This window comes from Phocoena phocoena, chromosome 13 (genome assembly GCF_963924675.1).
Source record: "Phocoena phocoena chromosome 13, mPhoPho1.1, whole genome shotgun sequence".
In the NCBI taxonomy this organism is placed as follows: domain Eukaryota; kingdom Metazoa; phylum Chordata; class Mammalia; order Artiodactyla; family Phocoenidae; genus Phocoena; species Phocoena phocoena.
The window spans coordinates 74,047,565-74,117,630 of record NC_089231.1 but is presented as its reverse complement, the minus strand read 5'-3'; the positions used below and the strand labels follow the sequence as shown (position 1 = coordinate 74,117,630).

Genomic DNA, 70,066 nt, shown 5'->3' with positions numbered 1-70,066 from the left:
CACTAGAGAAGAGCCAAGCTGAGCTAGGGTGGAGGCAGGGGGCAGAGCAGACACCCTCCAAGTCAGCCCTGACCTTGGGTAAGACACTTCACTTCCAGGGCCTCAGCTTCTCCATCCTTGAAATGGGGTAACGGTATTTTCTCAGCTGCCTTACAGGGTTATTACAAGAATTATTTGAAAGAATGTAAGTGGACATTCTTGGAAAGGCATTAAGAATTTCCCTTCTTCCCTCCCTCCCTTCCTTTTTTTAATTTGTAGTAGGAAAAATGTGGTCCTTCCTTACAGTAAATCCTTCAACCAGGTTTTTTTTTTTCCTTGTTTACATTATAATCTACTTGTTTCTAGCAGCACTTTGGTTATTATTATTTATTTTTGGCCGCACTGTGTGTCATGCGGTATCTTAGTTTCTTGACCAGGGATCAAACCCGTGCCCCCTGCACTGGGAGCGTGCAGTCTTAACCACTGGACTGCCAGAGAAGTCCTGGTTTGGTTATTTTTGTTGTTGTTTTATTTTACTTTGTTTTTGAAAAGGGCCTAAAATTTTAATCAAGAAGCGAATAATAACCGTTAACGTCAGCCACGGCTTATTGGGGACCGTGTGCTATGTTCTTTCTAAGCACCTTCAGGCATTACTTCATTTAATCCTCTGGACAGCTCTGGGGGAAATGGTCTATTACCCTCATTTTAAAGAAGAAAACTGAGGCTGGTGCGGGCGTTGCCCAAGGTCACCCAGGGAGCAAGTGTTGGAGGCGTGGTTTGTATTCAGTTCTATCTGGTTCCCAAGCCCATGCTTTTCACCATTCCACACACATCCCATCAGGATGTCAGGGGAAGCTCATCTGAAGGAAAAAGCCTTAATCAAGCAAGAGGCAGGGTGCCACTAAGAGAAATTCCAGGGCCCAGGGAGCTCTGCCGGCCGCACAGAGCCCACTGCCCAGGGCTGGTTGTCAGGGTCTCAGGCCACGGCATCTCGGAATCGGCTGCCCAAGCAAACACGCGCAGAGTGGGAGGCTGCATGCAATTAGCCAGGCGTGGTCCACGTGCGGCCTGCCGGGGCCATGCCTAGCAGCCGTGCGAGCTCACGCCTGCCTGGCCAGAGGTGGAAATCCTCTCCGTGGTGTTGGGTGTGTCCATGACCACAGCCTGTGGAAGTTCTGGCCGTTCCCTCCTGGCCTCTGCAGCGGCTTCGGTGGTGCCCTCTGGCCTCCTGGGGGTCTCGGGTCCCTGGGCTGGCCTGACCAGGCTGCCCCCTGTGGCCATCTCTCCACCTAACTGCTCCTCCTCAACTGGGGCATGGCATCTGCTCTCTGGCTCCCCTGGCTCTGGCCTTGCCCTCTCCTTCTGCTGTCCACGTGCTTTCGTGAGACTCCAGGTATCCGGTAAGATAGCCTGACGGTCCACGGCCATGGCGGCTGGCTCGATTACTTCCTGGAAGCTGGGCGTAGCTCCCCGGGAGGACTCAGGCCTAAGCACCTCCAGAGCCCACGGCCACTCCCATGTGGCAGCCACAGCCTCTCCTGGGCACAATGGGTTGGCTGACAGCACTTGGGGTTCCCCAGCCTCCTGGGGACCTGTGCACCCAGCGTGGGTTAGAGTGTGGCCGGGAGGCACCCTGGAGAGCTCACTCACCAGGCTCGCGTTTGGTGGGTCCCTCCAAACGCGAGCCTGGCTCTCTGCACCCGGTGGCCCCAGAGAACTCTCCGTGGAGGGAGACCTTGAGTTGGGGGTGTCAGGCATCTCCCCAAGGCCAGTCAAATCAAGCCAGCTGGGGGTCACATTGTCCTCAGGGCAGAGGACCTCCAGGGTGTGGCCGTGGCCTCGAGGGGAGGGTTTCCTAGGGGGTGGCAGGAATACATAGGGCCCAGGAGGAGGAGGAGAAAGTATGTGGTGTGGGGATGGAGCTGAGCTGGACAGCAGCCTTGGGGAGCTCAAGGCCACAGCAGAGGAACTGGTCTAGAGGAGAAAGACAAAAGACAGAGGGGAGAGGAGAGAGAGTTGGGAGAGATGAAGAAGGAAGCCCACTGCAAGGGGCAGGCTGGGCCTCAGGGCTCTGAGAGTCCCCATCTACACTGACAAGATGGTCTGCACTGACAAGACCATCTACTACTGACAAGACCAAGGTGGTGGTGAAGCTGAGGCATGAGGACTGGCCCTGGAAGAAGACCCAGCCCCCAGAAAGGTTTTCCTGGGCTTCATATCCCTGGCTCCCATCAAACCCAGGCAGCAGAAAGCAGCCTCTGAGCCATGCCTGTCGGGCACTGCCCCCCGCCAATCCCAAGTACAGACGAGGGAGAAAAAGCTAAGGTGAGGTGGGTCACGGGGAGGTCAGCCCAGGCACCAATCAAGGGACAGACAGCCACAGGCAGCTCTCAGCTCTGTCTCTCCCAGACAATCCCTGCTCTCCTACATCCCCCGAGACCTTGCTCCAGGGGCACAGTGAGAACCAGCGCAGCTTCTCAAGGGATCTCAGAAAAGCAGCACAGCCTAAAGGGTGCTGGGGCAGGGCTCCCTCGGGCCAACTCCTGAGTCCAGTGTACTTGCTCCTGACGGTGGCCACTCAGAACCACTGGCACATGAGGGCCACAAGCCCAGGCCGCACCCATCCCCCCCGCCCCGTGAAACCCCAGCCGAAGGGAGGCTTGGAGGCACCAATGGGGCCAAGAGCCGGCTCCCCTCCTCCTATTCCCTAAGTCATGCCCCCGTGGAAGGGTGGAGTCAGCAACTGTTGGTGAGTTCAGTCACCATCAGTCCCCATCAAAGCACTGCATCCTCTAAATAAAACATCTCGGGTCTGGCAGGCCCGGGGAGGAGATGGGGCGCCTCATGCAGGACTGTCCCAGTAGCCTGATGGGTGAGGTTTCCCAGAGAGAACTTGTGGGGACTCAGAGGCCCGTGGAGGATGGAAGGCGGATGGCGAAAGAGGCCTGTGGATTCAGGAGCCAGAGGCAGAAAGAAAGGATGTGTTGAGGACAGCCAGCCGGCGTGGGAGATGGGGCTCCAGGGCAAATGACCTCTCGGAACAGGATCCCACAAGGCCCAGCAGAGCACCCCCTCCCCTACCAAGAGCAGCCATCGACACAGGGTCCTTTGTCCCAGCCTCCTGATCCCTCGCCTGGGTGGCTGGGAGCTGAGAGCACCCAGGGAGGAAGGAATGTCCTGCTGAGCACGTCCTGCCTTCACAGGCTGAGAGGCAGCTCAGTCCCCACGTGGCCAGCCTGGCCCTCCCTCCCCCATATCCTGGCAAGGCCAGGGCACTGCCTGTGGGGTCCCAGGCTCAGGGCGAGGCACCCAAACACGCAGGGGCCAAGTTCCAGCTACTCATGCTGAGGTACAGGAGGGGAAGGATGGGGGTTCTGAGGGGCCAGGGCAGGGAAGAGGGACCTCAAGGCACCTTAAAATCCGACAGCGAGGCCATCAGCTCATCCAGCTCCCTGGTGGCAGAAGAGGCGGAGATGCGTGTCTGCTGCTGGCTGGAGGTGACTCGCTGGGGGCTGCTCATCTCGCCCTGGTTCACAGTGATGGCGGGGCTGCACGCAGGCATGGCATCAGCGGGGACCCCAGAGGCCAGCCCGTGCACCCCCAGCATGTCCTTCCCCTCCCCAGGGGATCAACAACTCAGCTCTGACACTGGGGTCCTGCCACTCCCAACCCCAGGGAAGCCCACCAGCTCCCAGTCTCTCCTGGGGACCCATTGTTGGGAGGGGCTGCTGTCAGCCAGCAAGACAGAGCACTGAGGTGAGCTGATAGGAGAGAGGCAAGGTCAGCTCAAATGGCACTTCTTTCCAAGAAGACCAAGTCCAAGCCTGCCCGTTCAACAAGCCCCAGCATCCTGTGTATCCTCCACAACACTGCACGTACATGTGAAGTTGTTCCAACAACACAGTAACACCAAGGAGAGCTAAGACTCGGTAGACACTTACCATGGGTCCTGTGTGCACGTGCTTTACGTGTGTTATTGGGTCTCACCCCTACTGAGGTAGGTGGTCTTATCCCCCTTATCCCATTTCATCTTATCCCATTCTACAGATGGGAAAACAAAGGCTTGAGAGACAACACTTAGTAAGTGCACAGCCAAGATGTGAACCCTATTGTGTGGCTCCAAAGCCTGTGCTGACAGCTGCTGGGCTATGGGTGCCCTCAGCATGCACAGTGTCTGTCCTTCCTGATGGATAGTGGCTCGTTGAAGGCAGGCATGGTGTCTGCGTGACTCGTCACCATCCCCCAAGACCTGGTGCAGGGCCTGGCAAACAACAGGCACTTCAGAGGGAACAGGTGACACTGGGGATGAGACGGCAGACCCTGGAGCATGGGACGGACTGGGCGAGACCTTCCCCTGCCTGGGAGGGCCCAGTGGAGACTCACACGGGGCTGGGCACGGAGCTCTCCAGCTCATCCAAGAGACTCTCCACGCTGGGCCGCACGTCCTCCAGGCCCCGGCCTCCGTTCCGCTTGGGCTTCTCTTTGGTCAGTGGCCCAGCTTTGCCCCCCAACGGGCTGTTATTCTCCGGGATGCCGTAGTGGGGGCTCAGAGCCCCAGGCAGTGGGGGGCTTGAGTTGACCTCATCTTGGGAGAAGGAAAGAGAAAAGGTGCTCAGCCCTGAGCCCTGCAGGGATCCAGAGGCCAGCAGGTGGGCCTGGTGGGCCTGACCTAGTCCTACCTGCAGGGTAGCCTGGGGGGTTATGCTGCACGGCATTCAGCTCCAGCAACAGGCGGTCGAGTTCGGAAAGGTTGCTGCCCAAGGAGGAGCTCATGACGGTGGGTGAAGGCTCGGCCGACTTCTGCTTGTTGGGGAAGCTTTGAGAGGCAAAGGGAAGACCTTGGTGAGAGATGCTCCCCAGCTCTGGCGGCCCCCAAATCCTCAAGGAGAATAAGGCAGAGGGGATACAGCGTCTCCACCGGCCAGAGGACGGAGAGCGGGGAAGTGATGTGGCAAGAAGAGGGGAGGAAGGAAGTCTTGCTTCAGTTCTTGAACCTTCCTCAACTCAGGGCAATGTGAGAGCCAGTCCAGCTGCTGCACGGTGATGGCAGATAAGGCCACCGGGCCAGTTGAGAGGCCTTCTGCCGTCTAACCCAGTGACCCTTGAGGCAGAATCCCCCTCCCCTCCAGCACTGTGCCGTGCCTGTCCCTGGCCTCAGTGGCCTCTGCCCACCGATGCGCAGGATTCCCAAGCAGGGGGAGGAGCTGGGCAGTACCTGTACACGTGCTCTTCCTCGCCAGCTCGGGGACACGGCAGGCCGACGCCGTCCTGGGGGTTGGAGGCACTGGAAGTTTTAGCACTGGAGCCGTACACGGGGGACGGGGATGGAGGCTGCAGGAAGGACAGTGCTCAGAGCCTCCCCAGGGAGGAAAAGGAACAGCCCGAGTCACCCCCGGAAGGCTCCTGCTCACAGGCAGTCTCACCAGGGAGTTTCCACACTCTGACCAGGAGACAGGTGATTAACACTTGGTCACTGCCCCCTCACGTGGTGGCGGCGGGTGGGGAGAGCCAGACGCTTCCCGCCTCTTCTCCCTACTTCCCTGATCGCTGGCTCTCCGAGCCACTGCCAGACAAGCTCCTTGTGCCCTGAAGCTGACTTCCGAGGCCCTGTCCCCACCTTACCTGCTGGTGGATGAATCGAGAGGTGCTGGGCTGCCACTGGTCTAAGGGGTCAAGGACCGTGCCATTGAGGGCCTCGCTGGACGGGGGTGGAGGGACAGGGGGTGGCACGGCAATCTCCTGGTATGTGTGGTTTCCTGTTGGGTACGAGTAGGGGGTCTCCTCAGACAAGAACACAGGCCGTTTGGAGATGTGGGAGGTCGTGGACTCCAAGTCTGCCAGCAGGGCGTCTGCAGAGAGAAGGCGTGGGGAGCGGGTAAGAAAATGGATCCTGGGGACTAAGTCTCCAGTGGCAGTGCCCTCCCTGCCTACACCCAAGAGTTAATGACTTCTGAGCACCTGCCCCGCCCATGGGAGAAATGACTAGCCTCAGGTCAGGAAGGTATCAGCCCAGACCAGCCTGGCTAAGAACAGCTCCCAAAGCTCTTCTCCCCAGCCACGAAGAAGGTGCTCTGGAGGTTCCTGGGGCCCCCCTGAGGGCTCTCCTACCTCTGGGAGCCGGGCATCTGCGTTCCCTTCCAACAGGGCTGTGCAGCTGGCTGGCTGGCCGGCCGGGAGTCAGAAGTACCTGCCTGGAACCCGCACTCTGACTCCGCAGGGCAAGGCGGAAAGAATGGGTGGGAGGGGCCCCACGTCACGGGGAGGGGCCTGGGCACTGCCAGGTCCCACTTAATTTCCAAGAGCTTAAGCCCGCTCAGCCCCCAGCCTGGAGGGGCCCCTGGGGTGGTACCCGCCCTCCTGACCAGGTAGAAGTCGAACCTCAGGCTCCAAGCTCCTCCTGAGAGTCTCTGGGCTGCCGTGAGAAATGTGAGGGACAAGGCTGGTGCAGCGTTCCCGCCCCCACCCCCCGCCCCCATCAGCAGAGAGGGGCAGGACTGCTCTGTAGGCTGTTTCTGCGGAAGCCTGGCAAGCAGCCTGGCCCCAGAGGCTCCAGGGCCCCACTATTCTGCTTTTAACAGCAGCAAGGGAGCCGAATCAACCCTCAAGTGCAAGCTTCCATTACCCTGGCACTAGGCAGCCCGCAGGGGGCCCTGCACCTCCCCAGTCCCCAGACAAGAAGGGTACAGCTGGAGGGGTGGGGGCAGGAGCTGCTGATCCTGCCCTCCTGGGACCCTCAACAGCCCCACAGCCTGGCCCCACATGCCATGCCCTCGTTCCTGCTGTGTCACCGACTAGTTCACTCTCCCCCCGCTGCTGGACTGCTGCAGTGGGTGAACTCGGTCCCTGGCCCTTGTGATAATAATCACCAGAAAGCAATGGCTGGATCATGGCCCTTTACTAGTAACAGGCACTGTGTTGGGCACGTTGCATACGTGGTCTCAGTTCATCCTCCTAATACCCCATGAAGTTGGAATTCTCACCCTCCCTTTACAGATGGGGAAACCGGCTTAAAGAGGTGGTGGGACTGGCCCCAAATAACAAAGCCGGTAAGTGACAGGACTGACTCCTCAGAGGTCCCAAACCTCAAAAATCTGCCCTGCAAGAGGCTGCTGTGATCACAAGATGGTGCCAGATTTAAACAGTACAACTTCCTGAATGACGGGGCCCAAGCTCTGAGAGCTGCCAGTCTGATCCTTCCTGGTGGCCCTGTCCCCAACCCCACCCCTGCTCAAAGGAAGTAAGAAAGAAGCAAGGGCCTCACCCAGGGCTTGGGTCTGTGGGCCCACACCTCCCAGCTACGTGCCCTGATGTCCTACCCCCAAGGCTGGCAGCACCTACCCCAGGCTCCTACCCAGCTGATCAGAAGCTTGTTCCAAGGCCTGGGATGTCTCTGACTCCCAAGGAAGGTCAGTTCCTGCAGCCCCCGAATCCTCCAGGTCCTTTGGAAGAAGTCTGACTTCCTATCTCTAGCAAACCGGAACTAGAGGGAATCTGTGTGTCTAGGTAACAGTGGAAAAGGAACCAGTGTCCAGGGCCAATCCCAGCGGCCTCTCCACGGCCACACCTGCTGCCTTGGCTTCACAAGGCGTCCTGGCTTCCTCTGGGCCCAAGCCAGCAGGAGGGGTGGGGTCCCTCCTTCTCCATCATGGGCAGAGCCAGCCCCCAACAAGTGCAAGTCCAGTAGGGGTAACAAGGGCAGCTGCCATGCCTGAATGCCCACCACGTGCCAGGAGTTTCACCTGTGTCACCTCTCTTTCTCCTCACGATACCACTAGCACAGGTGGCAAAACTGAGGTTCAGAGAGGCAGAGGCACATCTCCACACTGCCTGAGCTGGCTGAAGTGACACCGCTGGGACCTGAACTCAGGTCTCTTGGGCTCCACTCAATAGAAGACAGATGGTTAAGCTTCCTTGTCAAACCTTCTGAGCCAGGGACACCACCAGCCTCTGCACCAAACACTTTCTCCCACCTCACTCATGACCTGACTCCAAGCCTGGGTTATTGGTTCATGGATGGATTCTGGTTTATGATTTAAACAGGCTCTTTTCAACATAGATACATCTGTTGGTCAAAAGGACCAGTCCTGGGGGATGGAGAAAAAAGATCTGTGGAGTCAAGCCAGACCTGAGTTCAGTCCCAGCTCCTCTATCTACACTACCCACAGCCACAGAGCAAATCACTTAGCTCCCCACCTCACAGCACTGGCGTGAGGTTTGATAGCAGATGCTATAGTACACGGGAAGCTGCAAACACCACACCTCAGGTGCTTTGTGAAATTCAGAAAAAGATTTTCCTCCAAGGAGGTCAGGTTGGGTTGCAAAGTGCTGACTTCTCCTAAGTCCTCTATGGGTAGGATCTGGGCAAGACAAGAAAAGGGCAACCTTGAAGAGAAAAGCAAAAGCAAAGTAATAAAGTAACATTCAAAGGAAAACATTTGGGGACTTCCCTGGTGGTCCAGTGGTATAGAATCCACCTTACAATGCAGGGGACGTGGGTTCGATCCCTGGTCAGGGAACTAAGATCCCACATGCTGCAGGGCAATTAAGCCCACGTGCCACAACTACTCAGTTTGTGCGCCTCAACTAGAGAGCCCGCGTGCCGCAAACTACAGAGCCCACGCGCCCTGGAGTCTGCGCGCCACAACTAGAGAAAGAAAACCCGTGTGCCGCAACTAGAGAGAAGCCCGCGCGCCGCAACGAAAGATCCCGCATGCCTCAACTAAGATCCGACACAGCCAAAAATGAATAAAATAAATAATAAATCTTTTTTAAAACACCCCCAAAACAGAGTGAAACACTTGTGGATGTCAGAGAGCGGAGACACACCACTGTCCAAACTTGTGTCTGAGTGAGAGTTAGGACGTGCACAGCCACCGGTTCTGCGGTGTAGCTTCCTCCTCTCTCTCCATCCTTGGTCTTTGCTCTGTGATAGACAGGACTTGGTGCCACTGTCCCACCAAACCCCTCAGGGGAGAGCCAGGAATACAGGAGGCACGGAGGAGTACTTGCTGGCCTCTACTTTGGATTCCTATGGGTGCCAAGGCCTGCTATCTCCCCACAGGCTGCAAAATGGTGATGGGCCAAAGTCTCCTTGCAAGCTCAGCAAACTCCTCCCCGGCCTGAGTAAACAGAGGTGGCAGATGGAGTCCACTTGCAGTCCACAGTGGGGGCGGGGGGGGGGGGAAGGTCCCCAGCTTTCAGCTACAGTTACTGCCTGGTGCCAGCTCTGAATACCCTAGGGGCAGGCTCAGGATTCCTTCTACACATACCCCGAAGGAGGTGTCAGAGAAAATGGTGCCGCTGGAACACACCCTCTCTCCCACATGTTTGGAGGATGGCTTCCATACACACAGAAGCAGTAAGCAGTCAGGGCTCACTCATTCAGCCTAAGGAAGGCCTCAGACTTCCTCAGCATCGCTCCACTAAGCTTCTGGGTCCAGGCCTGAGACCACCGGCACAAGTCAGAGCGACTAGGACCACCCTAGTCACCCTGGGGAAAGATCTCTCTCTGGGGCTTCCCAGCCCCTTGCTGGAGGAAATCACCCTAGATTCTGCAGGCGTTTTGCCTCTCCAGACCAGCGGATGCAGGCTCTGTCACTTTCATCCAAGAAGAGGGAAAGCCCAGGTCTCTGGGAGCCTATCTAGTGTATGTGTGGAGAGGGAGAGTTCTCCTTTCGAAACTGGGAATGGGGGAGTTAATGCAAAGTTTCCAGTCCAGTCCACCAGAGGCAACCAGCTTGTTGCGCCCTGGCAGCGAAGGGGTGCAGACCGTCCTCCGCTGCCCGCCAGAGGGAGCTATTGGCTCGTCGGCTCTCCGCCACGGGGAGTAACCGAAGGTAACCTCGCACAATCACGGAATTTTAGAGCCGGGGAAGACCCGGGAGCCCCCAGCCGGCCATGGGTGCACCGGGAAAGTTTCAGTGCCAGGGAATGCCTGACTGAGCTGGAGGGACGGAGCAGGCTGTGAGGAGGCGCACAACGACGCCGGGGGGCCAAGCCTCTGGGCCGTGCCTGCAGCACACATCATCTGAAGGCGTGACTCTAGAGTGACACAAGAGACAGACACATGCCCTAGCTTCTAGTGCCCAGCGGCTGCACCTAAGCAGCCACTCAGAGGGGTTGCGGCTTCCACTGCGAGGCTGCCCAGGAGCAAGCGGGTGGGTGGGCACAGCGCACAGGGCCAGGACAAGGTGAAAGGCCCTTCCCTGGACCCCAGCAACCACCTGCCTAGCACAATCCTGAGGCCAGGGTCGGGGGTGGGGGGTAGCCGCTGGCTCTGCAGCCCTGAGGGGGTTAAGACTCAGGTGCCCAGGCTCTCTGCGCTGGGAGGGAGGAGACTCAGGGGCCAGTTGGGCTGCATTCCAGGGCAAATGCTGCAGCTGCGCCCCTCATATTCCCAGACCAGCTCAAGCGCCCAGGACAGAGGGAGCCCCAGGCCCCCTCACATCCCCAACATAGGGGATCTCTGCCAGACTGAAGCTTGTGGGCCTGGGTTGACCCACAGACACACGGCGCCCAATAATAAGTTAAAGAGACTCAACTAACCACCTCCACCTCCACCCCCAACTGGAGTATAAAGACAAGTCAAGCCTCTTTCACAAGCCTGGCTTCCTCCTACCCAAGCCCGGCAACTTCTTAGTATGTGATAAAGACTATCAAGATTAGAGACCTAGAGCTGGATGGACGCCAAAGAGAGTGAGATAAAGGGCCATCCAGGATCCCTCAAATGTGGCGGGGGAGGGGGGGGGGGGGGGCGGTTACCAGAGCGATTTCATTCTCCCTCCCAGGCTCTGAGGACACGAGATGTTAGAACTCACACAGGGGAATTCTGAGTCACACAAACTCTGCTCTGTGGCCAAGCTGCTCGTCCAGCTGCTTAACTGCTCTCGTACCTCGGTTTTCCTGTTCGTCCAATGGGAATTCCACCACCTTACTCACAGGAGTAAGGATTACATGAGAGAGTGGATATAAAGTGCCTGCTTTAGCACAGTCCCTGGAACAGAGCACACGCTCAGTAGATGGGAGTTCCCTCCCAGAGAGATGGTTAGCCCTGGAGGGGAAGGAGAAAAGCGCTTCAACATCCTGAAGGCAAAGGATGTTGCAATCCTAGATCATCAGTTACGGGCACCATTCTAGGGAAAACAAAGTCACCATGGAGAAGCCTGCCCAGCAGATCTTCATGATGGGGCAGGTACATGTGGGGTATCATCCTATCCCAGAGTTCACAGGCTCCCCTGTCACACCAGCGCTAGGCCGATCTAAAAGAGGTGGGGTCCTTTGGCCACCAGGAAGACCCCAGCTTGACATGCCTTATATTCTTGATACCTAGCCTAGAAGAGGCCCACAATAAGAACAAGGCTCAGCTCACCCACCTTCTTTCTGCAGGCCAATGTAACTCAGCTTTCGCAGCTCAGGCAGGTGTTTCCTTGGGAGCTGAGAAGCAGAAGGAAGGTGTAGCAAACACTGCCCTGAGAGCTCCAGCACAGCCATAAGGGACTGCCATTGCACAAGGCCTTCCCAGGCCAGAGCCAACTGTCCATTCCCTCCATTTATGGTGAGACCCAGACTCTCACAGAGACAGCAGCAGTTTGGTGAGTCCCTTCCCCACCGGACCTGGAGAAACCCAGCCTTTCAGCCTGCCTACCTTGCTGGGTTCAGAACTGTGGGCAAGAGAGGTTTCGGCCCCCCTGCTGACCACCTGCGCAGGCTTGGTGGCCTCAAGTGTCAGAGCAGAAGCTGCCCAGCCTCCTTACAGCTGCCCAAGCTCAGTACATAAGCAGTGAGCGGGGCTCGGCCCTTCCTAAGGAAGGAGCTGTGTAAACAGCAGGACCGGCTCCCCTCTACGGGGATGGTCTCATCTCAGCCCCTTTGCTGAGACGAGACTCTTCCAGATTAGGAAGGAGAGCAGGACGAGAAGGCGCGTCTCCCCCTCCCCCAGCCCTGAGCACATGAGCAGTTAGAGCAGAGGTAATCTAATCCAGGGCAGCAGGGCACTTTTACATGGTGAGTAACTCCCCAGGAATGGGGAGCTGGGTATATTTATCCTGATAACTGTCCTGGGAGGAAAGACAGATCTGTGACCAGTAAGGGCCAATCTACAATTTAGGCCAGATCTGCTCTGCACTACCCAGCCCGGGGACCCAGGGCCTGGACACCGACTAGGAACTCAATCTCCTGAAGGGCCTCCCCTGCCAGTTTGGGTTCTTGTCAACCGACTGCCTCCTCTCCAAGAATTAAGGGGCCCTGTCTCTCTTGCTTGATGCCATATCCCCTGCAGGTAGAATGAATGGCTGAATGACAGCGGGACTGTGAGGACGAGGAAGATGGGGAAGGAGCCATGAACAAAGAAAGTAGCCAGTGCCAGGATGCTGTGATTCCAGGCCCAGCCTGCTGGGTGCCTGTCATCGGGTCGGGCATCTTCTCTAGCTGTAAAACGGGCAGAACCCAATTTGTTCCCATGCCTGATAGCAAGCTCTGAGGAGGAGATAACATAATTTTGGGTGAAATTTACACAGAACCTTTCTGGAGCTCTTCGGAGTTTGTCTAAATCCAAGATACTGCTATTATCTGAATCCCAGACAGCGAACTGCTCTCCCTAAGGGGATGGAGGAGAAACAATCGATACTGGAGTGTCATTTAAATATTTAATAGCAGTGCCTGGAGGTTATGAAGACGCAGCCACCATTCTCCTTCGCTGACTCATGCCTCACTCAACAGGAACTGCAATTTTACTCTCAGCCCTGAAGGAAGTGTGGGCTGGGGGTGACACAAAGGAAACCAGGGGAGACAGCCAGGAGTCTTCCAAGCTGCTGCTCCGAGAGGTGGGAGGCGGCCCTTTGGAGAAGGCGTTTCTTGCCTGGGCTTCCCACATGCCTTAGGAGGGCGGTTTCCTGTCTGCCCTTCCTTGCAGGGGCTGACACAACATGAGTGTGTAGGCAGGTTGGCTCTCTTCACTGGGTGCCTGGCTGGCGCCCAAGGTCACAAAGCACAGGTAACCAGAGACACGAGAGAATAAAGGCGGAAAGGCAACTCCAGAGGTCACCCCGAGCTCCAGGCAGAAGCCCAACTGTGCCAGGCCCCATCTGCACTGGGCACCCACACAGGACCCCCCAGTGACCAGGCCCTGGGCCACGGCGGCTTCCCCATCTGATGGGGCTCCAGCAGGTTAAGCAGCAACAGGTGGGAGAAGCCGCCCAGGTATACTTTGCACACCTCCACCCCCCCCCCCAAGATGGGCACAGCAGCAGGTCCAGGCTGACTGGACAGCGGAGTCTCATTTCTGTTGTAAATAACTCATCTCTGGGTCCGGGATCAGCGAGCCCCACCCTCCTCCAGAGGGCCCAGAACCCAGTGGACGCATTTCATTGGTCAGATTTCATCACCTCCTCGGGTCACCCAGAGACTCTGGACTTTTTTAAGGTCGTGTCTAGGGTCCAACTCCAGGCCCACCCCACCCCGCCGGTTCCTTCAAAGGGTAAAACGTGGATTTACATACAACAAGATAGACAGCATTGAACCCAGGCGGCTCAGGGGCTGGACTTTTTCTCAGCTATTCCAAATCCACCCAATCCATTCCTGCAATCTGGGCTCTTTGTGGCAAGTCAGTCTGTTGCAGAGCAGGGCGGCTCCGGGGGCCTCTCACCCCTGCTAATCACCAACAGAGGTTAGGAGGGGCTTAGAAGTGAGTCATCCGCCCTACAGAGACCCAAACAGAAAGTTCAAAAGTTGGCCTGTTCCAGGAATGAGCTGTAGTCTTTTCCCAATGTTTCTGGATTTAATAGCACTACTTACCCGCTCTTGACCAGTCAAGCTCTGACTAATGAACACGGCTCACGGTGGCCACAGGACAGGTCTGCTCTTCCCCATCTCCGGCAGCTAGGCCATTTCCTGACCGCACTCTCTCTTGCCGGCCTCCCCCGGTTCTCCTACAGCACCTGTGATATCCTGCGGCCCTCTTCCAGCTCCCCACATGTCACTGTCACCAAGTACCATCAGTTCTTCCTTCACGGGGCCTCTCCCCTTTACTTGCCTCCCTTTCTGTCACAGGAAGCCAATAACTTAGACCGGCATCCGAATCCACGCTCGGCCCCTTCTTGAACTTGCCGGCAGCGCCTGCCCTGCGCTCCCCCATTCTAACCCTTGCAGCAGACGACAGCAGTGTGAACTTGAAACCTCACCCCTTCTGTGCGCGTCCACTAGACCGCTTGCCCTCTGAGGCCAGGAACCTCCTCCCCCCTTGCTAGATCCACAGCGCAAATACCCTCATGAGCCTCTCAGACAGTGACTGGACGTTTGCCAAGCCAAAGAGAGTCAGAATACTCATGACCCTCTCTGCCTACAGAACGAGATCAGAACCCCTGGGGTTGGCATTCTGGTCTTGAGCCTCTCAGAATACAGCCCCGACTGGCCTTTACCTTCTCGGCCCGCTCACTGCAACCTGCCTTGCTGGCCAAATTGGGCGTCCTCTTCCCTTTCCCCAGCAAAGTGCCTTTATTCACAGCACTGAACATACCTCCCACCCCCATCATCTACAGGGATATCCACACCCCCAGGGGGAGCGTGGAGGCCAGGGGCACAGGTAAACCCAGAATACCTTCTGAGGATCAAACTGACTCAGAAGCAAAAAAAAAACTGACTCAGAAGCAAGAAATTGAAATCACTGCCTTAAATTAAAAGGCTACTTTATGGAGTCAGGTACAAAATGCAAATGAATTGTAAGATAAAAACTGAGGCTTCAGAGAGACCTTTTGTACATGCACATGGGGGCTTAGGTGACATTTAAACAGCCCCACAAAGCCATCCTGTCCATACCATAGATCTGTCTTCCCATGTGGCGTTGGGAGCTGGGACAATCACACAGCTCTCTCTATACCCCTCCTGGCATCCCAGCCTGCATGGCAGCGTGGCCGAGTGGAAAGAACGGGCCTTCAAGTAGAAAGGGGAACAGGTTCAAATCCACACCACTCACCAGCCTGGGTGGCAATTCTGGGCTTTAGTTACTCAGATAGCTCATAGAGCACAGGGTGAGTAATCAATGAAAAAGTGTGCGAAAACCACCATGGCTGGGGAGAGCCTCCCGGGCCTCCCACTGTGACACAAGGAGACACTCGGGGAAAGAAACCCACATCATTGCATCATGGCATCATTGCCGACTTTCATCTCCCTAAGGGTGGGAGGGGAAGAAGGCGGAGCCAGGGACTGCAGCCAGGAATCTTGGGAGCTGTGACAGGTCTGTCACTAACTCGGGCCTCCTTGCTGAGCAAACCACTGACCTCATCCCTCTGTTCCTTGGGTTCATTCCAAGTCCTCCTCAGAGAACATCAGCTGAGCCCAGAAGCCTCCAACTCACTCCCTAGCAAGGACAGAGGCGAGAGCGAGAAGTTACAGGGCTCCAACACCCCCCAGCCCCATGCCAGCTCTGCCACCTGCTGGGAAGTCACTGCTGTCTGAGAGCTCTGTGGCATTGAACCTGGCATCTTGGCAATAGAAGGAGCTCTCAGTCTCTGACCTCCCAGAGCAAGCCCAGGGCAGAGCAGCCTTTGCTCCTGCCACTGAGGCTCCGAGCCCTGCAGAGTGCCACAAAGGAACGTAAAGACAGGGCCGCGTGACCAGAAAGAAGCTCAGACAAGGGGGCATGGGGAGAAACGTGCAGGCCTCACAACCCCATTTTATAGATCAGGACAAAGAGGCTCAGAGATGTCTGATGAGTACGCTCTGCAGCCTGGCAGAGTCCCCCACCCCAACGAGGACAGCTCTGCCTGACTGCAGAGCTCACCCATGTTCTTTCCATGACACCCCACTGGGAGAGGAACATCGCTGTCAGCAGCTATCCCTCATTCTGCCTATCACCACTCTCCACACTCTCCGTTTCCAAAGCACCAGTCTCCAGAGCCCCTGGAGCAATCCAAGAAGGCTGGCCACTTGGGTGCCCCTCCACCCCGGCCTCTGTTGGGGCCCTTGCTCTGGGCCTCCCTTCTTGTCTTTGCCCCTCAGGCAGGGCCCTGTGCCACAGATGAGCCCCTAGGGGTGGCACGGGGAGCTCCATGTTCTAGGCTAACTTGCTGCCTGGTAGGTCTACTTGCAAGAGTGTTTTCCACCCTGTTGCCCATCCAAACAGCATGATGCAAGATGGGGCTGCCCCAGGCGCTGACCTCCGCCCTCTTCTTATCTGCACAGATTGAGGAGCCTGGGCCATCGTTCTGGGGCACAGTGGCTCCCCAGCCTCCACCAGAATCAGGCAGAGGTGGCAAGAGAATCATCAGGAGACAGACTGGCAGTCAAGGCTCCACTGAAGGCACCAAACAGCCAACTGAGGGAGGGACAAAGAATCTCTCGCACGATCAATCAGCCTGAGGTGTGCCACCACCTGTCCTTAGCTAAGGATCATAAAGTATGGACATTTGCTATTTATTTGCTTTCACTGTTTTTTTTTTTTTTGTGTGTGTGTGTGTGTTATGCGGGCCTCTCACTGTTGTGGCCTCTCCCGTTGCGGAGCACAGGTTCCGGACACGCAGGCTCAGCGGCCATGGCTCACGGGCCCAGCTGCTCCGTGGCATGTTGGATCTTCCCGGACTGGGGCATGAACCCGTGTCCCCTGCATCGGCAGGCGGACTCTCAACCACTGCGCCACCAGGGAAGCCCTGCTTTCGCTGTTTGAAAATAAGCTTAAGTGGGTTCATGCCTGTCAGCCCACCCACATGTGTTCCAATATGCTTTCCTGAGGGAGAGAAAGAGCTGGAAGGTGCTCAGAACCCCAGGCAGCACCCTCCAGAAGAAGGATGGGCAGCTCATGATCCTTATCTGTCACGAGTATCATCTGGAGGGTATGACACTGCAGAACACAGTTGGAACCACTATCTGAGATAGTCAAGAGCAGAGAAGAAGGGGCAGTGGGGGCAAGAAAGAGCCAGGGCCAGTGGCCCCCAGTTGACTCAATTACACTTTCACTTCCCTAGAAGTATCTATGCCATCCAGCCCTGGTCTTCCCAGTTTCACAAGTTTGGAAGCCATCTGCTTGGTTTGGGGCAAGACAAAATTCTCGGGCTGCCTGACTGACTGTTGGTACCTCCTGAGTAAGGGAGGAGCCCCAAGTCTTGGCCCAGTCCTTCCCAAACTCCCCACACAGGCCCTGGTGGGATGGTGTCGCTGATCTACAAAGGAGAGATGCTTCCAGCCATTTCCTGAGGAGGTCAAGACAAATTTCTCTGGAAGCCCATATCCTTGCTGACTCTCTGCACTGGGAATTCGGCCTCTTCCTGGACAGGGAGGGAGCAGATGGAGGCCACAGTCCTCACGACTTTGGCTAACAAGAGTCACACTGGGAAACCACACAAGAGAAAAAAAGGAGGGAAAGACCTGCCTGAAAGTAAAAGCATCCAAGGACTGTCAGTCTCGCTGGCAGGGCTCACATGTAGGGACATCAAGGTACAGAGGAGGAGGACGGGGTGGGAAGAGAACCAAAATAAGCCCCTGTAGTCTGTAACCTCGAAGCCTACCAGCCCCAGAACTGAAGCAGAGAGCCAAGCAGATGCCAAGCCTCACAGAAGAACCGAACAGGGTGGTCTGTGCCCCGGGGCTCACGTGGCAGAAAAGGTCCCAGGGCTCAGCTTGGCTTGGCATGGCTGGCCTCCCTCCACCATGCCCAGCTGGTTACATCAGGAGATTGGCCAGGGTGGTGGGGGAAGTATCCATCTCAGCCCTACTTTGGGTTTTATTGGAGGAGACATCTGGGGCTCTTGGGAATCCAACCCAGCAGAGCCAGGACAGATGGCAAGAGCGGTACCCCCCCAAGCCCCCCCTCACCACAACTGGAGAAAGCCCACATGCAGCAACGAAGACCCAACACAGCCATAAATAAATAAATAAATAAATGTATTTATTTATTTTTTTAAAAAAGTGCAAGTCGCCTTATGGTTACCAGAGGAGAAAGCAGGGGAGGATAAATTTGGGATTAACAGATCCACACTACTATATATAAAAGAGATAAACAAGGACACACTGTACAGCACAGGGAACTATATTCAATATCTTATAATAACCTATAATGGAAAAGAATCTGAAAAAGAAGACATATATAACTGAAGAACTTTGCTATACACCTGAAACATTGTAAAGCAACTATACTTCAATAAAAAAATAAAACTTAAAAAAAAAAAGTGCAAGTCTCTGTCCCCATCCACCCCCTCCCTGTTGTACCCCGAACTGTGAGGTCTCCCTCCGTGGGCACCGTCCCTTGCAGGGAGTTGGGGGTGGGGGTGGGGGGTGCCTGGTCCCCCCACTCCACTGTCCTACCCCACACGTAGTTGAGGTAGGAGCTGGGACGAGAGGAGTCAAGTCTCACTGGCTATGAACAAAGACTCCTGTTTCCACGTGAGAGGGACAAACTTCAAAACCCAGGCTCAAAGCGCAGCCATGGCGCTCTGGCCTGGCGTCCAGGTCCTCTGAGGGAAGATCCCAGGGGTGGTGCCACCCTTAGAGCCAAGGGCAGTTCAGTGTGCAGTGGCCGACAGCAGGAAGTGCCAGCAGCCACTGGGGGTGGGGCAGTGGGGCTGAGCCCAGCCACTCAAGCCCAGGAGCACAGACTCCCGGCGAGGGCAGATTTTACAGTTCCTTACTTGCCCACGCCTACCTACCTTTCTGGTGAAATAGGAACCACACATGGCTAAGGGTTGGCCCAGATAATCTCACAAGAGCTCTTTCAAGTAATGAACTCTGATTCTTCTTCCAGAGGGGATTCTAGAGGCAGCAGGACCCGGGGAAGGGGGGTTAAAGGAGGCAACAGAGAATATGGCAGATGCCACCAGCCCTAGGCCTGCAGGCTGCATCCCACCACACAACTCCCTGGATGTGTTTGTGGGGTTTTTATTGGCTGCAGGATTTAGTTCCCCGACCAGGGATCGAACCCATACCCCCTGGCCCCCTGCAGTGGAGGTCCCTGTTTGTGCTTTTAAAAGAAATCTGAGTTAGTCTTAATAAATTGAGAGATTTCACATGAAAGCCAGATTGTCTGGCTTCCCAGGAGCAGTCAGAAGAGCTACCAGTAGGGGTCTACTTACCTGCAGGGCCACCACTGGCTGTAGCATGAAATCTAACACCCTTTCTTTTTGGCCCACTCCAACCATTCACAACACCCACCGGCCTCAGCAAGTACGTGAGTTTGCAAGGAAATGCAGTGTGGGTTTTGTAGTTGGAAAATTTCTAAGTCCCAGCTCTGCCACTTGCTGGCACTGCACCTCTTTGAGCTCAGTTCCTACATCTGTAGACTGGGTATGATAACAGCCTCTGACATCATAGGGATGGGGGAATTCCCCAGGACCTGCCTCCTCCTGTCCTTCCATCCCTCTCCCTGGGTGCCGCCTCACCTTTACCCGCGGTGGCCCCGATAATGTCTACAAACACCATGCTGGGCACAGAGGTGGCAAAAATACAATGTCTGGGGACTCCCCTGGTGGTCCAGTGGTTAAGACTCCATCCTTCCACTGCAGGGGCATGGGTTCAATCCTTGGTCAGGGAACTAAGACTCCTCATGCCACACAGCGCAGCCAAAAAAAAAGTGACAAAACAAAACAGTGTCTGTCCCCACAGAGTGCTAACTAGTGGAAGATTGTCATAATCTGGGCCAGGGGGAGAGAGCAGAGGTTTTTTCCAGGCACAGGAAGGAACAGAGGCAGAGGTGAGACACAGCCTGGCAGACAGAGGGGGCTGGAGCTCAGAGCACAAGTCCCAGCTTGGGGGAAGAGGAGCGCAGGACCTACTGTGGAGTCTGGACTTACAAGGGCAAACCGTGGGGGGAGGGAACGCAGGACCAGGCTTGCGTTTTACATCAGTGTGTGCAGGGGAGTGGGGAGGGAGGCGGGGCTTGACCAGAGGCGGCCCAAGAGTCACAATGCTCTAAATAAAACTAGGCGAAATCAAGGAGACCTGGTAATTGAGTGGCTATGAAGACAGAGGAGTACAGGATGCCTCCCATGTTTGTTTGTTTCCTGCGCGAGGACGGAACATCCACCAGATGAGATAGGGCAGGTGGGAGGAGAAGCAGGGCCTCGGGGAAGAAGGCGCACAGGAGAGTCAGGGTGACAAGGGCAGCGATCCAGGACAGGCAGAGCCCCGGGGCTAGCCAAGCCCAAGGACCTTTCTTCTCCCCTGGCCAAGCCACCTCTGAATCTCTCCGGGGCCCAGGAAGCAGAGGTTTGGGGAATGGTACAGTGCTGCCACGCCTGTGTGCTCTGGCCCGGGTGTGGGGAAGCTGTGAGCTACATGCAGCCAGCTCTGGGATTCTCAGAGTGCTCACCCCTCCCTCAGCCCACTCCCGCCGTGCCCAAGTCCAGCCCTGAAATCCAAATACAAAGCTGCCTCCATCCCCTGACAGCCCCCCTCCGGAAGAGGGGTAAAGTCAAGCGTGTTATCACAGGAACCAGGTCCTTCCTGTCACACAAGCATACAAGCTCACCACTGGGGCCAGTGGGCCCAGGACACAATCTCAGGCCCCAAACTCTTGTGGAAATGCCCTTCAGAACTGGCCCAGGGCTCCACCCCAGCTGAGCTGGGGAAGAATTTGCACTGACAGAGCTCAACACCTAACTGGAGGATAACAGAAGCCCCAGAGGCTGGCCCCACCTCAACTGCCATACCAAGGCCACCCAAAAAGGTCATTCCACTGGGGAAACAAAGGCTAGCAACTGTCCGTGGCCTTGTCGCTCAGGCTAAGTTTGATGAGTTTGTAAGATCCTGTTGGGACAACACACGGTGCCACAGCAGAGCCCATGAACTTATTAGCACATACACACAAAAGCCTCCTCCCTCCGGGCCTTTGCACATGCTGTGCCGTCCACTCTCCTGTCTTCTTTTCCAGGCTAAATCCTTTCTTATCCCTTGAGACTCATCACAGTTCAGTTTCCTTTTCTGCAACACGAGCATAAAAAGGATCCGTTCTACCTACCTAAATAAATAGGAACGCGTGGTTTCTATGCTGGGGCGGGGGGGGGTCTCTTCTGTAAGAGATTTCCAAATCTTATTATGGAAAATAAACATTTTGGAGGGGGCGGGGATTCCAGCTTTTTTATTTTTCTCCTTTTACACAAAACAAAGGAGAAATAATACAGGATTAAAACTGCAAAAGTAGTTAATTGGTAGAACACATATACACAAAAAAAATCCAGGGCTTCCCTGGTGGCGCAGTAGTTGAGAGTCTGCCTGCCAATGCAGGGGACACGGGTTCGTGCCCCGGTCCGGGAAGATCCCACATGCTGTGGAGCGGCTGGGCCCGTGAGCCACAACTACTGAGCCTGCGTGTCTGGAGCTTGTGCTCCGCAACAAGAGAGGCCATGACAGTGAGAGGCCCGCGCACCGCGTTGAAGAGTGGCCCCCGCTCGCCGCAACTAGAGAAAGCCCATGCACAGAAAAGAAGACCCAGCACAGCCAAAAATAAATAAATAAATAAATGAAATTTAAAAAAAAAAAAAAAAATCCAGATAAGAAGAAAAGCCTGCTTACAATGAGGAAACACACATAAATTAAGGTAGTTTGGGGACTTCCCTGGCACTCCAGTGGTTAGGACTCCGCGTTCCCGATGCAGGGGGTACGGGTTCGAGCCCTGGTTGGGGAACTAAGATCCCTCATGCTGCACGGTGTGGCCAAAAAAAAAAAAAAAAGTCAAACATATGCTACATGGGTGACACTATTTATAGCAACATTGAAAGGGAGAAGGCAACACTTATTTAGGGACAGATACACCACAATGTACAGGTTTTACAGCATTTTCTGTAAGAGATTCCCAAATCTTATTATGGAAATCCTTATGATTTATATAAAGGATGAAAGTGTGGGGCTTTTCTAAATGTCAAGACTCCAGTTAAAATAAGCACACATCAAAGAGTCAGCTTAGGGTACCATTTCCTCCAGGAAGCCCTCCCTGACCACATTCCTGACACAGGGCTCCAGGTCCCTTTCCTTTGAGTTCCCAAAGCACTGTGCACATCCCCTATGACAGCACATATCAAACCGGTAGGAACTGTCTGCCTGAGTGCCTCTGTCCCACCAGCTTGTGACAGCTCATTAAGGGCAGGGAGTCTGTCCCCATCCATCTTTACCTCCTTGCATCGAGCAGAGCCCAGCCCCACCAAGCCCATCTGTTGCTGAGACCTGCTCACCACTGCAGTCCATGCCATTCAGGGCTTCTGTGAGCGCTCAATACAGGCCAAGCACCATGTGGGCGAGCAACACATAAGCACAGGGCCCCAGCCCTCCCTCCTCTTCTATCCCAGGAAATTTCCCTCTACTGTGATCTAGTTACCTCTCCAACCGGCACCACTCCTGCCCTTTAAAGAAAAGAAAATCAAAGGAACACTGCACAAGACTTTGTGGCCTGAGCAGAGCAGCCCCTGGTGGTACACAAGGTTTCAACTCACTGTGTGGCCTGTCTGGCTTCCTCTGTGGGTGGGGGAGGGCAGGTCAGGGAAGGGGGCTGGCTCACAAGAGTGAGGCAGCTGGCGGGAATCTGGTACCCAGGCAGCCAGGCCCTGGGGCTGGTGGCACTTTCACTTGGACCTGGAGAGGGAGGAGGAGGGCAAGGAGGAACAGGGAGAAATGCAGCCCCAGCATCCTGCAGATTGGATCCTGTCACACCTCTCCCCGTGGGGCAGAGGAGCAGGAGATGGGAGCTGGAATGTGTGGATTTTCTGAACCCTGGACCACTGGAATGTGTTAGCAACACCAGCCATGGGGCTCTGTAGTTGAAGCAGCTGGTAGCATCATTGATTATCACCACCAAGCCACAGATGAGACAGCCAAAAAGCACGCACGGATTAGCGATGCAGAGGGAAGCTCCACAGGCAGGGGAAACTCGCCAGGAAGAGAAAGAGGACGACAAGTTTTTGGATGAGAAGCTGAAAGAGAGAGGAAGGGAAAAAAATAATGTTTTGCAAACATTTTTGTTAATTTCTTTAGACTTAAAAAAAGCCCTTTTTACAAAGGAACAAAGAGTTCCAGAAATAGTAAATTTGCGGGTAAATGTAAAAGCCTAGCAACATAGTGTGGGTTTTATAATATAAGTAGAAGTAAGATTTATGACAACAATAACACAAAAGACGGGAGGGGAGAATGGGAATATCTATACCGTTGTAAGGTTCTTACATTATATGTGAAGTGGTTTATGATTTGAAGGTAGACTGTGTTAAGTTAAACCTGTAAACCATACAGCAACCGTGAAAAAAAAATAAACCAATGAAGTATAGCCAAATAAGCCAACAGTGGAGATAAAATGGAATCTTAAAAGATACACCATGAATCCAAAAGAAGGCAGGAAAAGAAGAAAGAATAAAGAACAAATAGTAGAAACAGAAAACAAGTGGCAAGATGGTAAACTTACAGCCAATTGTGTTGATAATTACTTTAAATCTTAGAAGGTCTATACACTCCAATTAAAAGGTAGAGATTGTCAGACTGGATAAAAATGCAAGATTCAAAATAAGCTGTCTATGAAAAACACATTAAATATAAAGACACAGATAAACAGTTCCTACCAGTTTGATAGGTACAAAACGATGGAGAAAAATATACCACACTCACACTAATATCAAGAAAGCTGGAGTGGTTCTGTGAAAATCAGACGATGTGGACTTCCAGACAGGAATATTATTAGAGATAAAGAAAGACACTTCATAATGATAAGAAGTCAATTCGTCATGAACATGTAATAGTCCTAAAGACATACACATCCAATAACTGAGCTTCAAACCACATAAAGCTAAAATCGACAGAAATGAAAGGAAAGAAAGACAAATCCACAATCGTAGCTGGAGAGTTCAACTCTCTAACTGACAAAGCTCAGTAACTGAGAAAAAAAAACTTTCAAAAGGAAGCCGAAGGAAGATATAATCAAATAACCCGAAAGTTGTAGAGCAGCAGGACAGAGAACCCACAGAGGGCTGAAGCAGAAGTGGCTGGGGGACACCAAGGAGCAGGAAAGGCTCCTCTCTTTTTTCGGGGCCCACAGACCTCGCCCAGAGGGGAGAGAGACATACCAACTGACACTATACTTCCCAGTGGTTTTCACTCCCTGACAAATCTGGGTGGGAGGGCAGTGTTCACACCTGCCATGCACCTGTTTGATTCGTTTCCTCAATCACTACACTCCCAAGCACACTATGATACACACACACACGAAATACACACATGCACACATACCAGCCTGTCTCCCTCACCTCCTCCCTCCCCAGTGGCATCTCTGAGTGGGAATCAGAACAGTCTACAGGAATCAAAGGCGGCTGCATGGGACAGTGGCTTACAGCAGTCTCTGGATTCCAATCCCAGCTCAGCCACTTACCAGCGATTCACTTCAGGCAAGTCACTTACCCTCTTCATGCTTTAGCATCTGCATCTATAAGAATACCTACTTCAAAGGATTGTTGTGAGGAAAAAAAATATATGGTAACGCAAGTCAGGCACTTAGATCTGTGCCCGGCACAGGGTAAATGTTATATTAATGCTGGCAACTGGTATCCCAATATGTAAATACATATGCATTGAAGAGATTACACAGAAATGCATAAAAACAGTTACTGTGGTTATCTCTGGACGATTATCTCCCTGAGTTTTCATTATTTCCTTCTTTGTTCATCTCTGTACTTTTTAAGTTCTGCAATGAATGTGTATAACACTGATAATCAGTATTAAAGAAAAGTTAAATATTAAAAGAAACATGAATATAATTAGTCCTTTTCATAGACATTTACAACAATATAGTAAAATAAACTTTAAAAACAATGAGGAAAACTACTATACATAAAATAGATAAGCACAAGGATTTACTGTGTAGCACAGGGAATTATACCCAAAATCTTGTAATAACCTATATTGGAATATAATCTGCAAAAGAAACCCCAAAGAACAAAAAACTGAATCACTATGCTGTACACCTGAAACTAACACAATATTGTAAATAACCTTGAATTAAAAAAAGAGAGGAAAGGACTTCCCTGGTGTTCCAGTGGTTAAGACCCCATGCTCCCAATGCAGGGGGCCTGGGTTCAATCCCTGGTCAGGGAACTAGATCCCACATACCACATCTAAGAGCCCACATGCCACAACTAACGATCTCGAATGCCACAACTAAAGAACCAAGTGCTGCAACTAAAGAACTGGTATGCTGCAACTAAGGAACTGGCATGCCACAACTAAAGAACCCACATGCCCCTGTGAAGATCCCACATGCTACACAGAAGATCCCGCACGTGGCAACAAAGATCCCACATGCCGCAACTAAGACCTGGCACAGCCAAATAAATAAATTAATTAATTTTTTTAAAAAAGAGAGAAAAATAAACAATGAAGGGATATAAACATAAAAGATTTGAAAACAGGTATTCAGATAAATACTTGAACGAGAATGTTCATAGCAGCACTATTCACAATAGCCAAATTCTGGAAATAACCCAAATGTCCATCAACAAATGAATGGGTAAACAAAACGTGGTCTATCTATACAATGGAATGTTATTCAGCCATAAAAAGGGATGAAGTACCGATACATGCTATGACATGAATGAACCTCAAAAACATTATGCTAAGTGAAATAAGCCAATCACAAAAGGCCAGGTATGGGGCTTCCCTGGTGGCACAGTGGTTGAGAGTCCGCCTGCCGCGGACACGGGTTTGTGCCCTGGTCCGGGAAGATCCCACATGCCATGGAGCGGCTAGGCCCGTGAGCCATGGCCGCTGAGCCTGCGCATCCAGAGCCTGTGCTCCGCGACGGGAGAGGCCACAACAGTGAGAGGCCTGCGTACCACAAAAAAAAACACAAAAAAACAAAAACTCTACACAAAAGGCCAGGTATTGTATCATTCCACTCATACGAAATGTCCAAAATAGGCAAATCCATCGAGACAGAAAGCAGATTAGTAGCTGCCAGGGATTATGGGGAGGGAGTAAAGGGAAGTGACTGCTTACCGGATACAGGGACTCCTTTGGTGGTGATGAAAATGTTCCGAACTAGACAGAGGTGATGGTTGCACAAATTGTGAATGTCCTAAATGCCACTGAATTGTATACTTTAGAGTGGCTAATTTTATGTTATGTGAATTTCATCTTAGTTTAAAAAAAGTGAAGGGTATGTATATCACATGCATGCTTATGTATTTACAAACGTGTAGAAGATGGGTGGGTAAGACACATGGCAAACTGTTAACTACAGTTACCCCTGGTGGGGGAAGGAAGGAAGGACTTTCACTCTGTATCTTTTTCTTTTTTGTTTTTACAATAGGTATGTATCTTCTTTGACATAAAAACTTTTACAAAGTAAGTAACAATACTGGATACAAAATGGCATGAGATGGGCTTCCCTGGTGGCGCAGTGGTTGAGAGTCTGCCTGCCGATGCAGGGGACATGGGTTCGTGCTCAGGTCCGGGAAGATCCCACATGCCGCGGAGCGGCTGGGCCCGTGAGCCATGGCTGCTGAGCCTGCACGTCCGGAGGCTGTGCTCCACAACGGGAGAGGCCACAACAGGTGAGAGGCCCGCGTACCGCAAAAAAAAAAAAAAAAAAAAATGGCATGAGAAAGGTCTCTAGAAGAAAACAAGGCTTGAGGATACACTGTGGCAAGTGTGTGGTTCTAAAAATGAAGAAAACTAGGAAGCCGGATATTCCCAAGAAGGGCTAGAAAGACAGAAAAAAGCACAGGCTTGTTCTGCTATGAAGTGTCCCAGGCAAGTACTTTCTCCTCAGAGGGTCTCTGTTTGTCCCTCTGTAAAACAGGTGGGTTGAACCTCATAAGTGATTTTCAAATGATTTTACATTTTTATTTTCAAATTTTTGAAAAACCACAAAACCCCTTTTGCAATTGCAGTCTTCAGGGGAAGCCCAATATATAAATAGATATAAAGTGAGCAGCTCTGACTGAAGAGGTGATCAGCAGAGACCCCAACCACAGGAGTGGGTGACATCCTAAGGCCCCTTCCACTCTAAGAAAGACTGAAGTCCAGAACCACAGAGAAGGGAGGGCTGACTGGTCACACGCAACAGAACATTTGGAGGAAAAATCTCACAGGCAGTAGAAGCAGGGAGAAGAGAATGGGCAGAGCCGGGATGAAGCCCAAGCCAGTGACGAGGAAAGGAGCTGCTACCGGCAATGCCATCAACAGCCAGCAACCAGCAAGCCCAGGGTCCTCCGAGGCAGATGAGCTGTGACACCCCTGGCCCCATGCCTCTGTCCAAGATCAGGCAGATAGATAATAGCCGTCTCCAGGTCAGAATTCCTGCTGCACTAAGGGTGAAAACAGGATGTTTTGGAACAGATAATCACAAGTGACCACAGGAAGCATGACAACCACCTCCAGGTGACACTCCTCTTCTTCCCCAGCTTGTTTCTGGCGTGGCTGCCTCAGCAGACCAGGCAAAAAGACTTCCAGTGCGGCTCTCCAAAGACAGAGAAGAGGCGGGAATTCTTGGAAATTTTAGGACAGGGCAGAAGAGACCATCTGAGGGGTTCAGACAAGGCCACCGAGCTATCTCAACAGCTCCCTCGCCCCAAAGATGCAGCTAGGCTGACGCTCCTAAGGACGGTGAGGAAACCACACATCCACTTGTGAGGACATAGGACTTTCCAAGATGGGCAGCATGTAACCAAGCGAGCCCAGGAGGGAACCAGGTCAGGTCTCCGATGAGGCACGAGTGTAGTGTGCCAGGCGCCGTGGCCGCTCCTTCATCCCCGCCCCAGAGGAGCCAGCCCCATGCGGCTGTCCTGCAGCTCACCAGTGATGAGAACCCACCCCAGTCGGTCAGCAGAGTCTGGAGGGAGTCCACGGGGCAAATGGTAAATCCGGAGGAAACCAAGTGCAGGCTGTGGGACACTCCCATTTCCACCCAAGGAAGAGGAATATTCCTGGAAACAGAGAGCAAGGAAAAGCCTGGCCACGACTCTCCGAACCACTTCAAACCTGAATGGGGACTGGGACTGACCCAACAGATTGGTTGCCCCTAAATGGGTACACAGGCAGACAGGGGGCAGCCTAGGTACTGGGTCCACTCAGCTGACAAAAGCCACAGTTCACGGCCCAGAAAACCAAACTCTCCCTTGTTCTACTGCTACTAGGAACCTCACTGGCCTAGACCCATCCTGGGAGGTTTTGTAGATGTCACAGACCATCCTTTACAGCTTGCCTTGGCCAGAGGAAGGCCTGCGAGTTCTGGGAGAAGCCCTGCACTGATCCCAGAACAGCTCCCTGGCCGCTGTCAAATTTTAGTCTTAGATGAGCAATCAGTATAAACCAAGCCACCAAACAACGTCCTCCTCCACCGCTTCCTCCTCAAAGCCACGGAAGAGGCTCAGGGGAAGCGAGATGTCACATAATCAAAACCCAACTTAACACCACCAGCACCAGAACATAACTATTTCACCTGCAGAGCAGAGCCCCAAACACTCATCCTCACCCCACAGGGCCACGAAGGGTCCCAAATCACATTCTCCGGGGAGCTAACAGAGCTCAGAATCCTCCCCCAGGCCCAGCTAAATGGCCATCCAGGTACGTGTGCTCTAAATGCCCGCCACCAAGGCCACAGCAGACACAGGCAGCAGAGTTGTCAGGTGGAAAGGTGACAGAGAAAGCCAACCCCCCCCCCCCAGAGCAATGTCTAGATTATTCCAGGGAATAATAATGATAATCATTACCGTTTATTGAGTACTTTATAGCATTTCAGGAAATGCGCCTGTTTCACAGATGAGGGGACTGAGGCTCAGGGTATAAGGTGACCTGTCAAGGTCACACAGTTGGCAAGTGGCAGCACGGATACAGACCCAGGAGAGGAGGGGCTGATAGGCGAGCCTGTGTTCTTTCTGTGGCACTACGCTGCCTCTCCACCTGCCTGGAACCCAGAGGGTTTCTGGCTCAGATTCTCCAATGGAGGAAGTGGTTTGCTGGAGGTTCAGCTTCATGGTGGGTGTCTGCAGTTCATACTTATTTAATCATCAGCCACCTTCAAATATTTATTAAGCAACTGCAGAGAGAACCAAGCCATACTCGGAGGTTAGAGACACTTGAACAGCAGGTAAGATCCCTGTCTTCAATGGGCTTACAGGGCAGAGGGGGAGACAAAAGGAAAAAAGCCCAGTGTACACAGATCTGTGAAGTTACAGTGAAGCGGGAGGGTCAAGAGGTTGGCTAGTTTCAACCAGAAAAAAAACCTTCTCAAGAAGGTGACTGCAGCTGAGACCTTAAGGGCTGAGAGTGAAAGGAGACGGACAGGTCAGGAGGCTATTTTCTGCAACATGGACAAGGGTCCGGACTTCGGGCAGAGCTAAGTGCTTGGAGTGGTCAGAAGTCAAATCTAACTCAGAGAATGCAGTTCAAGAAGCTCCCTACACTTGGCAACTGTGTGTTTGCCGTAAATGCAGGGCAGAAAGAAAGCATTTTTAGAACCTTCCAAAGTGGGCCTGCTGCAGGCAACAGAGAGGGCCGATGCAAGGGCGGGAGCTGTCGAATTCAACGAACCGGTGCCATGAAGGATGGGCGTCCAGTGTAGCCGACTCTGATTTTTCGAAAGAAATAACATACGGATTTTTGGGTGCAATCTCCTGATACTTTAAATACTGGCAACTAATTCGGAATTTTTGTTTTGTTTTGTTTTGTTTGTTTTTTGGGGTTTTTTTGTGGTACATGGGCCTCTCACTGCTGTGGCCTCTCCTGTTGCAGAGCACAGGCTCCGGATGCGCAGGCTCAGTGGCCATGGCTCACGGGCCCAGCCGCTCCACGGCATGTGGGATCTTCCCAGACCGGGACACGAACCCGTGTCCCCTGCATCGGCAGGCGGACTCCCAACCACTGCACCACCAGGGAAGCCCCGGAATATTTTTAAATACCATGCAGGCCAAGTAACACGGGTCTGCAGGCCAAATCCAACCTGCGAATTCCCATCTCTGCGTTAAGGTTTCCAACATGAAGAACGAAAAAGAGAAGGGGGTTGGGCACTCAAAGACCCAAGATCAAGTTTTTACTACATTATCTGTGGTGATACTGGGTGTGACCCTTTCCTCTGTGTGCCCTGAGCTGCAGTTTAGCTTCCTCATCTGTAAAATGGAGGAAGCTACCACATACTCCAAAGGGCTGTTGTCAGAATCATCAACAATGACGAAGCACGTGAACATGTTTCCTAAACCTTAAAATGTTGCAGAAATGGGGCTTCCCTGGTGGCGCAGTGGTTAAGAATCCCCCTGCCAATGCAGGGACACAGGTTCGAGCCGCGGTCCAGGAAGATCCCACATGCTGCGGAGCAACTAAGCCCGTGAGCCACAACTACTGAGCCTGTGCTCTAGAGCCTGCGAGCCACAACTACTGAGCCTGTGTGCCACAACTACTGAAGCCCGTGAGCCTAGAGCCCATGCTCCGCATAGAGAAAAGCCACCACAATGAGAAGTCTGCACACCGCAATGAAGAGTAGCCCCTGTTCACCGCAACTAGAGAAAGCCCAGCACAGCAATGAAGACCCAATGTAGCCAAAAATAAATAAATAAAATAAATAAATTTTAAACTGTTGCAGAAATGGTTTAACACAGGCCAAGAGAAGGGAAGGGGCAATAACAGAGAGAGCAGACAACAAATGAGGCTGTGAAGAGAGAGTGAGAAGGAAATGAGCTGGGTCTTTGCTGGCGTGCAGACCGGAAGAATCTGGACAATAGAATCCACGTCAGGGGTGGAAATATAAATTTAGGAGTTGCCAACACACCAGTGATAAAAGAGGTCACGCAAGTAGATAAATTTACCTGGGTACCTAGGAGAGAAACGGAGCCCAGAAAAAACCTTTGGGAAAATGCAATGTTGCGCCCCACAAAGGGATCAGAGAAGGAGGAGGGGAAGGAAGCAGGGGGTTCTGCAGAGAAGTAGGTTTTAAGGAAGGGAGGGGAAATATGGCTGCTACAGAGTGAGATGCATTCTTAGCAAAAAAGAAAACGTGGAAGAACGGCCCAGGCTGCATTCAAAACAGAAAAAGGAGCAGGCTAAAGAAGTTAGCAGGGGCAGACGGGGTGGAAAGGAAACCAGAAGGAAAGGGGATCCAGGTGTATATGAGGATGGGTCACATTAGACCACGGATGTCAACACTGATGGGAGATGCTGGGGGGGTAGGGGGGGCGCGCGGGGAGTTACAGGAGGTGTTGAGGTGGAAAAAAGGGGATACAGCGAATAGCAGACCGTCCTGGAGGGTCTGTCTGCTGTGTGCTGAGCGCTCCCACGTCCACATCACGAGGCCTCCTGACAACGAGGGAGGCAGCAGCTCCAGGCTCAGTTCACAGCCCACTTGCAGCAGGGTCTTTCTGTTGTTGCAAGAGGCCTGAGTGTCCATGGCTCATTCAAAAAGGCTCCCAGACTGGCGTCCAGGAGAGTCGAGCCGAGCCGTCTGAGGATCCTTGCGCTGAACCGAGAGGAGATCCCCGGAGGCCTCTGCCTACCTTACTCATGCTAGCTCACCCTGGGTTCCACTCTTTCAAACGGCTGCAAGTGTGTGACTCGTTCTCTCCAACAAGAAAACAGAACAGAACATGGCTGTTTCTGCCAAGAGAGTTCTGAATAAGCTGCATTCCATTTCATTAAAACAATTACCTGAGTCCCAGCCAAGAATTACATAAAGCTTCCTCCCAGCACCACCCCTCCCCACCCCCACCCCCATAAAGCACACATCATCCTGCTCCTCAAACAGGCAGTCAGGCTGGACACGGCTCTGAGACCTCCCTAGGACGACCCCATGATCATGACCCAGCATCCAGCCTCTGTATCCTTGCTTGCTGACAGACAGAAGTGAAGCTCACAGAAGACCCTCGGGCGAAGCACTCCCCTTACGAGGGCCGACTGGCTGCCCAAAATGCTTCTAGTAGGCACCAGGGCCCTCAAAGCCAAGGGGGCCACTGGTGCCGGAACCCAGCTATTTCTCCCAAACAGATGGGAGACCTGGTGGACAGGATTTGAGTCTGCACAAACCAAGACAAGAGAGACCTGGGAGTGGGGATTCCAGGAGAGGGAGCCTCAAGTCTGGAGAACTGGACAGCCAGTGGAGCTGCAAGCAAGAGCCTGGGGCCACTCCGGCCTCCGCTGCCCACAGGCTAATGGTGTTCCTTTGGCCACAGATAGGAGGTTCGTGATGTGAAGCGAATGGCATTTCGTCCCCTCCCCCAGTCTCCAGCTGCCCACAGGCTGCTCTCTGCCTTTTGTGAAGCATTGCTCTGCATCCCACCCAGGCAACCCCTTCCAAACTCCAACCAGAGCCCAGCATCTCCCTTGCCCTGACACTGGTCCGGTTAACATCACCATACCCAAAATAACCCCAGAGGCTCCCTCCACACCAGGGAAGCTCACTGTCTCTGCCTGGCCCTGTCCCTTTTTCTGCATGGGTCACCACATGCCCCCATCCCCAGCCGAGAGTCACCAGTCACCACCATCCCAGAACCACTTGGCTCCTGTCTCTGCCCACCCAGGGAGGCCGAGAGTCACTCAGGTCAACCACAGGTAGTCAGTTATGAGCACCCCTGACCGAAAAACTCCAAGCCCACTCTGGAAAAGCAAGGTTTTCTTACTTTTGTCCCAGCTTTTTACCATGAAAATACAGAGAAGTTGAAAGGCCATTGCAATGAGCACCCATATACCCTCTACCTAGATTCAGTCACAGTTAATGTTTTTGCCACTTTTCTGTACACACTTGTACAAATTCTCTCTCCTTCTCTCTCTCGACATATATACACAGTATATACACATATACCCCCTTTTTTATTTTTACTACGTCATTTAAAACTAAGTTGCAGACATCATGATATTTCACTCCCAAATACTTTCACATACACCTAAGTAACAATGTTCTCCCATAAAACCACAATACCACAATCACACAAGAAATAAGCATTAAAAGGCCATCTTTAAGGGAAAATTTGGCCACTGGGGCTCTGCTGGGCCTGGCCAACCACATATTCTGCCTGTCACTGGCCTAGCATCCAAGGCCTCCCTAGAGAGGCCAGCCCTGGGCCCCACTGGTTAGGCAATCAATCCATTAGTTGGAAGACTTATCTGGATGTGAATGGACGCTCGAGGCCGGATGTGTGACTCCAACTGAAAAGGCAACGTGGACCTGGGAGGCCGTGGTGGCTCCAGGCCTATCCCAGGTCAGGAGACCATCTCTGGACAGCCCGCCCCCCCTTTTTTTTTTTGGCCGCACTGCCCAGCATGTGGGATCTTGATTCCGTGACCAGCAATCGAACCCAGGCCCCCTGCAGTGGAAGTGCAGAGTCCCAACCAATGGACCGCCAGGGAACTCCCCTGGATAACCCTATGAATCTGCCAGTTTGTCAAGATTTCTAGGAAAATTCAACTTCCTAATGCTTTCTCTCCCTCTCTCCCTCCCACAGGACATCCTCAATTCTCCACCTCAAAAGTTTCCTAGGACTTCCTCTTCTGGAAATGGGCTGGCTCCCAATGGCAGCCATGTGCAAACACCTGAACAAAGAAAGGAGAGTGTATGGGGTGGGGGGCACAGAGGGCTCTGATTCCAACCACAAGGAGTGAAAAGGGAGCTCAGAACCCGCCCCAGGTGCTCCGCAGCAGCTGTGCTGTAAGCTCTCAACCCTGTCTTGAGGCTAACAGGTGACTGAAGAGGTAACAGGTAAGAGAGGAATGAGGTCCTCCACTGAGCAGGAGACACTGCCACAAGTGCCCAGCATCCCATCCTCAGCATGGCATCCCCAAGAAAGAACAAATGAGAGGGAAGAAATCACAGAGAACAGGCACAAGACAGATGTGAGACACTGAACAGAGAATGTGTGTGTGGGAAGGGGCAGAGAAGATTTTTAGCATCCTAGAAATGGAAAGCAATCAAACCAACAGGCAACCCAAGGGCTTCCCAAGTGGCACAGTGGTTAAGAATCCACCTGCCAATGCAGGGGACACGGGTTCGAGCCCTGGTCTGGGAAGATCCCACATGCCGTGGAGCAACTAAGCCCGTGCGCCACAACTACTGAGTCTGCGCTCTAGAGCCCGTAAGCCACAACTACTGAGCCCATGTGCCACAACTACTGAAGCCCGCACTCCTGGAGCCCATGCTCCGCGACAAGAGAAGCCACCACAATGAGAGGCCCTCGCACCGCAACAAAGAGTGGCTCCCACTTGCCGCAACTAGAGAAAGCCTGCGTGCAGCAACGAAGGCCCAACGCAGCCATAAATAAATAAATAAATAAATAAACAAAATAAATTTATTAAAAAAAAAAGAATCTGCCTGCCAGTGCAGGGGACACAGGTTCAAGCCCTGGTCTGGGAAGATCCCACATGCTGCAGAGCAACTAGGCCCGTGCGCCACAACTACTGAGCCTGCGCTCTGGAGCCCACGAGCCATAACTACTGAGCCCATGCGCTGCAACTACTGAAGCCCATGCACCTACAGCCCGTGCTCCACGACAAGAGAGGCCACTGCAATGAGAAGCCTGTGCACCACAACGAAAAGTAGCCCCCGCTCACCATAACTAGAGAAAGCCCGCGTGCACCAACGAAGACCCAATGCAGCCAAAAATAAAAATAAAGTTTTTAAAAAAACAGGCAACTGAGATCGATCCAGTATCATGAACAGACATGTAAAAACGGTTACAAGCCCAATCTGCATTTAAATCCCAGCTCTGCCACTCACTAGTTATAGAACTTGGGCAAGTGGGCACACCCTTTCTGTGCCTCCATTTTACCATCTGTAAAATGGGTAGTAGTAATAATAACGGAACCTGCACCTCACAGGGCCAACATGATTCAATGAAACAATGTATGTAAGGTACCCAGCACAGGGCCTGCACATAGTAAGTGCTCAATAAACATTACAGTAAGAGTTCTGCAAACACTGTAAAAAAGAAAAAGTGTTCTACAGATGGCTGTTATTATTAATGAAGGCACTGAGACCAGGACAACCCAGCGGAGGGCTGGAACGAGAGTGAAGCTGGGAGGAAGTTTTTTCAACATCTCTGGCCTTGGAACAAGGTAAAGGCCTAAGGGAAGCTTTGGAGAGTTGGCACACTCAGGAATAATGAATAAATGGGGGAGGAGGGCTGGTCAGCACATCCACAGTTAATCTGGCCTTCCACTGGCCAATGCACAGCCACCCCTGGGCAAACTGGAAGAAAAGAATACTGAGATGTTCCCTCGGGGAACTTCAAACCCACAATGGCAGGGCTCTGGCCCCCAGCGGCCTGAACATTTCCACACTAAGCTATGGCTGCCCAGCAGAAAGGGCACCTGCTTAAGAATCCAGCACTCCAGGGTCTGAATTCCAGCTCTGCACCTCACTAGCACACAGCCCCCGGAGAAGATCTGGCCCTGACGCAGAGCCCCACTAGGAACTCACCATCACCCCACGGGCCACGCCTGTCACAGGCCCAGCAGCTGGGTGCCCTGACCCTAGCCTAACACACAGAGGCACCACAGATGGGTGAGCCCAAAGTCCAGACTTTCCATGGAACAGAGAGGCCCCGTAGCCCAGAATGCCCCAGGCAACTCCCCTGCTCCCCAGTACTCCCCCCCAAGGACAATGAGGCACTGTGTTCCAGAGGGTCAAGACTGCTGAGAAGCTGCACGAAGACAGGTCCAGATTCCAGCAGCAACTGGGCATTGCCAACAGCTGGCTATTCCCCCTGCAAGGGATGGGAAAGGCAAAGCTATCAAGGCCTGAACCAGACCACCCTTTGCCACCTCATATGACCATATGGGACAGCCCCCAGGGCAGAAATGTAAAAGGTACCTAGCAATTACTCAGGAGGCCCCATGGCTCATCCCCCTGGTTAATCACCGAGCATTTACTACCTTATTATGATGAAGATGACCAAATCTGGAATTGGATCAATCTGGGTAACAATCCCAGCGCCCCCCACTGAATTTCCCTCAGATTTCTGCATCTGTAAAGCGGAGATTAAACACCTCCCTCTCGGAATGGCTGGGAAGATACCAAGGAATGCTGAGTAGGATGCCGGGCTCCCATCAAGCGCACGTGATCATTATTAGCCCCCAGCTGTGGTCACTGTCCCTACCCCCACCCCAAAGTGCACTAGACACGTGAAGGAGGGGAGAGAGAGGAGTCAGGTCCGAAAACATAATCAGAGTTCATCTCAGTGTTATGAGAACTCTGTCCAGGAAACTCCAGCCAGAACTCGAACAGGGAGAACTCCCAGCCAAACCAGCATCTAAACAGTAATGAGAAAAGCCACCAGCAGCCACCCCGCAGCACAAAGCAGAGAGAACACACACAGAAGGGCAGGACATGCTGTGTTTATGTTTTTCTGCCCAGAGAGCTATAAATTTGTAACTTATTAAACAACACACGGTGAGTTTGTCACTAACAGCTCCAGGAAGGGGAGAGTTCCCCAATCTTTTTTAAGACCAAAAAAAGTCACAGCAGAGACTCTGACCCCTCTAGACTTGCTACATGTCAAACGCCCCTGTTTCAGGGACCAAGAGGCTCACAGCTGAGAGCACTCTCAGGAGAAAAATAAAAACAAGAGGCCTGGCCTATGTGTCCAGCCTAACTAGGAAAACAGCTGACGGGCAGGGTGCTGAGCAGCCATCCAGACAGCTGATGGGGCCTGAGCCTGAGCGCAGAGGCAAATTCCTCTCTCCTCCTGCACAGCCCATTCCTCCCACCCCAGGCTCTGCTCAGCCAGGCGTGGCTGGCCCCCTGGGAGCTTAGGCCAAGGAAGCTGGGCAGCCCAGATTCAGACAACTGAGGAGCCTATGGTGGAAAGCAGCAGAAGTTACAAGTGGCAGCCATACCCCACTGCGACCCCTCCTCAGGCAGAAAGGCCTCGGGGTACACAGAGCTGCAGACCTAGGAGCTAGGGATTAGGCTTATAGCCATGATTTTGTCATTCTGTGGCTGTGCAGCCCTCGGCAAGTGAATCAACCTTTCTCAGCCTCAGTTTTCTCAATTTGTAAAAGACAGGTAGTAATGATAGCAGTGGCCCTAAGGGGCTCTCAAAAAGGGCTGCTGTGAGGACAAGATGAGTTGAGGTACGGGGAAGTACTCCTCGAACAGCAAATTTAAATTCCTACAATCCACTCTGCCAGGGCACTCTCTTTCCTTTCAGAGACGAACTCAGTTTCCTGGCCCTAAATGGAAGACTGTCAGAGGACAGGAATTCCGGGCTTCAACTGCGAACTCTAAAAAGCCTTTCTCAGTCCTTCAAACAGCAAGGGGACTGTCTAGAAGCAACAGAACCCCCATCAGCATTTCAGAAACAGTAACTCTGCTCGCAAATTCCCACTGGGAAAGCATTGAGACTTTCAGATTCTGATTGAAAAAATATCCCCCCAGACTCCTTTCAGCTCAGTTATTTTTATGTGAAAAAAAAAAAATACCTGCCTGAAAGCTATGCCAACCTTGAGTGTGTTGGAAAAATGGGTGCCAAGCCAGACCCAAAGGCCGAACTATGCTTGGCAACCATCTCACTCTGCAAAACAGGCAGGACCGGACACCATACCCAGCTCCAGGATCTCAGGGCCAGTGGGGTGGGGAGGCACCCTGATCCCAAAAGGAAGCCTCCGGGAAGCAGTCAAGTCCCAATCCTCCTCCCTGTCCCCTTGGAAATTCAGTGCCTACAAATAGCCAGTCTTAATTTAGTGCCCTGTGTGCTCAGGGGAGGCCCATCAGTCCTGTCTGATGAATCCACCCCTCAGAGCCTGAGACAGAGAAAGCATCAGCGGTCACACAAGCCACCCACAGTCCATAGAGGGAAGACAAGGCTCCTACAGAGAAGAAACTTTTCCCCCCTCCTCAACTCCCCGGCTCAGAGGCCCTCCAGCTACAGGCGTGAAGGGGAGGGAGAGAGAGTGAATCCTCCCACTCCGGAGTTCACACCACTCAAGGCATTCCTAGAACCCTGGCACCAAGCTCCCTGGGTTTAGTGTCTGGTTCCAGGAGATACTACTTTCCCCTTCCCTAACACCAGATCAAGACTGGACTGAGAAGAGTAATTTGGGAGCTCCACTAACAACAAAAACAGTAAAACTCTGTTCTGGGCATCTTAACTTCCTTACCTGCGTGGCTTCCCGCAAGTTATGCTGCGGTGGGGGTGGAGGGAACGTTACCAGCCTGGACAAGTTCAAAGATGGCCATACCTTGGGGCCCACTTCCCACCTCATTCCTCTGGCATTTCACCAGAGTCTGTCTCCCCAGCTTACTCTTCTAGGATGAGGCTGATCTGTGATATAAAAGGGGAGGGGCTGGTCCACAGAGTGGCCAGGGCAGTCAGTGAAATGGACTGGGGCGATCAGTGGGACAGGAGGGAAACTTGTCTTTGTGGCCGCTCAGAAGCTCATCAGAGGCTGTGTCATCAGAGGCTTATCTCTAACTTGTGAATCTGACCTGTAAAATGAAAGGCGTCGGCTCGGTGGGGCTACCCCTGAAGTGGGGACGTCAGCCTGTGAAGGGGTGGTCCTCGAGGGGGTGGGAGCAGATCCTGGAATTGAGGGCCCAGCCTGTGAGATTAGGCAGCTGATCCCCAAGTTGGGTGTTCTATCTATGCGACCGGGGTGGGGGAAAGGTCTGTGAAGTGAGGGTCCCACAGCTGGGGGGGTAGTCAGGTCCGGGCAGTGGAGGCCTGTCCCTGAGGCGGACGGGGCGGGTCCTTGATGTGGGTCCCTGAAGAGGGTCCCTGAAGCTGCTCTGGGAGATGGGGGTGGCACGCCGAGGTCGAGGGTCCGGAGGTGGGGCTGTCCTCGAAGCGAGGGGGTGGCAGCTGTGAGGACGGTGCGGGGCTGGCCTTGGCCTGGGACTCAGGCCCAGCGCGGGATCCCGGCCCCACAGAGCCCCGGCCGGCCGAAACCAGAGCCGGGACCCGGGCCGCCGCGGGTGGGATTCCGCCTGCCGCTCGCTCGCGCCCGCACCGGCCCGGGGCCGCGCACCCCTCGCTGCCTACTCCCTCGGCCTCCCGCTCACTCACCAAGGTCGTCCATGGCGGGGCCTCGGGCGCCGGAGGCCGGCTCGGCGTCGCGCTCGCTGCCCGTCCCGGGGCTGCTCGTCACCGCCGCGCAACTTTTCCGCCGCGAGCCTCTGCCCGGAACGGAACGCGCCGCCGCCGCGCGCGCCCGCGCCCGCCGCGCGTCCCGCCCCCCGCCGCCCCCGCGAGCACGCGCGCCCCGCCCCCGCCGCGCGCTCCGCCCGGCGAGGCTGCTGGACCCGCCCCGTGAGCACGCTGGACCCGCCCCCGCCGCCGGCCCAAGAGAGCGCGCGCAGCCTGGACGGTGGGCGCCGCTGGGCGAGGCGGCAGCGCCGCCTTGTGGCCGAGCAGGCAGGTGGGACGCTGCCAGGCCTTCAGGCCCTCTGTCAGTCTTTCTCTGTCTGAGAGTCACATGCCTGACTGGCTAACAGATCCATCTTCCTGTCTTGACATCTCACAATCCATCAGTCACTCATTCATCACATGTCTGTCCACTGGAGAGTCAGATTTATCCGTCTGTCTATCTCCCAGTAAGTCGCCTCCCAAGGGGACTCTAAATCAGTACCAGGCGAGGCCAGGAACATTTGGAGGACCTTTCCTCTGGGCGCCCTCTGGATCGATGGCAGTGAAGCTCGCAGCCCAGGCTTTGGGGCCGGATTCAATATTTTCGAGGTTATATATCCTTTAATCTTCCACATATCCATCCTCTATAGACGGAGATTTTTCCGAAACTCTGCATGGAGCAAAAAGGACCCCGCCTTAGACAGTAAAGGAAAAGTTACAGGGAAGTTACACCCAGCGCTGGGCATAGTTTCCTGAAACACCCCACTGCCATCCCAGACTCCAGAGGGGTTTTGCTCCCACAGACTCAGAAATCGGGTAATAGGGGCTTCCCTGGTGGCACAGTGGTTAAGAGTCCACCTGCCAATGCAGGGGACACGGGTTCGAGCCCTGTCCGGGAAGTGCCACATGCCGCAGAGCAACTAAGCCCATGTACCACAACTACTGAGCATGCGCTCTAGAACCCATGAGCCACAACTACTGAAGCCTGTGCACCTAGAGCCTGTGCTCCACAGCGAAGAGTAGCCCCCACTGGCCGCAACTAGAGAAAGCCAACGCGCAACAACAAAGACCCAACACAGCCAAAAAAAAAAAAGAAAAGTTCCCCTTCCCACAGAAATCCAGCCCTCAAGACCCTCTGTGTCGGGTTAGGTCCTCCAGGAAGCAGATGTTGAGATAGAGTTGGAGGAATGCCTGTGAGAGAGAAAGAGGAAGAGGCAGGACTGGCAAGAAGAGACTTGGATATGACAAAGATAAGCCAACTCAATTGAGAGCTCTGGAACAAAATTTCATTAGAGGAGTCCCCAGTGGGCAGAAATGTCCAGGCCCCAATTCCCCCACCATGTTCAGCCATCAGCTGGGGATGCCCATGAAGTGTGTGGCCTTGTCCTGAAGGCCCTGCATCTGGAAGCTGTCATTTCTCAAGCTGGATGACAAGCTTTTTTTTGAAGGCAGAACCAAGTGGCTCTCCTCTGTGGATGCCACATTCTCCTCCATTAAAATTCAAGAGCTAAGACTGCTTCCCAGCTAGGCAGTCTATTATTACATGCCCTTCCAACACTTTCCATGTACTTCTGTGTTGTAGGCACTTCTCTCTGCTGTAATTTACATTTAGTGGTACAATTGTTTGATAAATGTCTCTCTCCCTTTCAGACTAAAAGTGCACAAGGGCAGAAACCATGTCCATTTTTGCTCATATCTGTACTTAGTCTGTGTGTTTCATGTAGTAAGCACTCAATATATATTTGCTGAATGGCTGGCAGATGTTGTGCCTGACACTTGGAACAAAGCAAACTGTAGTCCCTTTCCTCAGAAAGTTCACAGTTTAATGCAAGATTAAGATAGTGAGATCACCCATTCATTCACTCAATGATGAGATATTTATTGGCACTCCCTTCGAACAGGTCCTGTGTTGGGGCTGGTGATACACAATGATGAATAAGACTGATATGGTGCCTGCCTTCTTGGGATTTAGTCCAAAAGGGCAGACAGAAGAGCAAACAGGCCTGTATGAAGGATGAATAACCTCACACCATTCCCAGCTGCCTGGAACAGTATATGCAAAGGCCTTTAGGCAAGACAGAGACCATGGTGCATTGGAAGAACTAGAAGGAAATTGCAGCATGGAATACAAGGTGAAGACTGATAATGGGGGTACAGAGGGGTTAGCAGGGGTGCCTATCCTGCATCAGACACTGGGCTAAAGCTGGGAGAGGCATAAAGAAGAACCCACAGTTAGTTTAATTCACATTAAGCCCTGGAGTTTCTGGGGTGAACAGTATGCTAAAACTGTAATAGGGGATATTACAATGGGGATGTAATGTCACATTTCCTCTAGAGGAGGTCAAATGCGTTCTCTTCAGAACAATAGTAACAATTATAATTGTACTATCAATATAATGAACAGGCTGTGGGCTGGGTGCTTTCCATGCTTTTTTGCATTTAATTCTGACCACAAGCCTAGGAGATGACCACTATTATTCCCTTTTTCAGTTGGAAAAGTTAAGAACAGAGAGATTGAGTTACCCAAGGTCACAGAGCTAGTAAGTGGGAAGTCTGGGATCTGAACCTGGGAATTCTTTGCTAAGGCCTGTGCGGGAAGCCTGCTACTGTGCCAAGTGAAACCATTATCCTTAGACCAATTCCAGGACATACACTTGTCCCTGTCTCAAAGGTCTCAAACCTTTTTCAAAGCAATATTCCCTGGAGAGGAAAAACAAGACATCAATTGGGCCGTCAATTTTGCCCTTGGTGGGTGGAATTCTAAGGAGAACTCAGTCTTTGGAGTTCAGTGCTGGTGACCTTGGACACTCAGACCCCTGCTTGGGATTTCCTAATGTAAACAGCCCCAAAATACCTTTTCCTGGGACTTCCCTGGTGGTCCAGTGCTTAAGAATCCATCTTCCAATGCAGGGGACACGGGTTCGATCCCTGGTTGGGGAACTAAGATCCCACATGCCACAGGGCAACTAAGCCTGTGTGTCACAACTACTGAGCCCGTGCTCTCTGGAGCCTGCAAGCCACAACTAGAGAGAAGCCCGCGTGCCACAACTGGAGAGAAGCCCACGTGCCGCAACGAAGAGCCCATGTGCTGCAACAAAAGATACCGTGTGCCGCAACTAAGACCTGATGCAGCCAAAAATAATCAATAAATAAAAATTTTTAAAAAAAGGATCCTTAAAGCAATTATACCCCAATAAAGATGTTTAAAAAAAAAAAAAGGATCTTGAAAAAAAAAAAAAACCTTTTCCTCCCCTCAGGGACTCCCATCCCCCAGCCATCAGACTTGGTTAACTCAAACCAGGTTTTCTCATACTTCCTAAGGATGAACTGGCATTGCCTTTCTGCGCTACCCAGACAGGGGTCCATACGGCGTTGCTCTGGATTCCCATCGTAACTTAAAGGGAAATTTTCACAATGTCCGGAGCGCTTGATGTCCAGCAAATGAAGGAGGAGGATATCCTCAAATTCCTTGCAGCAGGAACCCACTTAGGTGGCACCAACCTTGACTTCCAAATGGAACAGTACATCTACAAAGGAAAAGTGATGGCATCTACATCATTAATCTGAAGAGAACCTGGGAGAAGCTTCTGTTGGCAGCTCGTGCCATTGTTGCCATTGAAAACCCAGCTGATGTCAGTGTCATATCCTCCAGGAATACTGGCCAGCGAGCTGGGCTGAATTTTGCTGCTGTCACTGGAGCCACTCCTATATCTGGCCACTTCACTCCTGGAACCTTCACTAACCAGATCCAGTCAGCCTTCTGGGAGCCAAGACTTCCGGTGGTTACTGATCCCAGGGCTGACCACCTGCCTCTCACAGAGGCCTCTTACATTAACCTGCCTACCATTGGTCTGTGTAACAGATTCTCCTCTGTACTGTGTGGACATTGTCATCCCGTGCAATAAGGGAGCTCACTCAGTGGGTCTGATGTGGTGGATACTCGCCCGGGGAAGTTATGCACGTGCGTGACACCATCTACTGTGAATACCCATGGGAGGTCATGCCTGATCTCTACTTCTACAGAGATCCTTAAGAGATTGAAAAGGAAGAGCAGGCAGCAGCTGAGAAGGCTGTGACCAAGGAGGAATTTCAGGGTGAATGGACCGCCCCACCTCCTGAGTTCATTGCTACTCAACCTGAGGTGGCAGACTGGTCCGAAGGTGTGCAAGTGCCCTCTGTGCCTATTCAGCAGTCCCCCACTGAAGGCTGGTCTGCAGCTCCCACTGCTCAGGCCACTGAATGGGTAGAACAACCACTGAGTGGTCTTAAGCTGTTCTTCTACAAACTCTTAAAGTGGAAATAGGTTGACGGAAAATAGTCTCAAAAAGAAAAAAAAAAGAACTGACATTGACAGGACATTGTTGGACAGCCCTGCCAAAACTGAATTCAGGATCCTTATGGTGAGAATACAGCCTCCAAGAAAGTAGATCCTCCATGGGATCACTCTACGGCCGAATGTTCTGAGGCCCTCTAGTCCATGGAATGTCAGTATTTTCAGACATGTGCTGTTCCTTCCATCTGGATGGCTCCTGACGCCTCTTCCTGTCCCAGCCCACAGGCCCCTCTACTTAGCAGTGTGGGGTAGAGGTTAAGTGCACAGCTCATTGGACTGACTCCACCCAGGTTCTAATGCCAGCTTTGTTCCTTGCTGGTGGTGAATCTCAGACCATTCACTCTTTGTGCCAGTTTCCTCCTCTGTAGAAAAAAGATAAATAGTACCTACCTGTCAGAGTCATCATAGGATTAAACAAGATACTACACATTTACTACTTAGCATAATCCTTGTCACTAACAAGCACTCTCTAACTCAGCGCTATCCCCTAGAAACAAAATGCAAGCCACATATTAAAATTTTTTTAATTTTAAAATTAGTAATTAAAAATTTTTTTAATTAGTAATTTAAAATTTTCTAGGAGCCACATTAAAAAAGATTAAAAGAAACAGTTAAAATTAATCTTAGTATATTTTACCTAATCCAGTCTATCCTAAATGTTATCATTTCAACTTGTAATCAATATAAAAATATCAATGAGATAGCTCACTTTTTTTAATAGGAAGTCTTTGAAATCATATGTGCATTTTACACTGACAGCACATTTCATTTCCACTAGCCACAGTCCAAGGGCTCAGTAGCCACGTGTGGCTAGTGGCTACCACACTGGACAACTACCACACAAATGATAGTTGACATCATTATTTGGGGGGGATTTCAACCTAAAAGCCATTTCCCCAGAAAACCATTCCCTGGCCTGGTAGACTATGTCAGGGCTCCTGTTATTAAGACCTTTTTTTTAGCACCCTGAAAGCACTCCTCATAATTATACAGTTGACTCTTGAAAAACACTGGTTTGAGTGGAGTGGTTCCACCTACAAGCAGATTTTTTCCCCCATAAGTTCAGATAGTACTACACAACCTATGGTTAATTGAATCTGTGAATGCAGAACTGAAGATACAGAAGGCCGACTATGGCACTTAAGCATCCAGGGATTTTGGTATATTTGGGGCTCCTGGAACCAATCGCAGATAACGAGGGACGGCTGTAATTAAACACATCTTGTGCACTCATTTGCATCTGTCCATCTCCTACCAGATTCTAGGCTTCAGGAAGGCAGAGACTAAGTCTGTCTGATTCACTGCTCTACCCCAGTACCTGACACAGGATATAGCACATAGTAGTTGCTGAATAAAAATATGTTGTGTGAATAACATTTGTTAAGTACCCATTTAATGAATTAAGTTTACCACTGCACTAATTGATGTTGGGAAGAAAGAGGGGATTAAGGGGAAGAAAAGATTTGGAAGAATAAATTCCAGAGCTTACAATACAGATGTGGAAGTTTTCTTTACAAAAACAGTAGTTGTTCATTGCAGAAAGAATTTTAGAAAAACAACAACAGATAAACTGAGATATAAAAATTAAAAGTATCCATAATCCCCCCCAAATTAATGACCAGTTGTAGATTCTTCTAGACCAGCCTTTTACACACACTGACACACATATTGGGAACATTTATTGTTTAGCATGTGGGAAGCAACATGTTAAGTCTTTTACATTATCATCTCATTTAATCCTCACGAAGATCCAATGGGGGTTTTATGCCTATTTTCCAGGCCAGGAAACTGAGGCTCACAAATGAAGTCACGTGCCCAAGGCCACACAAGTAAGAAGTGGCAAAGTTGGGATTCAAACCCAGGACTGTCTGACTTTACAGTCTAGGACATGGCTCCTGAAGGGGAGTTTGGGGACTGTGTCACACACCCCTTGGCAAGTTCAATTTCCCCAGAGGGCTTGGACACAATGCCTTAGGAGGCCCTGCTGTTTCTGAATTTGGGGGGAGGGCACCCCCCCCTACACTCATTGTCCTGCTTAAAATCTTCCTGACACCAGAATAAAGCCCAGTGATTTTCCACCAACTCTCTTTTCTCAGCTCCAGTCACAGGGAAAGACTTCAATTTTTTGGCCGCACCATGCAGCTTGCCAGATCTTAGGTCCCTGACCAGGGATTGAACCCAGGCCCTCAGCAGTGAAAGCGTGGAGTCCTAACCACTGGGCTGCCAGGGAATTTCTGGGAATGACTTTCAATTCCTCCAAGAGGCCACATCCTCCTGGCTCCAGAACCCTGCAGGTACTGATACCCCGGCTAAAAGGCATCCTGTCCTCTTTCTCTTGGTTAACTTCTCTCCCCCTTCAGTTCACAGCTCAACACCCCCTCCTCCAGGAGGCCTTCCCTGACCACCACCCAGGCTTGGATAATTGGTCCCACAACCTCCACCAAAGCATATAACTCTGTGTCAGGCACCATGGGGAGCCTTTTTCCTATATTATCTCATTTAATACCCACAAAATCTCTACAGCACTGGCACATTGGAATGACCTGGGAAGCTTTTACTTTATTTTATTTTTTTGGCTGCGTTGGGTCATCGTTGTTGCTCGGGCTTTCTCTATTTGCATTGAGCGGGTGCTACCCTTCATTGCCGTGCACAGTCTTCTCATCGTGGTAGCTTCTCTTGTTGCGGAGCACGGGCTCTAGGCACGCGGGCTTCAGTAGTTGTGGTGCACGGGCTTAATTGCTCTGCGGCATGTGGGATCTTCCCAGACCAGGGATTGAACCCATGTTCCCTGCATTGGCAGGTGGATTCTTTTTTTTTTTTTTAACATCTTTATTGGAGTATAATTGTTTTACAATGGTGTGTTAGTTTCTGCTGTATAACAAAGTGAATCAGCTATACATATACATATATCCCCATATCTCCTCCCTCTTGCGTCTCCATCCTCCCTATCCCACCCCTCTATGTGATCACAAAGCACCGAGCTGATCTCCCTGTGCTATGCGCTGCTTCCCACTAGCTATCTATTTTACATTTGGTAGTGTATATATGTCCATGCCACTCTCTCACTTTGTCCCAGCTTACCCTTCCCCCTCCCCGTGTCCTCATGTCCATTCTCTACGTCTGCAACTTTATTCCTGTTCTGCCCCTAGGTTCTTCAGAACCTTTTTTTTTTAGATTCCATATATGTGTTAGCATATGGTATTTCTTTTTCTCTTTCTAACTTCACTCTGTATGATAGACTCTAGGTCCATCTACCTCAGTACAAATAACTCAATTTTGTTTCTTTTTATGGCTGAGTAATATTCCATTGTATATATGTGCCACATCTTCTTTATCCATTCATCTGTTGTTGGAAACTTAGGTTGCTTCCATGTCCTGGTTATTGTAAATAGAGCTGCAATGAACATTGTGGTACATGTCTCTTTTTGAATTATGGTTTTCTCCAGGTATATGCCCAATAGTGGGATTGCTGGGTCATATGGTAGTTCTATTTTTAGTTTTTTAAGGAATCTCCATACTGTTCTCCATAGTGGCTGTATCAATTTACATTCCCACCAACAGTGCAAGAGGGTTCCCTTTTCTCCAGACCCTCTCCAGCACTTATTGTTTGTAGATTTTTAAAAAATAAATTTATTTTTTTAAATAAATTTATTGTCTCTAGTTGTGGCAAGCAGGGGCCACTCTTCATCACGGTGCGTGGGCCTCTCACTGTCACGGCCTCTCTTGTTGCGGAGAACAGGCTCCAGACGCGCAGGCTCAGTAGTTGTGGCTCACGGGCCTAGTTGCTCCGCGGCATGTGGGATCCTCCCAGACCAGGGCTCAAACCCATATCCCCTGCATTGGCAGGCAGATTCTCAACGACTGCGCCACCAGGGAAGCCCTGTTTGTAGATTTTTTGATGATGGCCATTCTGACTGGTGTGAGGTGATACCTCATTATAGTTTTGATTTGCATTTCTCTAATAATTAGTGATGTTAAGCATCCTTTCATGTGTTTGTTGGCAGTCTGTATATCTTCTGTGGAGAAATGTCTATTTAGGTCTTCTGCCCGTTTTTGGATTGGGTTGTTTGTTTTTTTGATATTGAGCTGCATGAACTGCTTGTAAATTTTAGAGATTAATCCTTTGTCAGTTGCTTCATTATCAAATATTTTCTCCCATCCTGAGGGTTGCCTTTTCATCTTGTTTATGGTTTCCTTTGCTGTGCAAAAGCTTTTAAGTTTCATTAGGTCCCATTTGTTTATTTTTGTTTTTATTTCCATTTGTCTAGGAGGTGGGTCAAAAAGGATCTTGCTGTGACTTATGTCATAGAGTGTTCTGCCTATGTTTTCCTCTAAGAGTTTTATAGTGTCTGGCCTTACATTTAGGTCTTTAATCCATTTTGAGTTTATTTTTGTGTATGGTGTTAGGGAGTGCTCTAATTTCAGTCTTTTACATGTAGCTGTCCAGTTTTCCTAGCACCACTTATTAAACAGGCTTTCTTTTCTCCATTGTATATTCTTGCCTCCTTTATCAAAAATAAGGTGGGCTTCCCTGGTGGCGCAGTGGTTGAGAGTCTGCCTGCTGATGCAGGGGACAGGGGTTCGTGCCCCAGTCCGGGAAGATCCCATATGCCACAGAGCGGCTGAGCCCGTGAGCCATGGCCACTGAGCCTGTGCGTCCGGAGCCTGTGCTCCGCAACGGGAGAGGCCACAACAGTGAGAGGCCCGCGTACTGCAAAAAAAATAAAAATAAAAAAAAAATAAGGTGACCATATGTGTGTGGGTTTATCTCTGGGCTTTCTATCCTATTCCATTTATCTATATTTCTGTGTTTGTGCCAGTATCATACTGTCTTGATTACTGTAGCTTTGTAGTATAGTCTGAAGTCCAGGAGCCTGATTCCTCCAGCTCTGTTTTTCTTTCTCAAGATTGCTTTGGCTATTTTGTGTTTCCATACATATTGTGAAATTTTTTGTTCTAGTTCTGTGAAAAATGTCATTGGTAGTTCGATAGGGATTGCATTGAATCTGTAGATTGCTTTGGGTAGTATAGTCATTTTCACAATGTTGATTTTCAATACGAAAACATGGTATATCTCTCCATTTGTTTGCATCATCTTTAATTTCTTTCATCAGTGTCTTATAGTTTTCTGGCAGGTGGATTCTTAACTACTGTGCCACCAGGGAAGTTCCTGGGAAGTTTTAAAATATATTTTTTGCCCAGAACTAATGCTCAGAAATTCTGATTGAATTGACCCAGAATGCACCTGGGCAAGAGGATTTTTAAAAGCTCCCCAAGTGATTTTAAATGCTCAGCCAGGGTGGAGACCCACTGGCTTCTGAGATAGATGTGATGATCCTGACACTCCTTTTACAGCCAGAGAACTGAGGCACAGAGAAATTAAGTAAGTAGCCTAGGGTCACGCAGTTAGTGAATAGTGGAGCAAAGATTTGAACCCAGAAAGTCTGGTTTCAAAGCTTCATGGAAAAAAAAAAATCAATTGGTCTCAGTTCATTTCCCCAGTGATGGAGAGTATAAGCCAGCTCTCTTCTGAGACAGACACTGAAGGCCCTTTGGGCACAGGATATTTTTAACCTAGAGAAGCCAGTGATTCTTGCAGACAGCCTGCAGGGACTTACACTGGGAAGATTGTTTGGGGGCTGGTGGACCCGTTCCCTGATGAGATACTCCTCAGAGTCCAGCTTTTCTGTCCTCTGGAGCCAGTAGGTCCAGGCTGGCTTAGGCGACAGGGTGGGAGGGGGTGGGGTGGGGGTTGGCTCCATCTGGAACTGATGTTTCCAAGGATATTTCCATACATGGTGGAAGGGGAAAGGGTCAGGATTACCTCACCCAAGCCAGCCCCTTCTCTCTGCTTTCTGCCTGGAAAGGAGCTAGAGAACAACTAATTGTTGGAACTGGATATGAATTCACCCTCCTCCTTCTTCCCCTCCCTAACCCAGAAGAGTCCTGTGAAAGCTTCAGCGTTTCAAACGTACACATCGAATATTCTCCAGACGCTGTCCTATATGGCTTTGTGGGAGAATACACAGTACAGTCTTGGGGGACCCAACTTGGGGGCATCTTTTAAAATACAAAATATGGGGAAATCCCTGGTGGTCCAGTGGTTAGGACTCCACTTTCACTGCCGAGGCTGCAGGTTCAATCCCTGGTTGCGGAACTAAGATTCCACAAGCTGCACGGTACAGCCAAAAAAAAAAAAAAAAAAAAAAATTAAAATGCAAAATGTGAACGGTTTTTGTGCAAGCAATCTCACCTACAGAAATTTCCCCTAGAAACAGCACACTAGTAGGCAAAATTCCCCCCAAAAAACCCTATGAGTAGGCAAAGATGCACATCCAAGGATGTTCATCATAGCATTGCTTATAATTGGGAAAAACTGGGAACAACCCAAATGTCCATCCATAGGGATTGGTTAGCTGAAGTGAGATATATCCATATGGGAAGAGGGGAGCTATATGCTGACATGGAAAATAGGTCCACCATATATTAGTTTAGCAGAAAGAAAAAGGAAATAGTAGAACTGAATGTAGAATATAATCCAATGTTTGTTAATAATTAGGTTGACACGTAAATAGAACAATTTGGAGGAATAATCTCACATATCTGTGGCTATTTTCTCTAGCCATGGAGGTGGGATTATGGTGATCTTTGACTGTCACTGCTGCATATATATAATGTTTGGATTTTATATACCAACATGCAGTAATTTTACAACCAGAAAAAAATTAGGTTGTGAAACTGAAACCAATAATATGTAAAAATCACATGGATCCACTTGAAGATGGTTAATTTTACATTCTGTGAATTTTACTTCAATTAAAAAAAAAAAAAAGTCATTGTAACTCAAACTACCCAGACAAAGAAAGATTCCAGTAGAGCTGAGAGCAAAATATCACATGTATGCTTTATAAATTTTACCTTTAAAAAAATTGTTTTGCTTTCCTTAAGCTTTTTGTTCATATTTTTGGTGGGTTTTTAAAAAAATTTTTATTTTTTATTTATTTATTTTATTTATTTTTTAAGGCAAATCCATTTACTCATTATTTTTGGCTGCATTGAGTGTTGCTTCACGCGGGCTTTCTCTAGTTGTGGTGAGTGGGGGTTACTCTTCGCTGTGGTGCACAGGCTTCTTATTGTGGTGGCTTCATCTTGTTGTGGAGCACAGGCTCTAGGCACGCGGGCTTCAGTAGTTGCAGCACACGGGCTCAGTAGTTGCGGCGCATGGGCTCTAGAGAGCAGGCTCAGTAGTTGTGGCACATGGCCTTAGTTGCTGCACGGCATGTGGGATCTTCCTGGAGCAGGGCTCAAACCCGTGTCCCCTGCCTTGTGGCAGGCAGATTCTTAACCACTGCGCCACCAGGGAAGTCCCTTGGTGGTTTTTCCATACTTTTCTTTCTTGTATGCTTACAAATGAGTCATTATTTTACTTACTTGCTATTATAAATTCTGAGAAAATCACACACACACACACACACACACACACACACACATTCACATGAGTGTTTGCCAGAGCATCATCTGACTTTCCAATCAATACAAAATTTGCCATGGGAGGGAGCATTCATGTTCTGTCTCCTCCAGGCCTGTTCTGACACCCAGATTATTCATCTTGGCAACCAGCTAAGATGAAAAGAAATGGTTGGAGTGCATTTTCAGACCACACTATCAAGGAAATTTTTAGCTCCTTGCAATTTCAGCCTCTGGGTAGCACACATCGGCTCCTCTTGTAGTTCCCACAATCGTAGTGGGGTCTTCAGGATGCCCCTTTGGGTAGTTATCACTGACCCCCTCTTTCCATCATATTTGCTCAATTGTAATACATTGGCTCCGCAGGGGACTCTTCTTCCCTTTCCTGGGACCACAGGTCCTGAACACAGGGTATTCCTTGGTCCCAGCAAACCTACCCTGGGTTCCAGAGAAGAAGTGACATTAATTTATCTTACTTAGCCATATTTTGATGACTGATCAGGAAGTGGTTTAAGGGAGTAGTTGTGGAAAGCAAAGGGCTTTTATTACCAAATGTCAAGGATTGTTCATTCCACAGATTACTGATTACATAGGGGAAAGTGCACTTTTACAATGGAGAGAGACCAGTTACTGCTTTACCCTGGTGCTTAAACTCAGCATCGATTATAGTGGCAGATGCAATACAACGTTCATAACGCTATCTCTGAAGTTCTGTTGAATCGAATCAAGTCTTGGTTACAGGAAATAAAGGGAACACAGTCAGTGAAGTTGGAATGTGAGGCTTCTACACGATAATTGTCTCGGACTTTTCAAAAAATCAGTGTCATGAAGGAAAGAGAAAAGGCAACGGGAGCGGGGCGGGGCTTCCCTGGTGGCACAGTGGTTAAGAATCCGCCTGCCGATGCAGAAGCAACGGGTTGAAGCCCTAGTCCGGGAAGATCCCACATGCCGTGCAGCAACAGACACCGTGTGCCACAACTACTGAGCCCACGTATGGCAACTACTGAAGCCCATGCGCCTAGGGCCTGTGCTCCGAAGCCACCGCAATGAGAAGCACGCGCACCGCAACAAAGAGTAGACCCCACTTGCCGCAACTAGAGAAAGCCCGCGCGTGGCAACAAAGACCCCACTCAGCCAAAAATAATTAATTAAAAAAAAAAGTCAGGGGCACTTGCCTAGATTTTTTAAAACTGCAGGTGGAAACTAAAATGGAAATGGAAAGCCACTCTGGAAGATAATTTGACAGCTTCTTACAAAACTTGTACAGGAATGCTCTTAGCAGCTTTATTTATGATAGCAAAATACTAGGAACAATTCAAATGTCCTTCCATGGGTGAATGGTTGAACAAACCCTGGTACTTCCATATAATGGAATACTACTCAGCAAAGAAAAAGAATGAGCTAGTGATGCATGCAACAACCTGGATGAACTGCAAGGACATATTGTTTGTTGAAAAAAGTCTATCTCGAGAGAATCACATACCGTAGATTCCGTTCCTATAAAATTCTAGAAAATACAAACTAATCTCTAGCGACAGAATGGGGGAGGGGTAGTGGGGAGCGATGGGAGGGAGGGATGGATTGCAAAGGAACATCAGGAAACTTTGGGGAGTAATGAATGTGTTCGCCAGCTGGTTTGCAGTAATGATTCCATGGGTGTATATATGTTCTCAAAACTCATCAAATTGTAGGCTTTAAATATGTGCAGTTTATTGAATATCAATTATGCCTCAGTAGAGCTGTTTGTAAAAAAAAAAAAAAGGAATGGGGAGAAAGGTTTCTGTAAGAATTAAATGAAACAAAGCGTCTTAAGCACTTTGCATGGAGTCTGGCACACAATAAGTGCTCCATAGTGGGTGGTGTTGGAACTTGGCTGGTCTTCTGGATGGCTCCATCACATCTCTCTATAACATTGAAATATCTGTAATTATGTTGTTTATCTGTGGTTTCAAAACGGTGAGTTCCTTGAAGCAGGGACTCTGTCTGATCTGCCGCTAGGGCGGTTTTCCAGTGTGCTGCTTTGAATCAGTAGAGGCTGTTCCACCACCTTCACCCTAACAAGCCGCATTCTTTTGCTAGAGAACAGAAAAATGTTTTATGGATGGTGGCCTAAACAGGTCCAGCTGTATCTGCTACCCACCGAGCTCGGAGTCGACTCCTCAGGCCTTCTGTCCTACTCAGGCCTTCTGTCCGTGGACACGCCTGATCCTCCTAACAGCACAAGACTGTAGGCAGCCGTCATAGTGGAAACCAGCACCCCACTAAGAAAAAAGGAATTTAATTGCAAGCGAAGCTGTGCCCAGGACTCTACAGTACGACCTAAATTAGCCCACTGTATCTTTTCTTGTTAATCGCTTTCAAAGGAAGTGTTCGGACGACACGTTTTCAAACTCACGTCGGTTCCTACGAACCTGTGACCTTCGGAAAACACGGAACAGACTCACCCCCCACTTTTAACGACAAAAAAAACCAGTAACGCTTTAGTAAGAGTAAGTAAAAAAACCCAGGGGAAACCTCAACAGTCCCACTCATTCCTAGAAATCTAAGTATTGAACATCTATTATTAAACACACGTTGTTCAGTCTCCGTAGAGACTGTCAAAAATTGCCAATGCCGACTATATTTCAAGTCGTCATGGCGGGGTATTGGGAAAAGTTTTCAATTAGCAATAATCGCGCCTCGGATAAACCTCATTGGCTACGATACTGCCACTGCGCAAAGCTAGAGAGCAGGAGTACGCACCTACCTCCCCCATGGATGACAACTATCTTTACAATGAGGGCGAGCAACTAACAATGAGCTGTGAAATATAAAGCATTTCGCTGCAAACATTCCTGTTTAAAACACGTGTGCGCGAAGAGCTGCTGGTATTAGAGCAACTCTTGTCGAACCCTAACCTTTCGAAAATAAGAACGCCTTTCGCTAAGGACGCCGGAGAATTTTATGCAAATTACCATGACATCACCAAGACGCTGCGGGTAAGACTCGCGTTCTAAAGAACAGCGACAAGAAAAAAACCGAAACAGAGTAATGCGAGACGGGACGAGTAAATGGAAGTGTTGGTGTTAAAACCAGAAAACTAAATATTAAGAAATAAAATTATTAATACAACTTGGACAACAACTAACACGCAAACGTAAAGAACGAACTAAAACTGAAGAACAGGTATGAAGCGAACTGTTCACAAAAGCTAATCGTTTATATTGATAATCGAAACCAAAAACGATAGTAACGTACTAGGAATTTCTAGCAAGGCAATTTCCTATCTGGTAACGGTGAAAATTTGAAATCGGAAATACAGCTACTAATCATTTTGGTCTCTCGGCGTTTCTTCCACGCTGTTTGGGACTTTGGACTTCCAGCATATTCTCCCGTAGGCTTACAGTGCTTATGAAACATCATACTGTCTTTAAACTTACATTGTTCAGTCTCCGTAGAGACTGTCAAAAATTGCCAATGCCGACTATATTTCAAGTCGTCACGGCGGGGTATTGGGAAAAGTTTTCAATTAGCAATAATCGCGCCTCGGATAAACCTCATTGGCTACGATACTGCCACTGCGCAAAGCTAGAGAATATAGCCCCCTACTCATCGTTCCCAATAAGCAAGGTTCCTATTTCAGAAAGGTGAGTTGGAGCCTCAAGGCAAAACCCTTAATTATTAATGGGCTGAAAATTATACAACTATATTAAGATGTCTCGGAAATATATAAGCTGTTTCTCAGTATTCAGTTGCTTGATTTCACTTAGTTTTTAGTGGGGAATGAAGCAAAGCATTGTGGGAGGGAACATGCTAATAAACTTAATTCAGACTATAAATTGGGGAGGATGAGCAATGTACACAGTGTAAGGGTGCTGTGGTAAAATATACATAACATAAAATTTACCATTTGAACCATTTCTAAGTTCAGCAACCATCACCACTGTACATCTCCAGAACTTTTTCATCATTCCAAACAAACTTCCCATTAAATACTAACTCCCCATTCCTCTCTCCCACAGCTCCTGGCAACCTCTATTCCACTTTCTATAAATTTGGCAACTCTCAGTACCTCACATAAGAGAATCACACAATTATTTGACCTTTTGTGTCTGGCTTATTTCATACCTTGTTTTTAAGGTCCATCCATATTGTAGTATGTTTCAGAATTTCGTTCCTTTTTATGGCTGATATTCTACTGTATGGAATTTTGTTATCCATTTATTCTTTGACAGGAGGTTGCTTCCACATTTTGGCTATTGTGAACAATGCTTCTATGAACATTGACATACAAGTATCAGTTTGAGTCTTTCTTTCCAATTCTTTTGTGTTTATATCTAGAAGTAGAATTTCTGGATGATGTGCTATGTTTAACCTGGAAGGGTTTTCTGTGGACATCTTAATTCAGAGGAGAGAGGTTATTTCTACAGTTCATGAGTTTGAAGTAACTTTCACTGTTACTGGCTCGGCAAGTGGAAAGCTACTAGAAACCTATGTCTGAACTTGTTTCAGCTCTGAGCTGTACTCTCCAAAAGACTTTTGGTTTTTGCTACTCACTAAGATGCAACGAGTACTCTGAGAAAATATTTCCCCCAAAATTTCATTATGAAAAATTTCAAACATGAAACGTTCAAAGTATTGCTCACTGAGCATTTATGTAGTCATCAACTAGATGTAAAAATGACATAAAAAGGCCTATTTGATGCTGATGTGTAGTTAATTTTTTTTCCACAGCCATAATTGGCAGGGTAGGAAAAAACAGCAGAAAAAAAGAAAGGCTAACAGTCTGATTAATTTAGAGTATTTGATTTCGATCCAGCCAAGGACTTTGTCATTAATTCCTAGTGTGGTGGAGTTGTGAGAAATAAAAAGACAAGGGTCATCCAAAGAACTTCTCAGCCCCTGAGAATGTCTCGATTGGGTGGCTCATTACACCCTGTCAGTAGCTATCAAGGGAAATTGTTTCACCAGCTGTCTTGGATGACTTCATCTTCCACAGATGACTTCCCAGCACTAAGAAAAATAGAAAACTCAGCTAACTTCTCCCCAGAACATGAAATTCTTTGGTGCCTAAAAGCACAATAATCCTGTGTTCCTGGCCAGTCTTTTAATGATGCTTATTCCACTTGAAGAACTGGAAAAATAATGTGGCTCTGAAGTTTTCCACAATAAAATTTTCCTGGGATTGGGGGTAGTGTCATGTTTTGACATTTCCATAGGTTTTAATCAAATACCCATGTGTGCAGAAAATATTCTGGATTACAATTTTGTTTTCTTTTTTTAAAATTTATTTATTTATTTATTTATTTTTGGCTGCACTGGGTCTTAGTTGCTGTGCACGGGTTTTCTCTAGTTGCGGCGAGCGGGGGCTACTCTTGTTGCAGTGCACGAGCTTCTCATTGCGGTGGCTTCTCTTGCTGCAGAGCATAGGCTCTAGGCACGCAGGCTGAGTAGCTGTGGCTCGTGGGATCTAGAGCGCAGGCTCAGTAGTTATGGCGCAGGGCCTTAGTTGCTCCGCGGCATGTGGGATCTTCCCGGACCAGGGCTCGAACCCGTGTTCCCTGCACTGATAGGCGGATTCTTAACCACTGCACCACCAGGGAAGCCCTATAATTTTTTGACTTAATAAAAGTTCCCAGTATACATTTTTAAAAATTAATGTATTTGTTTTTACTTTTGGCTGTGTTGGGTCTTCTTGCTGTGTGGGGGCTTTCTCTAGTTGCAGCGAGCCAGGGCCACTCTTTGTTGCCATGGGCGGGCTTCTCTTGTTGCAGAGGATGGGCTCTAGGCGCGCGGGCTTCAGTAGTTGTGGCACACAGGTTCAATAGTGCAGGCTCAGTAGTTGTGGCGCACGGGCTTAGTTGCTCCACAGTGTGGGATCTTCCCGGACCAGGGATTGAACCTGTGTCCCCTGCATTAGCAGGCAGATTCTTAACCACTGTGCCACCACGGAAGCCCCCCAGTCTATATTTTAATCCTTTTTTAAATTTTTTCCCAGCCAATGTGGTCAGGTTAACTAAGGTACAAAAGACTCATGCCGGGCTTGCCTGGTGGCGCAGTGGTTGAGAGTCCGCCTGCCGATGCAGGGGACACAGGTTCACGTCCCGGTCCGGGAAGATCCCACATGCCATCTTTCCACCTGCCACGGAGAGGCTGGGCCCGTGAGCCATGGCCGCTGAGCCTGCGCGTCTGGAGCCTGTGCTCCGCAACGGGAGAGGCCACAACAGTGACAGGCCCGCGTACTGCAAAAAAAAAAAAAAAGACTCATGTCAGGTGGCTCTCTCAGCCCAGTGACCTATTTGAGGTGTGGCTGGAGATATTGCTCCCAAACTACTGAAATGGGTTACTTTACCAATATTTACTGCTATGCATTCAATGAGAGTCAGACTCTGACTCCAGCTTTCATACTACTCCTCTGGGCTTCAGTTTTGTTTGTTTGCTTGTTTGTTTTTGGCGGCACTGAGTGGCTTTCGAGATCTTAGTTCCCCGACCAGGGATTGAACCTGTACCCTCGGCGGTGAAAGCTCGGAGCCTAACCACTGGACCTCCAGGGCATTCCCCTCACTTCATTTTAAAATGCGGGAAGTGGTTCCTTAGAGTGGTCTTAAAGGTCAGTGCTAGCATATCCTTTGATATGTTCTAAAACACTTAGAAATCGATGTCTTATTTAGGCAATGCTACAGATCAGTGGTTCTCACTGGCTACATATTAGAAACAACTGTGAGGTTTGTAAACCGACTTGGTGCCCAAGTGTCTCCCCAGACCAATTAAATCAGAATTTCTGGGGGTAAGACCCAGGCATTGTGTCGGTTAATTTAGTAAAAACACAAGATGAGAAATAAGGGACTTCCCTGGTGGCGCAGTGGTTAAGAATCAGAATCTGCCTGCCAGAGCAGGTGACATGGTTTCGAGCCCTGGTCTGGGAAGATCCCACATGCTGCAGAGCAACTAAGCCCATGTGCCACAACTACTGAAGCCGGGGCGCCTAGACCCCGTGCTCCGCAACAGTAGAAGCTACCAAAATGAGAAGCCCTCACACCACAACGAAGAGTAGCCCCCACTGGCTGCAACTAGAGAAAGCCTGCACACAGCAAGGAAGACTCAACCCTGAAGACCCAACCACGAAGACCCAACAGAGCCAAAACAAACAAAAAAAAGATGAGAAAATTGGAGAAGCCACGTGGGTAAACACATTAGTCCCTGTATATTATATTTCACTTTAATTGTTCATTTTAACTGTAAAAACATCAGTTTTTCAGCTATTTGTGAATGTATTTCTTCACAACTCACTGCAAGGTGGGAACTTGATTCCGTTTCCAAGAGTGGAAAGTTTCGGAAACACTGAAGTTGAGGATGAGTCAAACCTAGATCCATTACTAAAGCTTCTAAAGAATGAATTCCTAAGTTAACGCTGTTTGGATGTACTATTTTGCACTCAGAACAGTGACGTCCAAGCTCTAACCGCTTCTCTCAAAGAGATGATGGCTAGGTAGACAGCTGCACATCGCGTACCAGGGTTCGAAGCCTCTGACCACAAAAGGCCAACAGGGGGCGCTAATGGACAACCTGGGTCCCTCGATTGTGAAGCCCAGAGGTTTGTGGGACTTGTAGTTTTTCTTGCATCATTTCAGGTTAATGAACTACATTTCCCAAAGTGCAAATACAGCCAGTCGGTCCCCCTGTCGGGCGCGGAGTGTCCCTTAAGCTGTGAAAGGTAAGTGAGTTCTGTGTGGGCTGCAGGTTTCTATAAATTGAGGATTCCACTTCTCCTCTTTGCCCTTTGATGGGACCTGGGAGAGAGCAGCTGTTCCAACAGAGCGTCTTTTCAGCGGGGTTTCCCGAGCCCTCCGGTCTCAGGAATCGGGATTATCTGTTTAGTTCACTGCTGTGGAATGTCAGGGAGAAGTCAGGGTCCTGATCCCAGATCTGGAAAGCCCAGCATAAAATAATGTTTACATATGGGGTGCGTGTCACTAGAGAATTTCTGCATTTTATCTAATATTACATAAAGGCCTTGTTTTTACAGCTAGAAAAAGCTGGGGTAGAATGCCTTGTCAGGTCTCACTACCCTTCACCTTGTCCAAGAAGCCCTATTTGCAATTGAGGGTAAACTAATAGAATATGGGGGAAATAGAATAAAAGGTATGCATGTGCTTAATTACATTAATAAAATCAAAATCTCGAAAAGTCTGAGCAACAGTTTCATCAGCTAAACTGGAACGCTAATGTGCTTCTTTAGTTTATGAAGAAATAAGATAATTCTGATTTATAAAATGGGAAGTAGGTTTATGGGACACACGGTCCCCCAAGGGATAGTATTAGCTAAAAATATATTCCTCTGATAGAGACATCTTTAGATATAGTCATATATTAACAATGAGCAATTAAGGGACTTAAAAAAGATATTGAGGTAAACCATTAACTTTTTGAAGTTTATAAGAAATTCAGTTCTGACCAGCCAGGTGTTACTGGGAGAGACAGAATAGGCCTTATATTATGCTAGAATTCTGCTTTATCAATTTTTTAGTTTACCTCCCTCCTTTTTAAAATAGATTTTATTTTCTAGAGCCCCCCCCCTTCTTTTCAGAAACCAAAATATGCAGTTTCCCTTGGATGCAGAAAGCCTTGGCAGATTTGCCAGCCATAGTTAATTTTCATCTGATGGCCACAGCATAGGAGAGCTCTGGCTGTAGGTTCTTAGGAGATCAGGAAGACAGATTGGCTTGGGCTGTTATGAAATAGTCTAGTGTGGGGACAAAGTTTTATTTTGTGGAACATATTAGAAATTCTTGACCAAAACAAATTACTAAGAAGATAATAAAAAGGTAGGCTTGTTGTTTCAGGTTGGACTTCAAAGGACCCAGGAGGGTGTGGAGTCAGTTTGTACTGGTGAGGGTCAGTTGTTAAATATTTGGGAATTTACTGGCCAGTTGTTAGATAAACCATTGGTAGCCTGAAACTGGCCACGATAGGATTATTTTCTTTTATCTTTTTTTGAGGGGGAGGGTAAAGGGGAAGCCAGTTTACCAACACACCCCTAGCAAAGGTCAATTTTTTCTCTAAGCCTGGGGCCCCAGTGTTCATTACATCCGTGAGTTATTAGATGCTGAACTAGCTCACACCCTTCCAGATTTTACCAAAGATTGATTTGGATTACAAAGCAGGATTATAAATACACTCTAAGTATCTGTGGAGGGAAGGGGGCTTACCTTTCAAGTGAATTGTTTATCTGGGAGCTGTCCTTCCAGGTAATGCGGTCATTGATTAATTCACTATCAGTAGGCTGTTCTCATAAGCATGGAATCCACCCCTGGAAATATGGTCTGGTTGGATAGCTTTCTTTTTTTTAAATTTTTTTTGCCTGCATTGGGTCTTCATCATTGCGCGTGGGCTTTCTCTAGTTGCAGCGAGTGGGGGCTACTCTTCTTTGTGGTGCAGGGGCTTCTCATTGTGGGGGCTTCTCTTGTTGCGGAGCACGGGCTCTAGGCATGTGGGCTTCAGTAGTTGTGGCACGCGGGCTCAGTAGTTGTGGCTCGCGGGCTCTAGAGCGCAAGCTTAGTAGTTGTGTTGCACGGGCTTAGTTGCTCTGCAGCCTGTGAGAATCTTCCCGGACCAGGGCTCGAACCCATGTCCCCTGAATTGGTAGGCGGATTCTTAACCACTGCACCACCAGGGAAGTCCCTGGATAGCCTTCTTATTAGGTAAAAACCTGTACTACTCTCCAGTACATTTTTCTCATACCTAGATATTATCTTTCAGAGGACAGTATTGTATGCAATGCCAACAAATTCCTATTCCCCAGCCATTTCTCAATATAGTGCTGTTGGCTCTTGTCACCCTTTTCATAAAATATTTCAAAGTACCAATTTGCTGATTATTAGATACCTTTTAGGTTGGCAGCTTCCAGATGTAAGTTGAAATCTCATTAGTAACCTGCTCCCAAATCCCGTTTAGGGTGGGCTGTTTTGGGAAATAAGGATGCTACCCCTCCATTCTTTATTTTTTAGTTTCTTGCCTAGAGTTAGTTAGGGTTTGTCTATATATTTTTAGGCTAAGCTTAGCCCTTTTTTATCTCTATTCTGTTGATAATCGTGTGCTCTTGCTTTCGTTTTTGTCTAGATCAAGGGCAACATGAGGCAGGCATATGTTTCAGTTACCTGCCCTAGTTCACTTTGTCTATTTAATTTCAAATATGTTTTCTCCAAATACTATATGACTGCTAAGCTAATATGGTCCAGATATTGGAGTTTTGTCTACCTCTAAGGCAAAGCATTCCACATTTTAGCTTCTCTTCAAACTTCTCCATTCTTTTCTCCCTGTCCCTCCCCCTCCCCCTGCCATTCCCCTCCCCCTTCCTTCTTTTTTTTTTCCTTTTTGTGGGGGAAGTTTTTTTTCCCTTCATCTCATGGCTTTTGGCATTTCTGTACTTCCACTGTTCTGGGCATACTAGAGCATTTGCAATCCAAACATTCCTCTAAGAAATTACTTTTAAAAAAAATTTTTTTTTTTTTTTTTTGCATGGCCTGTGGGATCTTAGTTCCCCAACCAGGGATTGAACCTGCACAGTCAGCAGTGAAAGCGCAGAGTCCTAACCCCTGGACTGCCAGGGAATTTCCCACCACCAATTTTTTTTTTTTATTGTGGAGATAGGTGATATAATGAACCCCCCATCCATGGACCCATCACCCAGCTTCAACAATTAACAACCCTTGGTTAATCTTGTTTCATTTATATACTCCACATTTTGTTTACCCATTCATCAGTTTTGTGGGGTTTTTTTCATTAAATTAAAATTTAAAAAATTTAGGTGTAGTTGACATTTTCAGGTGTACAACTTAGTGATTCATAATTTTTAAAGTTTATATTCGATTTATAGTTATTATGAAATATTGGCTATATTCCCTGTGTTGTACTATATATCCTTGTAGCTTATTTATTTTATATATAGTAGTTTGTACCTCTTAATCCCCTTCCCCATCTTGCCCCTCCCCCCTTCCCTTGGTTACCCGGGTTTTCAAAACCCAGTTTCTCACTTGATGCTTTTTTTTTTTTCCCTCTCTAGAATGAGGATGAGCTTTGGGTTAACTTTCAGGACAGCAAAAGGCCGCTGGGTGCCAAACCTCAGCCAGCAGTGCTCACGCAGATCCACTGGGTTATTTGTGCCACCAAGTCCTCCTCTGGACTCTGAGAAGGTCAAAGAGTTACAGCGCTTTATCACCCTTTCCAAGAGACTCTTAGTGATGACTGGGGCAGGAATCTCCACTGAGTCGGGAATCCCAGACTACAGGTCAGAAAAGGTGGGACTTTACGCCCGCACGGACCGGAGGCCCATCCAGCATGGGGATTTTGTACGGATCGCTCAAATCCGCCAGCGGTACTGGGCGAGAAACTTTGTGGGCTGGCCTCAGTTCTCCTCCCACCAGCCTAACCCTGCACACTGGGCTTTGAGCAACTGGGAGAGATTCGGAAAGCTGTCCTGGTTGGTGACCCAAAATGTGGATGCCTTGCACACCAAGGCGGGGAGTCAGCGCCTGACAGAACTCCACGGATGCATGCACAGGTGCAGGAAAGCCTAAACAGTGTGAATGCAGACACATGCTCCATAAGAGCAGGGACCTTGGCCGTCCTGGTCATGGTTGTCTTCGTTAGACCACGAGGAAATGATTTGGGAGGAAGTTGTTTACTTTGGGGTTGATCCCAGCAAACTCAGTGAGAGAATGGGAAGTGAAACAGGGAAAGTGGGAAAGGCGGGGTAAGGTTTTGCTAATGAGTGGGTTACTGCTTGGGGCATCTGGGGCTCAAGCGTGTCAGGGGCTCTCTGACTGTAGAGCAGCTTCAGAACCGTCTCACTGGAAGTCAAGGGGAACTGGGGTGTTTATCCATTGCCTCCCATCCTTCATTGGCTGCGGGTCACTCTGGGGGAATTAACTCCCTAACACTTGACTCTGCTCCTCCGGAGAAGGCTTCCATGGCCAGGGAACTCCCTAAACAGGAGAGACACAGGAACTTATAAGAGAACTGTGGGAGGTGCCCTCTGAGTGTTCCGAGGGAACTATGAGCAGAGCATATGCTACAAACTGCTGGGTTTCCAGTGCCTAGATACATAGATCACAGGATAGCCAGAACCCAATAAATATTGATGAAACGACCATATGTAGCCCTGGCAGTAACTTGTAGCTAATTGGAGACCGTTTCCTTATCTGTAAGCCCCAGAGATCACCCTCTGAGGACTGAAATCAGTCTGCCAGTCATAAAATATTTATTGGGTGTCTGCAACACGTGGTGTGCTACTGGTGTGCCACTTGCTGGTGTGGAGAGGTCAAAGCCAAAATATAAAACGTGGTCTGCTTAATATGTGAGAATTTTGTAATCTGTTTGGTGGGAGACCCAAAAATAACAGGTTTAACAACAAACCACTCCACACGTGATTGTTAAATTATGTGGTTCTTGATAGACATGTTTTACAGGTTCAGAGAAACAGAGTTAGTAAAGATTGGAGTACTCTTTTATGGGTGAGGTGGGGCTGGAGAATAGCTCAGGTATGACTAGGCAAAGGAGGGGAAAGAGGGCTTTCCAAATGAAGGGAACTTGTACAGTCTGGCCTGGTCTCGTTGGAGGCTAGTATGAAATCAGATTGTCTGGGAAGGCTAGACCCAAATCCTGGATGCATTTGAAAATCATGCAGTGCAATTTGGGTCTGTTGTGAGAGACCAAAGGGTACTGTTAGTGGTTTCTGAGCAAGAAAGCAATATGATAAAAATAGCATTTGAGGAAGCCTGGACAGGATTAGAGAGTTAGAGTGGCTCAGGAAAGTCAGCTGGAAAGACTCAGACCAAGGTGGCATCAGGGGATGGGAGAGCTAAGGATGGCTATGGGTCCATTAAAAATTTTTTTAATGATGAAAATTTCAAACATCCACAAAAATAAAGAGAGTAGTATGATGAACTCCCACATACCATCACCCAGATCCAAAGAGTTTTATCAAGATTTTACCATGTCTACTTATCCTTTCTCTCTTTTGAAATATTTTAAAACAAATCCAAGACTTCTTGTCATTTCATAGGAGGCCTTTTAAGTTAAAAAAAAAAAAAGCCAACACAGTCTGATGATTGACTAGATAGAGAGTAAAGGGAGAAAACTGAGTAACAAGTTTTTTCCCAAGGGTTTCAGCCCAAGTAACTGGAGGAAGGTGATGGAGAAGCTGTGGAGGGGGATTGAAGACAGAAGTTAAGTTTGACACGACCATCAAGGAGACTTGGACTAAAATTTGGGGGAGAGGGCAGGAGTGAAGTCCTGTATAGAGGAGGAAACTGTTAGCACAGAGGCACTGTAGCAGTGACCACAGAGACACCCCAGGAAGGGACAGTGGAAAGAAAACAGGTTGGAGGCTGGAGGAGCAGAAGAGGAACCAACTTCCATTTTTCTTTCAACAGCTATTTAGTGAGTGCCTGCTATGTGCAGACACTGTTATGGGCGATGGGCACAGAGCAGTGGACAAAGGACTCAAATGTCTCTTTTGTTTTTTTGGAGGGCCATGCAGCTTGTGGGATCTTATTACCCTGACCAGGGACTGAACCTGGGCCCTGGCAGTGAAAGCCCGGAATCCTAACCACTAGGCCACCAGGGAACTCCCAGAAAGTGTTTTAAAGAGAAGATGGCAATGGACAGCAGCAATTACAGCAGATGATTAGAGCAGAGGATGGAGGGGGAAGGGGGAAAAAAACCCCTGGTTTTGGCACTAAGTAAAATGTGGTAAAGGCTTTGCAGTCATGTTAAGGATAAAAGTGAGCTAGCAGAAGGTTTAAGCAGGGAGTGTGTAGTAAGGAAACAGATGCACGTTTTTCTAGAAGGTTGGCAGTGGAAGGAAGATGGTAGCTAAAGAGGTCATGAAAAGGTATTAATAAAGCGGGGAAAACACGGTGGGTGTCAGGGAAAGAAAGTGGTGATGGAGGAGCTAGAGATGGTTGGGGTGAAAGGTCTTCAGTAGCTTCGTGCCTCCCCAGCACAGCTGGCCTCCTCTCTGGTTTCAGGGTCCTCTGCTTGGGCTGCGGTGAGCAGACTCCCCGAGGGGCACTGCAAGAGCGGTTTGAAGTCCTGAACCCCACCTGGAGCGCTGAGGCCCATGGCCTGGCTCCGGACGGTGACGTCTTTCTCACTGAGGAGCAGGTACAGAGCTTCCGGGTCCCGCCCTGCTCTCGATGTGGGGGCCCCCTGAAACCAGACGTCGTCTTCTTCGGGGACACGGTGAACCCTGACAAGGTTGATTTTGTGCACAAGCGGGTAAAAGAAGCCGACTCCCTCCTGGTGGTGGGATCGTCCTTGCAGGTAACTGACTTGGTGTCGGGATGGTAACTGCCCCCTTTGCGGGCTGGGGAGCCCGGGAGAGGCTCCCTATTGGTTTATCTCTTCCTGCCTCTAGAGAGCTATTATCTGCGTCTTCTGCTCCGACAGGTGTACTCGGGCTACAGGTTCATCCTCACTGCCCAGGAGAGGAAGCTGCCAATTGCAATACTGAACATCGGGCCCACACGGTCGGACGACTTGGCATGTCTGAAACTGGATTCTCGTTGCGGAGAGCTGCTGCCTTTAATAGACCCACGCTGACCACAGCCTGATATTCCAGACCCAGAAACTGGGATTTTCACTTGAATTCTGCTGCCAATGGTAAAATGCCTTCTCAGATACCAGATTCCAGTTCCCGCTCAACTGAGAGCACTGACAAAAGAGAGAAGGGTCTAGGTTTCTTAATGTATGGCCATTCTTTTTTTTTTTTTTTTTGCGGTACGCGGGCCTCTCACTGTTGTGGCCTCTCCCGTTGCGGAGCACAGGCTCCGGATGCGCAGCCTCAGCGGCCATGGCTCACGGGCCTAGCCGCTCTGGGGCATGTGGGATCTTTCCTGACCGGGGCACGAACCCGTGTCCCCTGCATCGGCAGGCGGACTCTCATCCGCTGCGCCACCAGGGAAGCCCTGGCCATTCTTAATTGAAACTAATTTTTTAACGTGCATTACGCTATATTGTTCAAAAGACTGATTTTTGAATTCTAGGCACATAGCTATTTAAGACAATGTTCCAAAATCTGCCATTGCCTTTTTCCCCATTTTTAAAAAATAACAGCTTTATTGAGATATAATTCCTAGGCCATGAAGTTCACCCTTTAAAAGTACACTTTAAAAGTATATAATTAACGTGTTTTTAGTACACTCACAAAGTTGCACATTAATCACCACTAATTCCAGAACATTTTCATCATCCCAGGAAGAAACCCTGTACCCATTAGCAGTGATTCCCCATTCCCCACCCCCTGGTCCCTGACAACAACTAATCTTCTTTCTGTTTTTGCCTATTCTGGACATTTCATACAGTATGTAGCCTTTTGTGTCTGGCTTCTCCACTTAGCATAATGTTTTCAAGATTCATCCATATTGCAGCATGTGTCAGTACTTTATATCTATTGATATTTTCACCTACGAGTACAACCACTTTAAAAAAATATAACAGCTTTTTTTTTCAGCTTTGAGATATAATTCACATATCATACAGTTCACTCATTTATTGCATACAATTCAATAATTTTTAATATATTCCCAGAGGAGTACAGCCAGTTTGAAAAAGACTTTATTTTTTTTAGAGCAGTTTGAGGTTCACAGCAGAATTGAGCAGAAAGTGCAGGAGTTCCCATATACTCCTTGCCCCTGTTCACTAACATGGTATTTATCGTTTACCTACTGAAGGACATCTTGGATGCTTCCAACTTTTTGGCAATTATGAATAAAGCCACTGGACTTCCCTGGCAGTCCAGTGGTTAAGACTCTGTGCTTCCACTACAGGGAGCACGGGTTTGATCCCTGGTGGGGGAACTAAGATCCCACATGCTGCGCAGCGTGGCAAAAAAAAAAAAAAAAAAAGTAAAGCTGCTATAAACATCCATGTGGAGGTCTTTGTGTGGATGTAAGTTTTCAACTCATTTGGGTAAATACCAAGGAGTGAGACTGTTGGATCATATGATAAAAGTATGTTTAGTTTTGTAAGAAACTGCCAAAATGTCTTCTAAAGTGGCTGCACCATTTTGCATTCCCACCAACAATGTGTGAGAGTCCCAGTAAAATCACTTTTTAAAAACCATTTTAATTGAAGTATACTGACATACAGAGAATCGCAGCCATCATGAGTGGACAGCTTGATGACGATGTAGAGCATCTAAATCAAGGAACAGAACACTGCTAGCACCCAAGAAGTCCCCTTGGCAAATCACTTTTTAACTAGTTCTTATTACTAGAATAATACATATTTATTACATAAAGTTTAGATGATACAGATAAGTAAAAAGGATTTTAACACAAATTACCCATAATCCAACTACCGAGATAACCAAAATCTAACATTCTGGTATAACTAAATCTAAATCTATTCTTACGAAAGTTGAATCAAGCAGTACAGTATTTTATTACATCCTGTTTGCACCTAACAGCACAGAGTGGCCATCTTGACATTCCCTAAATGCTGTGGGTTTTTTATGGTAGACTGATGTACACAATCATTTCCTCCACCCCACTGGCAGCTTATTTTGGCATTAACTTGTTTTATTTCTTTTCAGATCCCTAAGGATTCATCCCTGCTTCCTCTAACTGATCGAGGCTTACCAACTGCCGCCTGCAGAGGGCAGCAAACCGACATCTCTCTGCCAGCCCATCTCTGAACCCCGCAGCTTTCAGAGCCCAGGAGTTAAAATCTTCCGGCTGATGAGATTTGCCCCTGAAGAGGACTTTTTCAAAGCCGCAGCTTCTTTTGATAGGAAAACTGCTTTCTCTCCCTTTTTACCTCATCAGGCAGAAGAAATAGCCCAGGAAATATGTACCTCCAGAGTACTAACCTAGGGATCTCACTAATGTGGGTAAAGGGGGAAGGAAATGACTTAATTTATAATTCCGAATGCTTAAATGTCTTTAACTGAACCATTCTGATATATTTTTTGAAAAGATGAACAATGATATGAATGAATTTTTTATAAACCAAGGAATAGAGAAAGCATTTTTTAAAATAGTACATTAGGTATGTGGGCTGTTACATATTATATTTTTATATTTTTTAATCAGCTAAAAGTGAATGTGGCTTTATGACACGGTTCTCTAAGGATTTCTGCTTGATTTCAGCTGCCAGAATGAGACCAGCCTTGAACCTGGTCTGCAGAGAGGAAACAGTGAATTCCCAAGTGGGTTCTTAAATTGATTTGTTTCTGCTGAGGGAAGCAGCAAGACTTGTTTGATTACTGTGTTAGCCAGAGAGAATCATTGTCGCAGGCTAAAGCTTTCTGCACGATCTCATCAAAAAGCGAAGCGGATGAAAGAATCACAGCCTATTCTGGGTAGTCTTTTGTCTAAAATCAGGGCAAGCAATACATGTTCATCCTGCATCTGCCTAGGAAGCAAATTTCAGTTGACTGGGATAACCCAAGATCTTGAAAACACAGAGTTCTTTTCACCTGCACAGCTGTAGGTTCGCTCACAGCCATTCATTAATTCTGGAGAGTCGTAAGGCTGTGGTAAATCTCACTCCAGCTTTTTTGCAGATAGAGATGCTAAGGTGCTCTGAACCAGATTTGCTCAGTTACCCACAGTCAGTACCACCAATAATTGCATTCAAATCTGGGTCTTTTGAATCCCAAGCCATTCTCATCCACAAATCTCATAAACGGTTACTGACCAACACTGTATTTAGGTACTAAGGCTACAAAGATACAACCTCTTGCTCTCAAGTGGCTCACAGAGGATGTGTTACCTCCCGTACTCTCATCCTTTACCAGAATATGTCACAGAGTCATGCATGGAATGACAGGAGAGGAAATTTAGTCCATCCCCCCTTCATTTTATTTTTGAGGAAACTAAGATCCACACTTACCTAAGGCCACAGTATGTTGTTTCAGAGCCAGGACGAGAATCTGAGTAGATCTTTCTCCCAGTTCTTTCAGACAGCAACGCTTCCTACTTGTCTGAAGATTATAGTTAGAAGGAAGTCAGCCTGAAGTAGAAGTAGAAGCCAACAGTACACCCGGCCAGGAATGGTTAAAATGTGGGCAGTGGAGAGCAGGTTAGGCTGCGAGGGAGGGAAGGCAGGCTCTTTCATCACCTAATGCTGGCACGATTTATGAAACTGAGCCTTGAGGGCCTTAGGAATGTTTGTTTTGTTCATATTTCCTCCTGAGATGGAATTCTTTGCAAAAAGTTTGTCTCAAGAGGAACCTGGTATTTCCTGAAGCTGATGCTTCTCAGGTCTCCTTACTTTACATCTTTTGCTCTCCACCAGCACAGCAGTCCCCAACCTGCTGTAAGTGCCCTCGGTTGGAATAACAGACTTCTACTAGCGGGTGCTCTCAGCTTTCACTGCCCTGGTTACATGGTTGTAACTGCATAAGCCCAGCTTTGGCTGTGACTTTCAGTCATATCCTTCCTTGTTGCTTCCACAACTGCTCTGCTATCACAGTTTTAGTAAGTACAAGTCATGAAGGCAAACAAGTACAGAATACTCGAATCTCCTTCCCACTAACTCATATTCCTTCTTTCATGCTGTCATAAATTGAATATCCTCTCAGTTCTCCCTTAAATAACAGCATTTGTTGGGACTTCCCTGGTGGTCCAGTGGTTAAGACTCTGTGCTTCCACAGGAGGGGGCACGGGTTCAATCACTGGTCAGGGAACTAAGATACCATGTGCTGTGTGGTGCAGCCAAAAAATAAATAAATAAAATAATAGCATTTGTTGAGCATACTATATCCCAAGCATTGTGCAAAGTATTTTACAACATGTTAGCTCACTTAATGAGTTAATCCCACATGAGATGCTTGGATATGCATAAAGGTCAGTTTTCAGTGAATGCCAAACATTTCCTGAGAGGATCAAAGTCAGGACGGATAGGAAATTCGACACTCCTAGGTAGGGTGACCAGCCATCCCAGATTGCCCAGTACTGAGGGGTTTTCCAGATGTAGGACCTGAAGTGCTAAAACAAAGATGAGTTGGTCACCTTGCTCTGAGGAATAGCAAAGGTTGCCACCAGCTATAATAGTTAATTCCAGATATATTATTCTTGTTGAGATTCAAGATGGTGCTCTGAGATCCAGATTGTTTCCGTAATTTCTGTCACAAAAGAGATCAATTCCACTTCATGAAGAAAAAAAAAAAACTCATCCAAGAAAGCAGAATGTTTTTTTTTTCTCTCGATTTAATAGAAAAGGAATATAGCACAGCACTGAAACTTTTAGAAAATAGACAGACTTGGATTTCCAACCCTGTCTTGCTACTTAGTAGTTAGGTGAACATGCG

The 70,066-nt window shown here is 49.2% G+C and overlaps 2 protein-coding genes, 2 non-coding genes and 1 pseudogene across 12 annotated transcripts in view; 2 read left to right on the top strand and 3 right to left on the bottom strand.

Moving 5' to 3' along the window:
* Positions 1–5,835, bottom strand: part of PXN (paxillin) — a 10,241-nt gene extending 4,406 nt beyond the window's left edge. For 4 of the 8 annotated variants that reach the window (XM_065890495.1, XM_065890496.1, XM_065890497.1 and 1 more), the window contains exons 1-6: positions 5,602–5,835; positions 5,195–5,310; positions 4,659–4,795; positions 4,363–4,564; positions 3,392–3,527; positions 1,090–1,953 (exon numbers count right to left, since the gene is read on the bottom strand). In XM_065890495.1, the coding sequence (XP_065746567.1) occupies positions 1,090–1,953; positions 3,392–3,527; positions 4,363–4,564; positions 4,659–4,752 (1,296 nt within the window). In that variant the 5' untranslated portion in view covers positions 4,753–4,795; positions 5,195–5,310; positions 5,602–5,835. Of the gene's footprint in view, positions 1–1,083; positions 1,954–3,391; positions 3,528–4,362; positions 4,565–4,658; positions 4,796–5,194; positions 5,311–5,601 lie in introns of those variants that run through there. The other 4 variants (XM_065890501.1, XM_065890500.1, XM_065890498.1 and 1 more) reach the window with 3 other exon arrangements.
* Positions 5,836–42,383: 36,548 nt separating this feature from the next.
* On the top strand, positions 42,384–43,238 carry LOC136132804 (small ribosomal subunit protein uS2B-like; annotated as a pseudogene).
* Positions 43,239–53,351: 10,113 nt separating this feature from the next.
* On the bottom strand, positions 53,352–53,492 carry LOC136133381 (U4 spliceosomal RNA). Its single transcript, XR_010656524.1, has one exon. It is a non-coding gene; the product is annotated as a U4 spliceosomal RNA (small nuclear RNA).
* Positions 53,493–54,197: 705 nt separating this feature from the next.
* LOC136133335 (U4 spliceosomal RNA) lies at positions 54,198–54,338 on the bottom strand. The gene has a single exon (XR_010656487.1). It is a non-coding gene; the product is annotated as a U4 spliceosomal RNA (small nuclear RNA).
* Positions 54,339–58,409: 4,071 nt separating this feature from the next.
* SIRT4 (sirtuin 4) lies at positions 58,410–67,791 on the top strand. 2 transcript variants are annotated; one of them, XM_065890078.1, is made up of 5 exons: positions 58,410–58,462; positions 61,811–62,308; positions 64,779–65,073; positions 65,200–65,412; positions 67,346–67,791. In XM_065890078.1, exons 2-4 carry the CDS (start codon positions 61,812–61,814, stop codon positions 65,350–65,352), a joined length of 945 nt encoding a protein of 314 aa, XP_065746150.1. In that variant the 5' UTR covers positions 58,410–58,462; position 61,811; the 3' UTR covers positions 65,353–65,412; positions 67,346–67,791. The 2 variants fall into 2 exon arrangements, with proteins under 2 accessions (XP_065746150.1, XP_065746151.1); XM_065890079.1 differs by lacking the exons at positions 58,410–58,462; positions 67,346–67,791 and having other exon boundaries at positions 61,812–62,035; positions 65,200–65,352.
* The last annotated feature ends 2,275 nt before the right edge of the window (positions 67,792–70,066 follow it).

What these genes read in the sequence shown, in the direction of transcription:
- SIRT4 (XM_065890078.1), top strand. Translation starts at nt 61,812, where the DNA reads ATGAGGATGAGCTTTGGGTTAACTTTCAGGACAGCAAAAGGCCGCTGG. An exon ending in CTCCACGGATGCATGCACAG is followed by an intron (nt 62,309 to 64,778) that starts GTGCAGGAAAGC and finishes CTCTGGTTTCAG; the next exon opens with GGTCCTCTGCTTGGGCTGCG. An exon ending in TGGTGGGATCGTCCTTGCAG is followed by an intron (nt 65,074 to 65,199) that starts GTAACTGACTTG and finishes CTGCTCCGACAG; the next exon opens with GTGTACTCGGGCTACAGGTT.